Here is a 66599-nt window from a genome sequence, read left to right on the forward strand (position 1 = left end):
AACTTGATATTAGTGAGTGACGATAATCAAACCTAAGACATATGATTTACAAGTGAAGATAAATACTATTAGACTGTAATACTAAGTGACATAACATGTATGTTAAGATTGATGAAATATTTTGTCTGTAGATAATATCTCGTATCAAAACATGAGAGTCCAACATAATTGATTGAAATATTATGTGTCTCTTCATCTATCAATAATTGATTTTTAGTTAGACGCTCACATTCTGATCTTATATCATAGATGAGTTATTTATGTAGCAAATCCAACAATTCTATCAGAATTACCCATGTAGTAGGCCTAATAATCCAAACATGCTCTCACGTCACAAAAATATCTCACAACATTTAACATATAGACTCTTAAACAACTGATGTTAATGTTTTGAACTATCAAAATGCTTGTATAATGTGCTTTTTTCCCATTCCAAAATGCATTTTACTAAACATAAGGGCCATTTGAATATTTTTCAAAAATTTTGAAAATTTACGTACTTTTTTTTTGTTTGGTGGAATTTTTCTAAAATCATAATTAAGTGGTGCCAAAGGCATTTTCTCTAACCGCATCAAGTGATTCAATGATCGGAAACAAATTTCAGGTTAGTATTTTGTATGATATGTATTATGTTCAATTTCTGATGCATGTGTATCACATGACTAAAGAGAGACTGCCTATGTCTTTATGACTCTCAAAAAATAAACTTCCGTGGCAACCGATCCCCAATTCAAAACCAATTCAAAAGAAAGTCATTCTTTGTAGTTTTTTTTTAGTACATCGATATTTCGATATTTTTACACTAGGGGGAGGGGGAGTTCGGTTAAGCCACACAATGAGTAACCTAATTTAGTATGAAAATCGCCATCAACGAGATTCAAACCTAAAACTTCTCACTTCTAACTAAAAAAAAATATCATCAGTAGTAGTACTGAGTGACCGCATTATCTGTAATTGTGTACGTTTTATTTTCACTCCCACAGTCTCTACAAATCGTGTGGGGCCAAAAATCCCTACTCAATACGTTCCTCTTTTAATTTTCCTTTTCTTTTTACGTCAGCCCGTTTAATTCTCCCGCGGCGCACTTTATTTTATACAGCCGAACTTCCCAATTTTGCAACGCGACGCTAACGTGCGCACTTCACTCCCTTTGACGAATCCATTAACGCCATCGCGGTGGTGCTCCGCCGCACACAGGTCTGACCTCCACCCACCCCTCTCTTCTCCTCTCATTAGGGCTTAGTAACTGGTTGAAAAACCTAGGTAGATTTTATATTTTATAATTCTTTTTTTTTTATCTCTGTATTTTTTCAATGGTAGATTTTATCGATTGAGGACTTAGAGTAGAGGGAGGCCATTGGCAGAAGGTATAGAGGAGCTTAATCCTTGGCAGAAGCTTATTGAGGATTTGAATTTTGCAAAATTTTGAATTGTTAAAGTTTGTGATTGTCTGCGATTTGATGGGTGTTGGGATTTCTAGGCGTGGCTTCAATTTTTGATAATTGTGGCTGAATTGCTTTAAGGCGAGGTGCATGTGAATCATGAGCTTTAATTTTTTGACAATAGAGAAGTGGAAGGTGATGATTGGTTTCCCTGATTTGGGCACTGAAGCTGGATTAGGGTTATGAAAGACTCTGTTTTTGTAAAAAGATATGTTTGACAAAATGGATGTGGAGGACAAGAAGTCCGGCTTTAAGAAAAGATCGAAATTTCTGGAGTCGAATATGGTTGATTCTGATGATGATGAGCCAATTGGGTCACTGTTGAAGTTAAAGAGGCAGAGAAACCCTAAGAAGGTTAAGCCACGGTCAGAGGGTGGTGGCGAAAGGGGCAACAAGGTTGAGGACGAAGAAGAGTATTTGGGGGGGCTGGATGATACATTGGCAAGTTTGAGGAAGAAGTTGAAGGGCCCTAAGAAAGATTCTGGGACTGGAACTATGAGGGGAAGGAGTTTTGATTTGGATGGTGTACAGTCTTTGGATCAGTCCTCTAATGGGCATGGGGATGACAGGGGATTAGATGCAAAAGCGATGTCAAGAGTTTTAGAGAAAGGCCCTGTCATGGGTGATGATGGATCTGATGTGACTATCGATATAGGGGTAGAAAACAAGCTCAGTGGGAATGGAAAGGGAAAGAGACCCAAGATTTCTAGGTCTCTGAGATTTGGGGAAGGTTCTAATAGCTCTTTGGATCATCATCCGGGAGATTCATTACCAGCATTTTCCTGGAAGTCACAATCTGGTTTGGTAATGAATTCTCGTGCCTCTTCAAGTCCTAAAGAGAAGAGTGGTTCTAAGGTTTTGGAGGAAGGGTTGAACCCTAGTGTGGATGATGTTGCACGAAACACCATGCCTTTATCTGATTCAAATTCATTGGATTCAGCCTCTGATCAGTGTAAGGCAGATGAAAGTCAAAGTTTTGATTACAGATTAAGATTATGTCAAGCCTCTAACCTCCATAGGGAGAATCAAGAGACATTCAATGATAAAAAGCATAAAAGGCCTTACAAAGTCGTTTCAGAAGATCGAGCTCCTGCCTACTCGCATTCAGGATTTGATTCCAAATTGATTAAGAATGAAGCAATAGTGGATCCTTCTGGTTCAAATTTTCAAGAGGGACCATGCAGCTCAGATGAAGTTAATGATGGAGACAGCAAACATTTGACTCAGCAAACGCGAACTTTTGAGGATGGATTGAAGCACTGCTCTATAGGAGGTTCCATTCAGTCCAAGGATGTTTTGGGTAGATGCACCTTAGCCGCAGACTGTGAAACCTCTTCTCCAGCTGGGAAAGGATTTATGCTGCCTCATTATAATCATGATCTTCTGGACAAGTCATGTGAAAATAAGTTGGAGGACAAACATTTGGTGTCCTCGTTACATCTACAACAGAACTCCTTGACATGCCATGTGAAGATTGAGGATGAGCTTGATTCTGACAGATGTCCAAACTTTTCCCAGCGTACTCAACATCAGTTGTCCAACTTTGCCTCAAACACAGTGGGGATGGAAGACACTAACAGAAATTGTAATGGTCTAATTTCTCGCACTAAGAGTCATGGCCTCGCTTCTGGTCCTTTGCAGGAGAAAAATGATGTTCCAATTCATGATCATCTTATCACTTGTGAAGAGGCTGATGAAAATGAGAGTTGCCCAGAAGACACAGTATCTCTACCAGATGTTGAAAACAAAAGCACTAAGCTATCAGCTATCCAACGTGTGGGGCGCAATGCTAGAAAGTGTAGGCATGGAGACATGGCTTATGAGGGGGATGCTGATTGGGAGGTATTGATAAATGATCAAGGTTCGGATGGTGACAATTCATTTAGAACGAGAGTGAAGTTTGATTCCTCTTCAAGTATCGGTACAGAGTCTGAAAGTGGTGAGGCGGCAGCAGTGTCTGCTGGTCTTAAAGCTCACGCAGTTGGTCCTGTTGAGAAGATCAAATTCAAGGAGATTTTGAAGCGCAGAGGTGGGGTTCAGGACTATTTGGAATGCAGGTTAGTTATTAATCTGAAACCTGCATGTAAAATAATAGGGGTTTCTTGTACGAATTGCATCTTTCAGCATTTTGTACTTGATACTAATTGTAGCTGTTACTTTATCCTTTTAACTTGACAATTGTTTCTAATTTTTCAAATGTTTTGGTTTTCTGTTGCATCCTTCTAATGCTAAGTTCTGTTTGACCTTAACGGTTTGAGTTTTCTTTTTAAATTTTGATGCCGCTTTACTTAAGTTGACATTAGTAAAATTGATGGTCTATTTATGTTTGTATGATTGGCATTTGGTTTAGATTTTTTTCTTTCTTCTTTAAGTGGTTTTGTCCAATGTTTGATGATATTGCAATACAGGAACCAGATCCTTGCTCTGTGGAATAAAGATGTTAGTCGAATTTTGCCTCTCACTGATTGTGGGGTAACAGATACTTCCTGTGTGGATGATTCACCTCGTGCTTCCCTAATTAAGGATATTTATGCATTCCTTGATCTCAGTGTAAGTTTATAAAGCATTTAGAGATTTTTCTATGTGCCAGTCCAATATTGATCAGTCTTCTTCCTCTTTTCCTAGTGTCTTTTCATTCTCACATTTCCTTAGGAAGGATTGCAGTATTAACTTGTCTCATTTATTCCAATGCATCAAAACTTGGACAGGGCTATATAAATATTGGAATTGCTCTTGAGAAGGATAAAGCAGAACCTGGTTCCAAGCATGACTATAAAATTTTGAGAGAAAAAAATTTTGAGGAAATTTCTGGGGTATCCGTTGCTGATTCAGAGGATGGAGTTTCCTTTATCATTGGCCAGGATAAGAGTTCTAAAACTAAAATTGATGCGAAGAGTGGTGTCATAATTAAAAACGACAACTCGACGCAGGGAGTCTCAAAAGACAATGGGCTTGTTACTACAGTGGCATTGGAATTATCCAATGCAACAAACCATGCTGAGTGCAAGGCGGATCACCCGGAAAACACAAGTTTTGATGCAAGGTTACAAAGTAAATTGGACAATAAGGATGTTTCAAGTAGTGATCCAATTGGTGAGACATTGGGTGATGGAGGTGTCCCTCTTGTAACTCCAGAGTTAAAGAATGTATCACATAGTACTCAGTGTGCATCACAAGATCATGCAGTGAGAAATAATAATCTGCAATGTGGTCTGGAAGTCAAAAAGAAAATCATTGTCATAGGTGCTGGTCCTGCTGGATTAACTGCTGCACGCCACTTGCAACGTCAGGGCTTTTTAGTCACTATATTGGAAGCTAGGAGTAGGATAGGGGGCCGTGTTTATACAGACAGGTCATCTCTATCAGTTCCTGTGGATCTTGGTGCGAGCATTATAACTGGTGTTGAGGCTGATTGGGCAACTGAAAGACGACCAGACCCCTCCTCTTTGGTTTGTGCTCAGCTGGGCCTAGAGTTGACTGTCTTAAACAGTGATTGCCCTCTTTATGACATTGCAACAGGTGAAAAGGTTCCTGCAGATCTGGATGAAGCATTGGAAGCAGAGTTCAACAGCCTTCTTGATGACATGGTATTGCTTGTTGCACGGGAGGGAGAACAGACGAGAATGTCCCTCGAGGAAGGTTTGGAATATGCCCTCAAGAGGCGTCGTATGGAAAAAACAGGGACTAGTATTGAAGAAAAAGAACTGCATGGTTTAATGGATGGTTTCACTGATGCCAAAAAAAGTATTGATAGAGGTGAAGAAAGTTGTCAAAAGCAAGAGCTTTTGAGCCCTCTTGAGAGGAGGGTCATGGATTGGCATTTTGCCAATTTGGAATATGGTTGTGCTACTCTGCTGAAGGAGGTATCTCTCCCCAACTGGAACCAGGATGATGTTTATGGTGGCTTTGGAGGAGCTCACTGCATGATTAAAGGGGGTTACAGCACTGTTGTTGAGTCTCTTGGAGAAGGACTTCAAATTCACTTGAATCATGTAGTAACTGATGTTTCATATGGCACCAAGGATGCAGGATTGAATAATAACCAGTGTAACAAGGTCAAGGTTTCCACATCTAATGGCAGCGATTTTTCAGGAGATGCAGTTTTGATTACGGTGCCTCTTGGGTGCTTAAAATCAGAAACCATCAAATTTTCCCCACCGTTACCCCACTGGAAACATTCTTCCATCCTGCGGCTTGGGTTTGGAGTTCTTAATAAAGTAGTTTTGGAATTTCAGGATGTCTTTTGGGATGACTCTGTGGATTACTTTGGAGCAACTGCTGAGGAAACAGACCTGAGGGGCCAGTGCTTTATGTTCTGGAATGTCAAGAAAACCGTTGGGGCTCCTGTTCTTATAGCTTTAGTGGTTGGTAAGGCAGCTATAGATGGGCAAAAGATGAGCGCTTCTGAACATGTTAACCATGCTTTAGTGGTACTTCGTAAATTGTTTGGAGAGGCTTCAGTACCTGATCCTGTTGCATCAGTTGTGACAGATTGGGGTAGGGATCCTTTCAGCTATGGTGCCTACTCATATGTTGCTGTTGGAGCTTCGGGGGAAGATTATGATATACTAGGGAGACCTGTTGAGAGCTGCCTATTTTTTGCTGGTGAAGCTACCTGCAAGGAGCATCCTGACACTGTTGGTGGCGCAATGATGAGTGGCCTTCGGGAGGCAGTGCGTATAATTGACATACTGACTACTGGAAATGATTACACAGCAGAAGCAGAGGCAATTGCGGGTATTCAGAGACAATCAGATTCTGAAAGGGATGAAGTTAGAGACATGACAAGGAGACTTGATGCAGTTGAACTTTCAAATGTCCCTTACAAGAACAAAGAAGCCCTACTCCACGACATGTTCTTTAATGCAAAGACTACTAAAGGAAGGTTGCATCTGGCCAAAGAGTTATTAAATCTTCCCGTTGAAACCTTGAAGTCCTTTGCTGGCACCAAAGAAGGGCTGACTATTCTCAACTCGTGGATACTGGTAATTCTGCATTATATTTATCTATCATTCAATCAATATGAATTCACAATATGTTCACACACACATTTTTTTTTTTTTTGTTGATAGCATCCAATGTTTGCTTTCTTAGAATATTTTTCTATTCTTTTTGTGACTATAAATTTTCTTACTACAACAGGACTCGATGGGGAAGGCTGGGACTCAACTCTTGCGGCATTGTGTTCGGCTCCTTGTGCTTGTTTCAACGGACCTACTGGCTGTGCGCTTGTCTGGTATTGTCTTCTTATTTCTCGATCTTTATCTACTGGCATTCCTATGTGCATTAATGTGTATCATTAGAATGTGTTTCTTTAAAATTAGTTGATCTCTCTGTTTTCTGGTGCAGGCATTGGGAAGACTGTAAGAGAAAAAGTTTGTGTACATACGAGCCGTGATATACGTGCCATAGCAAGTCAGCTGGTTAATGTGTGGCTTGAAGTTTTTCGCAAGGAAAAAGCTTCCAATGGTGCATTGAAGTTGTCAAGGCAAGCAACTGCTGCAGATGCATGGAAGAGAAAAACAATTAGAGATCCATCTTCTAGTAAGCCACCTCTACACACATTTCATTGTGGTTTGGAGCACAAAGGAAGCTTACAGGATTCAGCATCCACTGCAAGCCATTTGCCTTTGAATGCAAATGGTAAGAAAGTGAACGGCAAATCTATTAAGGGTGAAACAGAAAATTCCTCAAAATCGGAGATCAATTCATCAAGGTTTCGTGGTTCAACAGACAGGCCACATTCTGAGCTAAAGGAGATTGACGTTTCTGTGACAGAAGCAGAAAGAGCTGCCATTGCTGCTGCTGAAGCAGCCCGTGCAGCAGCACTTGCAGCTGCTGAGGTTTGTTTCTCTCGTTACTCTACTCAATTTAGTGTGAATAGTAATGCCTCTCCCCTTCCTATTTGTGCCATTTTGTTCCACAAGAATTTAGTTGTTGTTGTTCATTGTAGGCATATGCATCTTCAGAAGCCAAGAGCAGTACACTGCTTCAGCTTCCCAAGATTCCCTCATTTCATAAGTTTGCTCGACGGGAGCAGTACCCTCAAATGGATGAGTATGATTTTAGGAGGAAGTGGTCTGGTGGTGTTTTGGGTAGACAAGATTGTGTATCAGAAATAGACTCCAGGAACTGCAAAGTTAGGGATTGGTCTGTTGATTTCTCTGCTGCTTGCGTCAATATTGATAGTTCAAGAATGTCAGTCGATAACCTCTCCCAGCGGAGCAATCCAAATGAGACTGCTAGTCAAACGAATTTCAGAGAGCACTCAGGAGAGAGTGCTGCTGTCGACAGCAGTATTTATACAAGAGCATGGGTTGATACAGCTGGTAGTGCCGGGATAAAGGATTATCATGCCATTGAGATGTGGCAATCTCAAGCAGCTGCAGCAGACCCTGATTTTTTCCATTCAGCACCGTATATAAATGACGAGGAAGATTCAAATACGACTTCGAGAAAACACAGCTGGAAGAATGAAGGACCTGTAAATGAGAGCTCTGTTTCCCAAGTTACCATGAACAAGGAGTCATTAAAAAGTCATCATCGAGGAGCAGATAATATCAAGCAGGCTGTTGTCGATTATGTGGCTTCATTGCTTATGCCCCTTTATAAAGCTAAAAAAATAGATAGAGAGGGATACAAGTCAATCATGAAGAAAAGTGCTACCAAGGTTAGTAATTTTTCATATATCCTTCCTGTCATACTAAACAGAAAATATACCATGCTTTCCAGTAAAAAAATGTTTTGATTTTGTTGAACTCAGTTTTGCAACTATTCCCATTCCTTTGTTTTTCTTTAGTCTTAAATTTTTTGGGAATTCAATTTTCAGGTCATGGAGCTGGCCACAGACTCAGAAAAAGCCATGGCTGTTTATGAGTTTCTTGATTTCAAGCGCAGGAACAAGGTATTCTTCCATTGTGTTTGTTATAAAATGTCATATATGTCTTTCCATGCTTGCTTGGATGAGTTTTTTTAAGCTGTCAAAGTGATTTCCTGGCTGAGATTTGAACTATTTTCCAACAAAGATTGGCTTTCTTCACTTGAATGAGCAAAAATAAAATATTGTTGGCAACTTGAAATTTGTGTACATGCTATCCTGAACTTTTTGTTACTGTACATCAATTTCGCCAGGGAATGAACAGAAGTTTTTTTCATTAAGTACAGGATAGCATGTACAAAAATTTCGCCCGGGAATGAACAGAAGTTTTTTCATTAACATATGATGGAGTGACATTAGTTTCTTCTTACCAAGTTTCTCTTCAATGCTTTAAAAACTGCAGATCCGTGCATTTGTGGATACATTGATTGAGAGGCACATGGCAGCGAAGCCCACAATGAAATCTTGATGGTCCCTTGGGTTGATTGGCCTGTGTTTGTGCATGGACTTCCGTACAGTACATGCAGAATTCTGTTGTTCCTGGATGAATTTAAAGCGTACGCTTGGAAGTGGTGGCTCACAGATAGAATCAAATTGGATCTTCTGAATGAAACTGCCTACAAGCATTTCAGTGATTTAGAAGGAGCAATGGAAGAAAGGGCATGTTTGTTGCCTGTTGAACCGGGCATCGTGAAATGCAATTATGTTTGGTCAGTGCAATAGGGACAACCATTTTGGATGCAAATGGAAGTATAATGAATTCTCTCAAAGCAGGTTGCTTTGTCCATTTCAATTACATGCATCAACTTGGTATGGAGATGATAGCAGATTGCACGAAGAAGTTGGTTTGTCATATCCTATTTTTCATTCAGGGATCCTCGACGAGGAGAAACTAATTCCTGACTTTTTTCTTTTTATCATTACTTCCTATGTGTACAGAGTAGGATTGTGTTAGTCAACAAGAATACAGAACATTTTTCCATGGTGGCCAACGTACTTTAATCTGATATGGTTACTCTTTTGGTTATACAGAAACCACTAACTTTATATTTGCTCTCCATTAAATTGAACGGAGTTGCATATTTCTCTATTGGCAGACTCCAATGGATGAAATATCAGCTTTCTGAACTTTTTTCCTCTTTGATTGTGCCTTGTGTGGGGAGGCTTTTTCATGTATGATGTGCTCTAATAATTTCAACTTCTTGTTCCAGCTTCCAAATTAGTGATTCATGTCAAAGCATACGTGTAATAGCCGTATTGCATTGAAATCCAGAAAATAAGCGCAGGTATATTTTGTAGTAGATGTTCTGTTATACATCTAAAACTATGCATACAGAAATTGTATTCAGTTTTAGCTTCAATTATGGTTTGATTGCGTGATGAAATGCCAGGTTTTATCCATCATATTGAAATTGCCTTCGCTTTCGCTTCTAGTGTTTTTAGTCTCTGATTAGACCTGTATTTGATTGTTGCTAGGCCGGGAAAGATATCTTTGGCTGTTCAGAAGAAGCGAGAGGTATGCACTCTAGCCTCTATATCTCCGCATTTGTTGATTCTAATATGTTTTGAAGATTGATCAACCCTTGCCTGATTGATGTTCAATATGCCAAACTGTTGGCAGATTCCATGACATGAGATGGATTAGGCTAATACATGTGTTTGTTTTAACATATAACGTGTTCTTTTGCCCGACATTTGGATTGAGTTTCGCTTAGTTGTGATTCCTAACATCTTATAGGGCAGTACCGCCTCCATACGTTTTGTTTTATACAGCCTTGACAATTGGCATGAACTTTTTCTTGAATGACATCAACCCTACTTTATTCGAAAGTTGGTAACGGTATCCATTCCATTTGAGTGATTAGCATTACCAAGTAGTGGAAGATATCAAATTTAACCATTCTCTTTTCCTAAATTACTGGGATGAGGTTCAAATGATGCCGAACATTTGAAATTTTGTCGTTGTTACTGTCTTTTAATTGCTTATGTGATGTTTTAGTACTGTTAGGTAAACAGGCAACTGTAGAACATTTGGCAAACTAAAGAAATGGCCAAAATTCCAATGTACTCGGTACTTGCTGTTACGTTGCAGGGAATTTTCTCCCTCCATAGGAGTTTAACGGACCGTTTTGCATGCTGTATTCAGTTTCTTATGCTGGTTCCACCCTTGTGAAAGGACAAATGATTTATGCACCGTTTTTCTTCCTCCTGCACGTTTTTCTTTTTGGCTTTTTAGCCAAAATAATCTCTAAGTTTGGCATAATTTCTCACTTTGATTTCTGAGATTTAAAATCACTAGAAGTAGTTTCTGAGATTGTCCACTGTCGATCATTTTGGTCATTTTGTGAAAAATCACTGTCAAATTGAAGAAACTACCATTTCAAGTGGAGGGGTTGATTTGACAAAAGTACCCTCAATTTAATAGATTTTTAATAGAATGACCAAAATGACTGATGGTGAATAATCTTAGGGATGACTTCTATCGATTTTAAATTTCAGGTGTTAAAGGGAGGAGTTACGTAATTTCAGGAACCATTTTAACTAAAAAACCTTTTTTTTTCTTCTAATAATTGGATTAAACAAATCAGAGATAGAGTCAATGATCATAATTAAGAGGGGTTTTGCAAAAGCAGAAGATGAAAAGGGGTTTGCATAAGGTGCATAAGCCATTTTGTTTTTATTTTTTATAAGACGATATTCTATTTTTGAGTGAATCAAAATAAATTTTGTTAGATTAATCGTTAAATTAGTTACTGACGAAATTTGAATCCGCGTCATTATATAAAAAACGATATTTTATTTTAAATTACTCTAATTACGAGTATAACTGAGGGCCCAAAGTATTGTACACGCACATCTCGTCAGCTCGTGACTCCTCTAAATCACGGGGTTATAAACGTAATAACATACTCGTACTGTTGGAGGCTGAGATCGAAAGTCGAAACACACACGCTTAAAGGCATTCAAGGAGAAGAGAAGGAAACCAAATCCATCAGAAGCCAGATCCGATCAAAGAATATCTGTCCGTTGATCGAGCAGAATGTCTTCTTCAACCTTCAGCGGCGATGAAACGGCACCGTTCTTCGGGTTCCTCGGCGCCGCCGCGGCCCTCGTTTTCTCCTGTACGTTCCGATTCGGTCCAGATCTAACCACCTAGGGTTTGGTCGGTGCGGATGTAGGGATTTTGATCGGGTTTTGTGTGTTTTGCAGGCATGGGAGCTGCGTACGGGACGGCGAAGAGCGGAGTAGGAGTGGCGTCGATGGGTGTGATGAGGCCGGAGCTGGTGATGAAGTCGATCGTGCCGGTGGTTATGGCGGGAGTGTTGGGTATTTACGGACTTATCATCGCCGTCATCATCAGTACCGGTATCAACCCCAAGGCCAAACCCTATTACCTTTTCGATGGCTATGCTCATCTTTCCTCTGGTCTAGCTTGTGGCCTTGCTGGTCTCTCTGCCGGTATGGCTATCGGCATTGTCGGTGATGCCGGTGTTAGGTAATATCTCTCGTTTGCTTTCGGCGTTTTCACATTTTCAGTCTCGATTTTACACTGCTTCAATTTTGATTTAAGATTTTTTTTTGTACTCATTTTGCGATTTTAATCTGAAACTGATTGTATAAATTGCAATACAACATCGATTGGATTGTTTAAGAATCAAGTTTTCTTGGTGTAATTATTGTTTCTAACTAGATACTGAGAGATTGAACATCGATTTGATTGTTTAAGAACTGAGCTTTCTGCGGCGTCTTGTGCTTGTATTTTTTAGCTCTTACTTCTTGGCAATAGCAGATTGTTTTGTGACATGTGTGGTGATTTATTATGGGCTTTGACATATAAGGGATTCTTAACATTGCATTTGAGAAAAAAATTCAAACCCTATACTTTTTTCTTTTTTTTTTAATACATCGATATTTTTACACTAAGGGGAGGGCGGTTCGGCTAAGTCACACAATGGACAACCTAATTTGGTAATGAATTCGCCATTCACGAGATTCGAACCTAAGACCTCTCACTTCCAAGTGAAGAGGAATACCACCAGACCGTAGTACTAAGTGGCTCAAACCCGATACTTTTAAATAATACTGTGCTGACTTTCCAATGGAAGATGGCCATCAAAGGAATATCGCAGCTAAGAATCAGTTAGAGCTCTTTTAAGTGTTTTTGTATAGAACCTATAATCGTCGGTGTTTTTATTTTCCCTAATGATCTAAAAATATTATGCTCTTCATTCTAGTTGTCGGGCAGTGTGTGGTTACTCGTATTTGGTGTCGTGTTGCCGTCCGATTGAGAGTTTTCTCTAATTTCATTTTTGTGTTATGCAGAGCCAATGCACAACAGCCAAAGCTTTTCGTTGGGATGATCCTCATTCTCATTTTCGCCGAAGCGCTTGCTCTGTACGGTCTGATTGTTGGTATCATTCTCTCTTCCCGATCGGGGCAGTCAAGAGCTGACTAGAAGGTGTGCCAGGCGGCGTTTGCGGTTGCTGCTATTCATCGAGAACTACCTTACTGTAGGTTAAAGTTGTAAGTTTTGTTTCGCTGGTGCAGTGCAGATTCTTGTATGGTGTGATTGATGTGTTCTACCAGGTCGATTTGTTCAAGATTTATGTAGCCTGTATCATTGTGTTTAGTACGTTCGTTCTCATTTTAGTTGTGGATGTGTTGGCCGTTAGTTATGTGTTGCAATGCCGACTTACCGGAACGGTCCGTTAAGTATTTTGAGTTTTGTTTATGAAGGTGAAATAATTTGAGGAATCCAACACAAGTGTTTTGGTTGACCTTAGTGCTCATTTGGGCGTTGTTTGGTCTCAAGGATTGAATTGAATAATTTATTATATTCAAAGAATAGTGAAAGTAGAGGTAAATAATTTTCATTTTGGGGTGATTAGAAAGGCTTTTTAATTAAAACGGTCCTTGAGATGGATATAATTCATCACTTTGATTTGACAATGAAAATCGATAGAAGTGCTCTTAGAGTTTGTCCGTCGTAAATCATTTTATCATTGCGCAATTAAGTGGAAGGGTTGGTTTGACAAAAATACTTTTAAAAAGGCGATCATGTGGTCTTTCACATGACAATTTAACGAAGATATTAAAGGATTTTTTACGAATGGACCAAAATGATTTATATTGAATAAATTCAAGGATCATTTTTATCGATTTATATTATCAAGGATGAAACAGAGAGTTACGCTAATTAAGGGCATTATTTTGAATAAAAAGCCGATTAGAAATGATTAGGTATATGGAAACATTTCTTTAACAATCCTACTATTTTAGTGAGTAAATTAACTTCTGTTCTGTAGTAGAGACTAAACAAGGTCTTGGTTTCTCAAAACTGGATTGGATTGGATAAGTCAATATGCTTACGGTTTTACTCATTATATAAACTTACACTTTATAATATCCGTAAATTGCAAAGGATTATAACGGATAAGTATCTTTCATATCTAAATCTTTTTGTAGATAAATTTTCACATTTTTGCTTTCACATACACCTTGAATTATACATTCGGCTTTGAATGGTTATTTGGCCATAAATATCGTTATTTGGCTGTCAATAGGGGTTTTCAAAATTTATTTCTTGAGATTGATTCATTTCAGATTGTGGAGCCTTTGGGGAAATTCCACTCTCAATTTGTCAACAGTTGGGTAAATTGTGGAGGACATCAAAGCACTACTCCATTTAATCACTGAAGCTACTGTTACCCATACCATACTCGCCGCAATGCAAATTATGTTGCTCATCGTCTTGCATGGATTGGGTTGTCTTTGTCTCAAAGCTGTGGATGGAATGGTTCTCCTTTAAGTGTTATTATTGACTTTGCTTGTAGAAGAATGTCTAAGGCATTGATTCAAAAAATGTATGATGTATTACTCTTTTTTATGAAATGAAATCTACTATTGTATCTTTTAAAAAACAAATCATTGAACGTCCATGTTTAATAAAAGATTTTAAATAAAATCATTTTGATGTTTCTTGAGTAAGAATAATCTTTTCATTTAAAATTGAGTTTTTGTCTCAAACAGTCGTCAAAATTGACTTACCACATTAAGTTTACCTCTAAAATTTAAAACTAATCAATGTAATCCTTAAATATGAGTTCCGCACTTCAATACCGTCGTTCCGTTATATTTAGACTAATGTGCTGATTTGGCTCTACAATAAAAACAAGAAATCGTGTTTGAACTTGGAAAGCTTGAATGGTTGTTTGGCGACGAAGTTGCTTGTTGATTAAGTTCCTGTTTCGCGTGGGCCCCACAAGGCCGAAATTTACGTAATCGCCAACGTATTTATTTACTCGAATCACCGTCAATGCTGACGACAGATCGGGAATTTAACACGTGTCCCTAGTAGTCGCCCTCCGTCGGAGCTAAAAAAACGCGGAACACTGGCAAGGAATCGGCGTATATATAAATAATTGTCCGTTATTAATCGCAGCCAAAAATCAAAGCTTCCATTTTTGTGTTGAAAGCGTATGAACCTGCGTGGAATTTCGTCGAGAATGGCCGACGAAATCAGCAGGTCCGGCGACCTAGGAACCTCCCCTGCCACCGTTGCTGCGGCCTACGAATCCGTTGCTGTTGCTGCTGCGGCTAATCCCAAATCCAGATCCTTGTGGCCTTCTGTCCTCCGTTGGATCCCCACCTCCACCGATAAGATCATTGCCGCCGAGAAGCGCCTCCTTTCTCTTGTCAAGTAATCCACCTCTCTCTCTCTCTCTCTCTCTCTCTCTCTCTCTCCAGTTTGTTTGATTGCAGAGTTGTGTGAATTTGTTGAGAAAGTACTTAAATGGAAACTGGGGATTTTGTTAGTTTGTGCCGTTGTGAAAGTTCTAATTTTTTGGATTTTTTCTGAATTTCAATCGTAATAAGAACCTTAATTTGGAGTTGAAGTTGGCCGATTTCTCAAATTTCTTGTCAATTTTGTGTGATCAATCCCGAACTATTCAATTTCTTCAATTTACTGAACGGTTGAAAAGGTTGAATTCTAGCACAATTTATGGGAATTGCTTGAATTTTGCAGGACTCCTTATGTTCAAGAACGGGTGAATATAGGCTCTGGACCGCCGGGCTCCAAAGTCCGGTGGTTTCGATCCGAAAGCAATGAAGAAAGGCAAATCAACACGGTTACATTTGACAGCAAAGAGAATTCTCCTACGATTGTTATGATTCACGGATACGGTGCTTCTCAAGGTTTCTTCTTTAGAAATTTCGATGCCCTTGCCAGTCGGTTCAGGGTCATTGCCATTGATCAAATAGGGTGAGCAGATTCTTAACATTGATCATTGAATTTCATCTTTGTTTGCTTTCTTTTTAACCCCTTTTGAAAGTTATCAATTTTGACATACTTCAAGTTATTCCATGGCGTGCAACCGACCTTAACTACGTTGAAGATAATATGATATGCGTTCGTTTCCAATTGTGATGTTAAAACTTTTACATATATGCCACTGCAATGAGGGAACATAAATGTTACAATTCTAAGTAGTCTAATTGATGTTTAAGTAGTGGTTTTTGTACCAGATATATAGTCTTGGTTATCTCAAGGAGAAAAGAACCCTTTTCTCTTCTATTTTTGTGTCTGGTGCTCCGGAACTCAAATTATTTCGTAAATATCTACTATGGGCTTTGTTGAGATACAAATTTTTCTAGCTCTGAATTCGCAGGCTTTTATTTTGGTGCTCTCCATAGTTGCTCTATTGCGCACTTTGGTTTCTTTTCCATCTGATTTCGAAAACATTAGAAATACACACAACTTCCTTTCATGTTTGATGCCAGTCATTTTTAACCTTTTGTACTTCCATGTTAGATGGTGCTTTTTAGGGTGTATTTCTGTGAGACATTTTGTGCTCAAATCCTTGGTTTAATCTTATTTACAGTTGGGGCGGATCAAGCAGGCCTGATTTTACATGCAAAAGCACTGAAGGTAATTTTCTTTGTTCCGTGCATTTTAACTTTGACGGTGGTAAAAAGTTTGTTTCACTATTAATCTGTAAGTATGGGCAATGTAATTTTTCCAGAGTAATTAACTTGCAACTGGTAATGCAGAAACTGAGGCATGGTTCATTGATTCCTTTGAGGAATGGCGAAAAGCCAAAAACCTCAGCAACTTTATATTACTTGGGCATTCATTTGGTGGGTATGTTGCATCGAAGTACGCTCTGAAGGTATTTGATATCCCATATGTTTAGTTGAATCTAGGAATAAGGGTGGCAGTTTCTGTATTCATGATTGTAATCTTTATTCATGTGATAGCATCCAGAGCACGTTAAGCATTTGATTTTAGTGGGATCTGCTGGGTTTTCATCGGAGACGGATACATCATATGAGAGGCTTAACCAATTCAAAGCAACGTGGAAAGGAGCAATTTTTAACCATTTGTGGGAGTCTAATTTTACTCCTCAGAAGTTGGTCAGGTAGATAAGTCTTTTTTTTTTTTTTTTTTACCTATACAAATGTTGATACAATTTGCAAAATCATATCATGCATGGTGCATATATCCATTTCAATCATTTATTTAGGTTTCTGATCTGGTAGTTGTACACTCTACAGATGCAGGTTGCAACTATTACACGTGTGCTATGAACCTCTAAAACTAATTCATTGGAAATATTATCCTTTTGCATTTATTTGAAACAACTTCAGCTTCCCACCTCCACCCATACTGATTTCCCATGCTTTCCCTTCTCTCTCACCCTTTTCCTGAGAGGAATGGCCCAGAAGAAGCACGGAGGCATGCCCACGTATTTCTTTTGTTTTCTAAATCATTTTTCAAGTCGTGTGTAGCTTTTGTTCAAATTGTCAGTTTGGACACGAAGTACTTTTTTCTCATTCATACCACGCACATTTTGAGCCATTGTGGCACATTGAAATCCATTCCTTCCAAAGATTAGTGGTGGATTAGAGAAGAAAGAGAGAAACAGGTGGTTCATATTATGCTTTCCTTAGATCTTATGTTTGTACATGTTTACCTTATTTTTGCAGAGGGCTAGGGCCTTTGGGTCCAAATCTTGTTCGAAGTTACACAACTGCGAGGTTTGGTTCTTATTCAACAGGGACCACACTAACTGAAGAGGAATCCCGACTTCTAACAGGTAATTTAAGATCAATTTGTTTGTGCACAGAACACACGTATCCTACCTTTTACGATCTTGATGGTTTCTCTTCTTCAATTGCAGATTATGTGTACCATACTTTAGCAGCCAAAGCTAGCGGGGAGCTGTGCTTAAAGTATATATTTTCTTTCGGTGCGTTTGCTAGGAGTCCCCTTATACACAGGTCTGATGCTACTAATCTCCTTATTCATTATCACAGGAGAGTTGGAAGTTCGTTGTAATAAACTTGCTTTGAGCAAATCTTTTACATGTAGTCCTCCTCTTTTATGTACAGTGCATCAGAGTGGAAAGTGCCGACTACTTTTATTTATGGTTATCAAGACTGGATGAACTACCAAGGGGCTCAAGAAGCTGGCAAAAAGATGAAAGTCCCGTGCGAGATCATTAGGATTCCAGATGTATGTTTCTCTCCCTTCTATTTATCCATGAAGTTATTGTTATTAGTTGAATTTGATCTCGATGAATAAAGTTCTTCCTGATAAAAATTTGCAGGCTGGGCACTTTGTATTCATAGACCAACCCGATCGTTTCCATTCAGCTGTTTTTTATGCTTGCCGTAGATTTCTTTCGCCGGACCCTGCCGTTGAATCCTTTCCTGAAGGTTTGACACCTGCCTGAAAACTGAAAAGTGTATTTAGTCGTTTCCTTTTCATTTTTTCTGTACAGTCTTACTAGTCATTACTTTCACGGATGAATCTTCAAATTCCTGTAAGTGTATCGTTGATACTCTCTGTATGCATAAAATTCCTACTTCTAGTGTACTTTTACCACCATTTTTTAAACCTGTATTCTGCTGCTCTCGGCGCAAAACCGAGCAGAGTGGCATTTTAAGATTTATGCAGCGGACCCCATTTTGTTGGAGAAGGCTTTGTTATTGTTGTTGTTCTGCTGCTCACAATTACGGTGGACATATATTTAAGTGAGTTCTCATAACCACCTCGGTCACTGCCCGATTCAGTGCAGGTTTGAGCGAGTTATAGGCCATAAGCACCTGTGGACGTGTTCCAACTTACCTCTAACCGGAAAGCAACTGCCCCCGCATTCCAAAACGATTTAAGAGCGAAAAATGACTTTCACAATGCCCTGTTTGTTTTTATCTTATTTCTTAGTTGATTTATTCAATCATGTGATTAGAAGTAGAAACAAAAGGAGGAGTGGGTTGTGAGAGAACAGGGCGTACCACCCTACTATAGTCGTGAGCCTGTTTATAGTCACAACTGTTGTTATGGTCAACAAGGTTGAAACTTTCAGGAAAAAACTTGGGATTGGGAGGGCGATTTTCTCGGTGAACTAACCGTATCCCAAACCAACAGAGGTGAACAAGTAGAGTATACTAGGACGCTTGAGAGAACCATGTTGAAGGACTTCGGCAAAATGGCCCCGTAACTTCGGGAGAAAGGGTGCTTTCTTATCTTTTGATAAAAAAAACAACACATATCAGGTATATGATAAGTTAGTACAAAGAGAGAATGTAAATTATTACCCTTAAAAACTAGGAAGTTTTAATGAAATACTTCCGATACTGTTCACTTTTAACGAAAAATTATATTTTTACATTTTCTTGTTACTATTCACTACATCTTTATTTATTATTTTTAACTTTTTTGATCTTTTCGTTAATTTTCTTTTAAAAACTACCATGTCGTAAGTGTACACAAAAGGCAGTGTTCGATTGAGTTGGAATGCTGTCACAACGATCTTTCGGTTGAGTGTATGTGTGAAATTATTTCCTTAAGAAAGTAACGCTTTCGGCCTTTTCTCCCGCGCATCTTCCCCGCCCATTTTCCAACAGTCGCCATGGACAACATCATTGACATTTTGAGGGGGACCGCTCCAATTATTACTCTCATTTTCTTTATTGAGTGAGGATCCTCGACGGATTTTCTTTGTGAGAATTTCAAGAATCTTCAAATTATATGTGTTCATCGTATATTGTGCAGTAAAAATTCATTGTAAATTTTTTTACTTAAAATTGAATATAAACCGTAACTGACGAAAACTAATCATACAATACACATTAAACGAATATAATTAGAAGATTCTCGAGATTCTCATAAAAGAATCCAACGAGAATCCTCTCTTCCCTTTTTCCACTTTATTTCATTTTGTTATTTATTTTTCAACTAAAAATTGAAAATAAATAAACAAATAAGTAAAAAGGTGAGACTTGCTTTTCCCTTTTTTTTGTCAAAATTGTCGTCCACAAGTACGAAAGACTACCCCAAAGAGATCCGATCTTTGACTCCAATAGCGAGCCAAGTACGTTCCTTTTACACGTGGCATCTGTCCATTTGACTGGTTGTGAACTTACCATACATCTGCCCACACAGTAAAACACCACCGCTGCCACTTCAGTCCTCAGTATCACTCTTCAGCTGCTCACTTGGAACCCTAACTCTCTCCCTCTTTCTCTCCGCTTTCCCTTTCCTCTGAGCAGATCTTCTTCTCCTTCTCATCTGCAACAATGGCAGCCTCTCGATCCACCTCCTCCCTCCACCACCGCAATCCCAGCAGCGTAACTAATCTATAAACCCAGCACATTCTGCTTTCCAGTCCTCCCTCTGACCTCTCCCATGGCGACGCCCACCTTCCTCTTCCTCATAACAATTGCTATTCCAACAATTTACTTCCCCGCCACCTTAACGGCGGATCAACGGCCGAGTGCGGAAACGGTACTCTCTGAGATCCAAGCGTTAACGGCGTTTAAGCGTAACCTCCACGACCCTCTTGGCGCTCTCGACGGCTGGGATACGTCCACGCCGTCGGCCCCGTGCGACTGGCGCGGCGTCGTCTGTTACAACGACCGAGTGCGGGAGCTCCGCCTGCCTCGTCTCCACCTTGGCGGCCGAATTACTGACCACCTCGCCAGCCTCCGCGAACTCCGCAAGCTCAGCCTCTACAGCAACAACTTCAACGGCGCCATACCTCCTTCTCTCTCCCAATGCGCTCTCTTGCGGGCTGTTTACCTGCACGGCAACTCGCTCACCGGAACTCTTCCACCGGCGATTTTCAACCTCACCAACCTCCAAATCCTCAATGTCGCTCACAATTTCCTCTCTGGAAAAATCTCCGGCGACATTCCGGTGAGCCTCCGTTACCTCGACCTTTCGTCGAACACATTCTCTGGTGAGATTCCGAAGAACTTCTCCGCCGATTCAAGCCTCCAGCTTATCAATCTCTCGTTCAATCGGTTCTCCGGCGGAGTGCCGGCGACTATCGGAGGTCTCAAGAATCTTGAGTATCTGTGGTTGGACTCGAACCAGCTGCACCGTACTCTGCCTTCAGCGATTTCCAACTGCTCCTCACTCGTACATTTGAGCGCCGATGACAATGCGCTAAGAGGTCTGATTCCGACGACGATAGGAGCGATGCCAAAGCTTCAGGTGGTGTCGCTGTCGCGGAACGAGCTGTCAGGGGCGGTCCCCACGTCGTTGTTGTGCAGTACTGCAAACAACGACTCGTCGTTGAGGATTGTGGAGCTCGGATTCAATGCGCTCACAAGCATCGCTGAGCCGCCAGATATCTCAAAATGTTCGAGTGCATTGGGAGTTTTGGGCTTAAAATCCAATCAGATAAGTGGCTCCTTCCCATCTTGGTTGATAAACGTGACAACAATTATGAGAGTTCTAGATCTTTCTGGAAACTTGTTGTCGGGTCAATTGCCGCCGGAGATTGGCAATCTTCTCCGGTTGGAGGAGTTTCGGGTGGCAAATAACTCGCTGTCCGGTGAAATTCCTGGTGAGATCGTGAAATGTAGCTTGTTGCAGGTCCTTGATGTTGAAGGAAATAGGTTTGCAGGTCAAGTTCCACTTTTTTTAGCAGGAATGAGGAGCTTGAAGGTGTTGTCTTTGGGTGGGAATTTATTCTCCGGTCCCATTCCGGCGAGTTTAGGAGCGCTGTCGTGGCTCGAATCTTTGGATTTGAGCAACAATAATCTGACCGGGAAAGTTCCTGATGAGCTAATGATGCAGCTAAGCAACTTGACTAGTTTGAATCTGAGTAATAACAAGTTTTCTGGTGAAATTATTAATGTTGGAGAGTTGAAGAGCTTGCAGGTTTTGAATTTGAGCAATTGTGGGTTTTCGGGGAGTGTTCCTGCGAGCATTGGTGGTTTGATGAAGCTTGAAACACTTGATTTGAGTAAACAGAAGCTTTCGGGGGAGTTGCCGGTTCAGATTTTCGGGTTGCCAAATTTACAACTGGTTGCTGTGCAGGAAAATCACTTATCAGGAGATGTCCCTCAAGGTTTTAGTAGTTTGATTAGTTTGAACTATCTTAACCTATCTTACAATGCTTTTACTGGTGATATTCCTACAACTTATGGATTTCTCAACTCATTAGTTGTTCTATCATTGTCTGGAAATCGCATTTCGGGTACAATCCCACAAGAGCTTGGAGATAGTTTGAATCTTCGGGTGCTTGAGCTTCGTTCTAATCAGTTAGGTGGCAAAATTCCAGGCGATATCTCTCGCCTATCCAATTTGAAAGAGCTCAATCTAGGTCATAATAAGTTGACAGGTGAAATCCCAAAGGAGATTTCCAATTGCTCTTCTTTGACTTCTCTGTTGTTAAGTGGGAATCGCCTTTCAGGTCAAATACCACACTCATTGCCTAAGTTATTGAACCTCACAGTGATGGATCTTTCCTCTAACAATTTGAGTGGCACCATCCCGGAAGATCTTTCGCTCATCATCCCTCACTTGAAATACCTTAACTTATCAAACAACAACCTTGCTGGAGAGATTCCGAAGCCACTGGGTTCTCAGTTCAACGATCCTTCTGTGTTTGCAAGGAATGGAGATTTATGTGGGAAACCATTGGATAGAGAATGTGCAGATGTGAGAAGGAGAAAAAGAAACAGGTTGACTTTATTGATTGCGGTGGCTGTGGGAGGAGCTTTTCTTCTGGCGTTGTGTTGTTGTGGCTATATCTACAGCCTACTGCGATGGCGGACAAAACTTAGAGAAACGGTAATCGGGGGGCAGAAGAAACGAACTAGCCCTCGAACAAGCTCAGGGGATAAAAGCAGCCGGGGAAGTGGCGATGGAGGGCCAAAACTAGTGATGTTCAATAGCAAGATCACGTATGCAGAGGCATTGGAAGCAACGAGACAATTCGATGAGGAAAATGTGTTAAGCAGGGGAAGATATGGACTGGTATTCAAGGCCACGTTTCAAGATGGAATGGTGCTCGCAGTTCGACGCCTTCCCGATGGTTTTCTTGATGAAGGCAGCTTCCGCAAAGAAGCTGAAGATCTTGGCAAGGTGAAGCATCGAAACCTGACAGTTTTACGAGGCTATTATGCCGGTCCTCCGGACGTGAGGCTCCTTGTGTACGATTACATGCCCAATGGAAACTTAAGCGCTCTTCTACAAGAGGCCTCTCACCAAGACGGGCATGTACTAAATTGGCCAATGAGGCACCTCATAGCACTCGGCATTGCTCGTGGATTAGCCTACCTGCACTCTGCCTCAATGGTACACGGCGATGTGAAGCCGCAGAACGTTCTTTTTGATGCTGATTTCGAAGCCCATTTATCCGAATTTGGTCTAGACCGGGTAACCATAGTCACACCAGCAAAAGCTTCCTCGTCTTCAACCACGATCGGCTCCTTAGGCTATGTGTCCCCCGAAGCTGCATTAACAGGGCAAGCAACGAAAGAAGCCGATGTGTATAGTTTTGGGATTGTATTGATGGAGATACTGACCGGGAGGAATCCGATGACGTTTACTCAAGACGAAGACATTGTGAAGTGGGTGAAGAAGCAACTTCAGAACGGTCAAGTTTCCGAGCTGCTCGAGCCCGGGCTGCTCGAACTAGACCCGGAATCGTCAGACTGGGAAGAGTTCTTGCTGGGAGTGAAAGTGGGGCTTCTTTGCACGGCTCCGGATCCGCTTGATCGACCATCCATTGCCGACATTGTGTTCATGCTTGAAGGTTGCAGAGTCGGACCCGACATCCCCTCGTCAGCTGATCCGACCTCTCTGCCTTCGCCAGCCTAATTTTCAATTTCAGCTTTTAACCAAGAAAAGAAAAAAAAAAAAAAGACCATTATCTTCATTGCAGCAGTTGATTGATTCATTTTCTACTATTGGTTATATTCCTGGTTTTTTCCTACTTTTGCTCAATTAACTTTGATCAGGGTGCCAGAAATACGATCCAAATGTCATTACTGCAACTTTTTTTTTTTTTTAAGAAGGGTTCTCTACTCTTCTATTCCCATTCTTTTCCATCTCCTCCTCTCACACATTACTTTTTGTTTTATTATCTTATAAAAAATCAATATAAGATGTTGATGTGGTTTAACTGTGATCGTTTAAATAGAGGGCATGGAAGGGTAAAGAGATTAAAAGGGTAGAGAATCCTTTTTTTTTTTTTTTTTATTGAGCTTAGATCCAGATAGTCAGATTTGAATTTTTAAATGAATGGATTTAAAATGAAGTGTTTTTATTCACAATTTCTTTTATAACCGTTAAATAAACTAAAATTTATAAATTTAAAATCTAAATTCCTTGGATTCCAAACGGGGATAAAAAATTTATTTGAAATATGAGAATAATTTACGTAGCACAGATAATACTGTTATTGTGACGTTATGTGATGTTAAATACAATGTATACTTTACACGAAGTGTATTATTGGTATGGAATGATTGGCAGGCGAGGGGACTAACCGAAGCGACGTATCATCCCGTGTAAGTTGCCCCCCTATGTTCCCGCCAAATAACTAACACTCAATTGGGGTGGAGCACGTGGCGACAACTGTAGAGATAGGAAAGTAGCCGTTAAGATTGAACGTTCGCCAGGCACGTGGTCCCCTAATCAGATTCTTTGGGCCTTTGCTTGCACGTCGGATTTTATTAGGAAATTGTTGACCAGCACGTGGTCTCTTTATTTTTACGTTGGTACCAGCACGTGGTTCCTGAACCAAGTGGGTTTTTTATGAACAAAACTATTGAAAATGATTTGAAAACTTTAAGTTTTAACGATAAGAAAAAAATAAAGTGTAAAGTGAATAGTATTATGATTGACTTTTTAGTGTAACAATGTGGTTTTTCATTAATATAAACGGTACCAGGAGTTTTTCGTTAAAGTTTCATTTTTCTATTAGCCAGGTAGCTGCTTGCTAGGTTCATCGGACATAGAGATTTTTCAGTATGACAGTCATACGGGATGGTACATCACATATCATTATATAAATAGTGGGATATGTGTGTCAAAAAAGTTAATAACTTAAAAAATAAAATTTTTCACTACTTACATAAAAACATGTGATGTAACACCTATATTCCCGTCACAATTAAAAATTTCTCCATCAAGCAGGACCATGAAATGAAAGCGTAGATAGGGCCGGAACGCTCATGCCTCATATCTCACTTTCTGAGGGCCATGGCCTTTACCCTTTTTTGCTTCTAATTCACTCACATAACATTTGACTCGGGAAAATGATGTCTGCGCTCTTTTATACCCCGCAGTCTCCCTTTTTTTCTAGTTTTTAAATTGAAATTGAATGAATTAAAAGAGCATCGGAGAGAAAACAGGTATGCGGATATCATTTTCCTTAGATTGACGATGGGAGGCATATGGTAGGGGAACGGGAAGGAATTCACGCAAAGAAATAATAAGCTACCTGCTCAGTTGCAGTTATCATCAAAACAGGCACTGTTGATATATATGTTGCTAGAAGTATTTGTCAAAATATACAAGAGCTGCCCCTCTCAGCCTTTGCGACACCAAACAGCCGCTCGCCGCATTGACACACTCCCGATAGAGTGGAAGGTTACACCAGCAGCCCTGAGAATTCGAGTTCCTCCCTTTGTAAGGAGATGACGAGGGATATGAGGAAGGAGATAGGCAGCAAAAACAACTTGGCCGCAAGAAGTTGCAATTACGAGACTTGCGCAGAGGTTCAAGTCCAGGCAGCCATTTTCATTAGTTTTCCTTTTATACAAACCATTCCGAAAATTGCTTACAGAGAATCATGGCAGCCATGATCATATGACGCTCGAAACCTTTGGAATGTAATCTTCCACAATATAATCGTTGTTATCAACCCTAGAAGACATACACGATCAATGCCCGATCAACGTTAACGTCCAGATTGTTTATTTGAGCAACCTTCGATAAGATGCGCACAAGCCATGTACTCGAGGTCGAGGAGTCACTCAAACATCCATTGACAATGTAGTTGTTCGCATACCCAACAACCCTGGAATTGCAGTGGTAGCCCATATCCCAGGATCAGGACCAGAAGAACAGCTGAAGAACAGCAGGGAAAGGACCATTCCTAAGTCGTCGGACGTGAGCTCGTTACCAGCAAGATCTATGAACGTTTTAAACGCCGATAACTTTAGTTCAATCTCCGCAGACGACCTGTTGAAATGCAACAGCTGCAGTGGCACTGGAATCTGGAAATTGCTTCCGAATTCTGGCAAGTATTATCAAGGATCCCTCCTATCCTTCGAGTAGAGAAAGCAGGAAGGAACAAGTAGTAACCCGGAAAAACGAAACCGAAGAAGTAGGGGATTGGTGGTGTAAGAATTTGGGCCTTTGGCATAAGCCCATGTGAAATTAAAAACCTAAAAGCAAAAATAATGAAAAAAATAGAGTTCCGTTGCCGGGACTTGAACCCGGGTCTTTCGGGTGAGAGCCGAATATCCTGACCAACTAGACTACAACGGATTATTGACACTAGGTGCAACAATAAATTATAAATACAAATATATTAAATCCACCGTGGACAGATCAAGGGCTTGTTTGGAAATGTCTTTAAAATGACTGAAAACGTTTTTAGTGAAATTTTTCTGAAACCAGTCCTTAGTAAAAATTCAAGTGGATCCTGGAAAAACACTTTAGTACTTCTTCCAACGCTTTTCAGTTATTTTAAAAGTATTTTTAAACGAATCCCAAATTTTTTAAATTTGAAGTGTATCTTCCTTACATTGTATGCATATATTTCTATATAAAAAAAAATTAGGGCTGATTTACTTTACCTCCATGTTTTGTCAATACAAACATTGCACATGTTTTGTCAATACAAACATTGCCAATGTTTTGTCAACACAAAACATTGCACATGTTTTGCTGGATTTAGTAGGCACTGACCTTGTATTGTGTATTGGGAATCATGATATTTTCTGTGTGAATGAGCAGAGAAACTTGAGTAGGGATGGTCATGCAATCTCACAACCAAAATGAGTACAACTCTATTTTGGCACCTTTCGACTCTCAGTATGTAAAATTTTCAAAGCACAACCAAATGAGATTCCTCATAAACTGTCTGTCAACTTATATTTTTTGCATAATATTTTATAATGTTGGCACGGGAATTGATGTTAAACTGTGAGGTGACAGAGAATCCTACTTTGAAATAATCCCCTTAACATTTCTCGGGTAAACAAATATTAATTCAAATTTCTTCTGTGGTTTATCTGTTTATATAAACAACGGCAGATATAGAAAAAAGAGTATACGACAAGCGATGCATAGAAGTTTCTCTCGTAATGAAGGGTCGTATTGGTTGCCTCTGTACGTGGGCCGAGAGAGTTATGAAATGCATGCAATGACAATGGAAGTGAGAACGACATGTCATGCAATTGAATACAATGAATAGTTTGTTCGTTTATTGATAGTCTGTTCGTTTTCATGACCCGATTAAATGTGTTGTCGACTCTGTTAGCGTGCAGGCCCATCGTCAAAAGAGGTTAGATCATTTTCGAACCTCACACTTCAGAGTTGGCAGACCAAATAATTCGAATTGTTTAAAAGAGAAATATCTGATCCTCAGAAGAAAGAGATTATGCGTGAAATGAGCTATAGAGAAAATACCAAAAAAAGATAGCAACATTTAAATTCAACAATTTAGATCGTTCGATCGCGAGTTCTAAAATATGAGATCCAGAGGGAGTCACCATCACTAAAAACAAATCATCATGAGTTTTAGCACCCTAATCTTTTTCACTTTATCATTTTTAACTTTTTTATGTACTCTGCACCTTTCTTTTATCATCTCTGCTCTTGTTCTTATTACCCATAAGTGGTGCATCAGTCTGATGCAGTTTGTGGGATCCAGAACAACCATGCAACTTCCTATTATTAGTGGTGTCGTCCGCTAAGATATTATAGGCGGCGCTATTAGCCCATTAGATGTTTATTGCGTATTCAAAGCAGGCAACACAAGGTGAATTAGAGACGAGAATACTTCTCACTTAGCTCGCCGTGTAGTGTTTCATTTCAATTAATTATGAATTACTATTGCGTAATTTTTTTTTTCTTTTTGTCAAATGACAATATATTATTATGTTAAATGGTATGATAGCGGAAAAGAGAAATGTTACAATGATTCTTTCAAAATGAGACTTTTCATGAACTCTTTGCTACCTCACAGTTTAAAGTTAATTTATGTGCCAACATTATAAAATATTGTAACAAAAACATGAGAGGACAAATAGACCATGAAGAGTCTCATTTTTAAGAGAATTTCCTTACATTTCTTGAGCGGAGAATACCACAATAATAGTGAATTCATTCTAAATAAAGTGACAAAAAAGTTAAGAAATAAAATAAAAAAATTGAAGGAAATTTTCAGTGTTGGTTCACATCAAAGGCTCTTTGGACCAGTCAGGGACGAGAGAGGATCCTAGGCGGATCCTTCGATCACATCCGTTCATTGTATATCGTATAGTCAGTTTTTGTCATATATTGTTTATATTCAATTTTAAATAAAAAAAATTACAATAATTTCTAATTACACGATGTATGATGAATGAATATAATTAGAGGATCCTCAGATGCTCACAAAGAATCTGATTAAGGGCACGGGTCCGACACTTCCGTGGGTCCTGACTTCTCTGCATCTCTTTCTCCGATACAGACGCCTATGCCCTGGCGGGAGACGTCGTATCTTAACGGCTACTTTCCTCTGTCTTCAGGGCTCGACACGTGGGCTATCCCGATTGAGTGCGAGCTATTTGGCGGGAAGTAGAATACCTAAACAAAAGCATTAAAAGCCCTTACCTACACCAAACCACTATGAATGATGATATTCTGCTTTGTATTTTCAAGTGGCTAGGAAGAATTAATGTTTATTTAGCATGAATGACATTGTTTTAAGAAAGAGAAAATAGAGACGTTAAAGTGACAATACATTAAATGAATCATGCGATGCAAAATCAAATTCTAAAATACGTTAGGTTTGTTGAACAGTGGTCGGGAGCTTAGCGTCTACACGAAAACCTAAGTGGATTTAAATAAATTTATTATATATCCTATAAATAAATACTGCTTATACTTAAAAATAATTGCATTGAGATACATTAATTGCAAAATAGATACACTATATTATCTACACTAAGGGATGAGAGAGTGGGCTAAGCCTCACAATGAGCTAGCAATAATGTGGTTCAAATTCGCTTTTTGTGATAATGAAACTTAAGACCTCTCACTTATCAGTGAAGAGAAATATCACTGGACCGTAGTATTAAGTGACTATAGATTATAAAGTATCACAACATAATGAAAATAAAAGGAACAAGCACATAATGTATGTTCATCTAGTATTTTACAAGTCTCTTACAATTTATTGAAAAAAAATATAATACAAAATGAAAGTTATTTATTTTCTGCCTAAATAGAGTAGCGATCTAGACGGATGCCTAGGTAAGTCTGGAAGGGTTAGGCGGATGCTTAGGCAGTCTAGACAGACGTCTAAGCATTTATAGGCGGCCTTTTATAATTTTCGAACGCCTAGGGATTAATTAGGACGGTGGTCAACCGCTTAGCGCCTAGGCTGTGCCAGACAGAAATTTAGAACAGTGCACAAAAACACGTAATACCACATAATAGTTATGAACACCGTCACCTTAACGTCTATGATTCAGGAGAACATAGTTTATGTCTAGCCCTATGGAGTGGTCCTTCGGCGACGTCAGGTCCAGGTTATGAAATTGAGCAAAAGCACGAAAAAACGGAATAAAAGGCCAACCAACAGTAGGAAATGAATTGATCAAAAGCTAATGCGCCTTTTTTTTTTCTTTTCTTTTTCCTGAATATTATAAACCCTAATAAGTACATACAAGTGCAAGAATGAAGACGATGATGATTGAGGTAATGATTTTTTTTAAATAAAAAAATGTATAAAAAAATTAGACCGGCGAAGGCAGAGAGGTTGGATCAGCTGAGGACGGGATATCCTGTCCGACCCTGCAACCTTCAAGCATGAACACAATGTCGGCAATCAATGGCCGATCAAGCGGATCAGGAGCCGTACAAAGAAGCCCCACTTTCACTCCGAGCAGGAACTCTTCCCACTCCGACGATTCGGGGTCAATCTCGAGCATCCCGGGTTCGAGCAGCTCGGTAACTTGACCCGTCTGCAGCTGATTCTTCACCCATTTCACAATGTCTTCTTCTTCCGTAAACATCACCGGCTTCCTCCCTGTCAGTATCTCCAACAGTACGATCCCGAAACTATACACGTCGGCTTCTTTCGTCGCTTGCCCCGACAATGCCGCTTCAGAGGACACGTAGCCTAAGGACCCGATCGGCGTGGTAGACGAGGATGCTTCTGCCGGTGTGGCTATGGTTAGCCGGTCTAGTCCAAATTCGGACAAATGTGCTTCGAAATCAGCATCGAAAAGCACGTTCTGCGGCTTCACATCGCCGTGTACAATTGAGACAGAGTGCAGGAATGCTAATCCGCGAGCAATGCCGAGCGCAATGAGGTGCCGCATTGGCCAATTAAGTACGTGCCCGTCTTGGTGAGAAGCCTCTTGGAGAAGAGTCCCTAGGTTTCCATTTGGCATGTAATCGTACACGAGGAGCCTCACGTCCGGGGGACCTGCGTAATAGCCTCGGAGGACTGTTAGGTTTCGATGTTTCACCTTGCCGAGAGCTTCAGCTTCTTTGCGAAAACCGCCTTCATCGAGGGTTCCATCGGGAAGGCGTCGGATTGAGAGCACCATTCCATCTTGGAATGTAGCCTTGAATACAAGTCCATATCTTCCCCTGCTCAACACATTTTCTTCATCGAATTGTCTTGTTGCTTCCAATGCCTCTGCATACGTGATCTTGCTAGTGAACATCACAAGTTTTGACCCTCCATTTTCTCCACTTCCCCGGCTCCTGTCTCCTGAGCTTGCTCGAGGGCTTGTCCGCTTCTTCTGGGGACCGGTTAACATTTCCCTAAGCTTTTTTCGCCATCGCAAGAGGCTGTAAATGTAGCCACAACAACACAATGGCAGAAGCAAAGCTCCTCCCACGGCCACCCCAATTAATAAAATCAACCTATTCCTTTTTCTCCTTCTCACATCTGCACATTCTCTACCCAGTGGCTTCCCACATAAATCTCTATTCATTGCAAACACAGAAGAATCATTGAACTGAGAACCCAGCGTCTTCGGAATCTCTCCAGCAAGGTTGTTGTTTGACAAATTCAGGTATTTCAAGTGAGGGACGAGGAGCGAAAGACTTTCGGGGATTGCTTCACTCAGCTTGTTAGAGGAAAGATCTAACACCGCGAGGTTTAATAACTTAGGCAATGAGTCTGGTATTTGACTTGAAAGTTGATTCCCATCTAACAACAGAGAAGTCAAAGAAGAACAATTGGAAATCTCCCCTGGGATTTCACCCGTCAATTTATTATGACCTACATTGAGCTCTTTCAAACTGGATAGGCGAGAGATACCGCCTGGAATTTCACCACCTAACTGATTAGAACGAAGCTCGAGCACTCCAAGATTCAAAGTATCTCCAAGCTCTTGTGGGATTGTACCCGAAATGCGATTTCCAGACAGTGATAGAACAACTAATGAGTTGAGAAATCCATAAGTTGTAGGAATATCACCAGTAAAAGCATTGTAAGATAGGTTAAGATAGACCAAACTAATCAAACTACTAAAACCTTGAGGGACATCTCCTGTTATGTGATTTTCCTGCACAGCAACCACTTGTAAATTTGGCAACCCGAAAATCTGAACCGGCAACTCCCCCGAAAGCTTCTGTTTGCTCAAATCAAGTGTTTCAAGCTTCATCAAACCCCCAATGCTCGAAGGAATGCTCCCCGAAAACCCACAATTGCTCAAATTCAAAACCTGCAAGCTCTTCAACTCTCCAACATCAATAATTTCACCAGAAAACTTGTTATTACTCAGATTCAAACTAGTCAAGTTGCTTAGCTGCATCAATAGCTCATCAGGAACTTTCCCAGTAAGATTATTGTTGCTTAAATTCAACGATTCGAGCTGCGAAAGCGCTCCTAAACTTGCCGGAATGTCGCCGGAGAATAAATTCCTAGCCAAAGACAACATCTTCAAGCTACTCATTCCTCCCAAAAACAAAGGAACTTGACCCGAAAACCTGTTTCCTTCAACATCAAGGACCTGCAACAAGCTACATTTCACAATCTCACCAGGAATTTCACCGGACAGCGAATTATTCGCCACCCGAAACTCCTCCAACCGGAGAAGATTGCCAATCTCCGGCGGCAATTGACCCGAAAACAAGTTTCCAGAAAGATTTAGAACTCTCATAATTGTTGTCACGTTTGTCAACCAAGATGGGAAGGGGCCACTTATCTGATTGGAATTTAAGTCCAAAACCCCCAATGCACTCGAACATTGTGAGATATCTGGCGGCTCAGCCATGCTCGTGAGCGCATTGAATCCAAGCTCGACAATCCTCAACGACGAGTCGTTGTTAGCAGTATTGCACAACAACGACGTGGGGACCGACCCTGACAGTTCGTTCCGTGACAGCGACACCACCTGAAGCTTCGGCATCGCTCCGATCGTCGTCGGAACCAGACCCCTCAGCGCGTTGTCGTCCGCGCTCAAATGCACGAGCGAGGAGCAGTTAGAAATCGCCGATGGCAGAGTGCCGTACAGCTGGTTCGAGTCCAGCCACAGATATTCAAGATTCTTGAGACCGCCGATGGTCGCCGGAACCACGCCGGAGAACCGATTGAACGAGAGATTGATGAGCTGGAGGCTAGAGTCCGCGGAGAAGTTCATCGGAATCTCCCCGTAGAATGTGTTCGACGAAAGGTCGAGGTACCGAAGGCTCACCCGAATGTTGCCGGAGATTGTTCCGGAGAGGAAATTTTGAGCGACGTTGAGGATTTGGAGGTTGGTGAGGTTGAGAATCGCCGGCGGGAGAGTCCCGGAGAGCGAGTTGCCATGCAAGTAAAGAGCGCGTAACAAAGCGCACTGGGAGAGAGAGGAAGGTATGGAGCCGTTGAGGTTGTTGCTGTGAAGGCTGAGCTTTCGGAGTTCGCGGAGGTCGGCGAGCTGGTCAGTAATTCGGCCGCCGAGGTGGAGACGAGGCAGGCGGAGCTCCCGAACTCGGTTATCGTAACAGCCGACGCCACGCCAGTCACACGGGGCTGACGGCGTGGACGCATCCCAGCTGTCGAGCGCGCCAAGCGGGTCGTGAAGGTTGCGCTTAAACGCCGTTAACGCTTGTATCTCGGAAAGTGATGTTTGCCTTTGAGCGGCCGTTAAGGCGGCGGCGAAGCAAATAGGAACCGCAAATGCTACGACGAAGAGGAAGGAGAAATTAGCCGTTGCCATGGGTACTGCTGGGTACACGGTGAGGCCAGAGAGAGTACTGTAATGCAGAATGTGCTGGGTATATAATTTTATTTTTGGTAGCAGTGGGATGAGTGCTGGGTTTGTAGTGGGGTGGGAGGAGCGTCTGAAGAAACGGAAGGGAAAGAAAGGAATGGATTGTCTCTGGATTCCTTTCACTTAATCATTCTCGAACCATTTGGATTTTTAAAATTTGATTAAACGGGCAAAATTATTATAACTTTTAAAGTGAACCGTATTTCAAGCGCTCTAATTTTTTTGATTATAGCTTTTGGGGAATCGAGGACAAACCAAAAGTAAAAATCCACAACCCCTTTCTTTGAAAAAAGGAATTCTTTCCGGATCCTCTTTCATTTAATCCTTCTTATTAAACAATTCGAATTTTTAAAATTTGATCAAACGGCTAAAGTTATTATAACTTTTAAATTGAATCTGTATTTCAAGAACTCTAATTGTTTGATGAGAATGATTAAGTGAAAGGAATGCGAAGAGGATTTCTTTACTCTTGATTTAAGTGGAAGGAATTCGAAGAAGATTCATTTTCGGAAAGAAAGGGGTTGTGGATTTTTACTTTTGGTTTTTCTCCGATTCCCCCAAAAGCCATAATCCAAAAAAAAACCTTTTTTATATATTTGACCCATTAAACCTTTTTTATTTGTGAAAATGACCCGGAAAGTCTCTTTCCGGCGAGGTTCTTGCATACGGCCGTCCGTGGGCCGGCACTCTCCCACATAAAATGGAGCCCCAGCAAGACCGGGTAGCAGTAACCAAATACGAGAGGATTGGGTAGTCCACAATCAGGCGTTAGCATTCCTTAGAATTTCTTTTATGATCACATCATCACATGTTACTCATTTACTCGTATTACAATGCGTAATTTTTTCTTGTTATTGAGCGAGGTTTCTTAGTGTTACTATCATATACCTCCGGATCATTAGTAATTTATTCTTGTTGTGTGTCTGTTTGAGACAATTTATGAAAATTAAGTGTTTTTGAGACAACCTAAAAAGCTAAAGACTACATTTGAAAACTAAAAACTCGTGTCATTAAAAAATATATCTTAAAATGGGACATATTAACCATATCGTCTTTTTATATTATAACATGTGAAACAATACTTTTTTTTTTTTTTTTACCCAGATACACATAAAAATTTACATAGGATGGCACAAACTATGCAAACCCAAACGTGAATATCAAGAACTATAGTTGCGTCTTTATGAAAAATGCAACTTGATTACCATCACGGGGTATAAATACAAAGATGCACTACCATCAACACCTTACTAACAATAGAACCACCAAATGAAAAATACAGCACACTAAACGGTGTACATTTTCGATGTGGGCCTTGATAAAAACCTTGCCAAATTTTGAATCTCTCTTTCATACAACATAGTTAAAATAAATCATCACTTGTATTCTAAGAAGAATAAAGAAAACCTGATAATGTTTTAGTTGGGTCTATATCCACAACATTTTTTGGGCTAGAGTAATGAGAGAAGCCTTTCAAATGGGCCTTTAACTGAAGCCCATATGAAAACAAAAAAAGATAAAAAGATAAAATCAAATTCCGTTGCCGGGACTTGAACCCGGGTCTTTCGGGTGAGAGCCGAATATCCTGACCAACTAGACTACAACGGATTTGATATCCTGTGAACAAACAATGAAATATATTCATTGAATTGATGCCAATAGACTAAGGTAAACAAGGAAATAAAAATCTCTATATATAGTGGAGGTTAGTTTTTTCTGATGCTTATTAGTTTATTTGGTATTGGTAAAATAAATTTATTTTTGAGCAGAATTTTATGATGACATATGAGTTTGCAATTGCTATTTGTACTTATCTTCATGAATGGTTGATAGTTAATACTCACAAGATTGATAAACCATATAGGATTGAATTTTTACTCCATTGTGAAGTTCCTCCTTTAGATTAGTTTAAGCTTAATGCTGATGGTTGTAAGAACGAAAGTGATAGTTCTACTGGAGCAGGTGGTGTTTTAAGAGATTCTGATGGTAAATGAATTTATGGGTTTTGCGCTAATTCGGGCACATGTGAGATTCTTAATTAAGGATTCTTTACTTGAGCTTCCAATTACTTGGAGATTACAAATTGATAAATTACTAGTGGAATTAGAATCTGCAATCACAATTCATTTGGTGTCGCAAGCTACTAGCAATAATTATTCTTTCGGTCCCCTTGTTTTGGCTTGCCAATAATTGCTTTCAAGACCTTGGTATTGCAAATTTCGGCATGTCTCCAGATAAAAGAAATTTATTTTAATACTCCTCCTTCTTATTCAGTTAATTTTATTCGTAAAGATCGAATTGAGTGTTCCGGTCCAAATTTATTATTAAGTAGGGTATTTTTTTTTTATCAAATTGAGTAGGTTTGTTTGGCTGTTGCTTTTAGCCACGTTTTTCAACCAAAAAAAAAATGGAAATAAAAATCTCCCAGAGGAGAAGGCTTGAAAGGGTTTAAGCAGACGTATCACACTCTCCAAATGGAGACCCGAAACACTTCGGCATCGGCTTCTCCACTCCCCGCCTCCTCCTTCTTCGACAGCACGTTCTACATTCCGGCAACCATCTCCAGCAGGGGCTGCGATGTGATCTTGTTGCTGAGACAATTTGGAAGGTACAAACGCTTCGAAAGCTACAGGCCTTGGAATGAATTCGAAAGGCCAGGATTATTTAATCTCTAGGCTCCCAAATTATAGCTCTAGAGAGAATGTGCTTCCCACTATCTTGATCAACTAGTTTAATTCTCATATATTGTCATAATCGTGTAATTTATCTTTGTACAAATTCTTTCCACATTTAATTTCAACGATTCAAATTGTCTGTTTTGTAAGTTTCGATTCATAGATTATCCTTGCAATATTTCGATTCAATCCGTAACCATTTGCTCAGTTAATTGTCACAATAAAATTTCAATGTTTTTTAAATTATAGTATTCGTCAATTTTTTTGTACTTAATTAGATGCTTTAAATATTCCCAATATAGCTAATATTCATGGATGACCTATGAGGTGCAACTTGAAAAGGTAAACTGTTCAGGTCGTTAAAGTTCGATATGATATGTGCCTCATAACTAATCTCCATTTGTGGAAAAAATAAGAATCACTTTCCTTACCAGCTATGTATAATTATATATGTCAAAGAGATCTTAATCCTAGTTATGCATGTAAAATAATAAACAAAATGAGTTAGTGTTGCTACGCAAACATAATAGAAAAACGTTAGGATTAATTTTCGTTTATGTTAATTGATACATATTGAAACTCATATACATTAATGTCAAACCAAAAAGTTTAATGAAACATATTAAAGTTGAACAATGTTGGACGCATCACACATATACAAAGTGAAACAGTCCAAACACAAAATAAAACCACACAAACATCATCTGATAAAGTGGTGCATAACACCGTGACAGATTTAAGATACCGCAACTTTTATATCCGATTTATTATCTCTATGATCGAGCTAACACAAATTGCCACATGTAAGCACACTGATCAACATAAGAACTCAGTCAGCTGGACAACATGCTTATGTAAAGCTGGCGTACCTTAATCGTGCCAACCAATGCCAATACATAAAATACTTTAAAAAATCATAAATACTTAAAAAAAAAAATTTAACAGGCCCACTAGACCCAACCACACTCACCCATCGTCATCAATCATCTTTGCATAAACGAGAACCAGTTAATAAAAATGAAATTTTAACGAAAAATTTTTGGTATTATTTATATTTTAATATTAAAAAATTAATCTTGGTACTATTATTTTATCTTTATAGTTAAAATTTAAATTTTTCAGATCATTTCCATTAATTTTCTTTAATAAAAATTCCCTAAAAAAAAAAAAAAAAAAACTTAAACAAGAGAGAGAAAGAAAGAGAAAACAAGCGTCGTCTTCTTTCTCTCTCTCTCTCTCTCTCTCTCTCCTTTTTCTGGCTCAGAGAAAACAGTCGGTACACCCAAATGAGAGATTAAACCTCATTAATCACAGAATTATTAGTCTAATCACGGATTAAACCCCCAGAACCAGATTAATTAATTTAGATGCGTACCCCCGCCGCACCGTATATTTTTGGTCCCCCTCGGTCACTCTCCCATTTATCGCCAATTAAAACTTGGAAAACCCTCCAGAAGAATTAAATTCCGAAAGTAAAGCGGAGTTTTAATGACGACGAGAGGGAGCAGATCGGAGAAGGTGAAACGGATTTTCTACCAGTTCGATGACAACCACGACGGCGGCCTCAACCGCGATGAGATGGCGGCGCTCGTTGTCGCCGTAAACCCTAGGGTCAAATTTTCCAACGAGCAGATCAATGCCATTTTGGACGAGGTGTTCCGGACCTACGGGGACTTCATCGACGGCGAGAAGGGGCTGACGTACGAGGGGCTTTTGCGGACGTACGACGACGGAGCCGGCGATGTGGACCGTGACTTCGACGCGCTCGGGTTGGAGCTTACGCTGGACGAGACGAAGGCGTCCGAGGCGTCGTCGTCGTCGATTGTCGACGAGCGGGTAGTGGAGTCGCAGAAGAAGCAGAGGACGGCGGCGTGGGCGGTGTCGCCGAACCACGGGATCGTGTTCGACGACACGTGGAAGATTGTGGACGATTTGGAGATTCTGGTGAAGCGGTTGAAGGCGAAGCAGAGCAAAGACGGGAAATTGAAGGCGGACAACATCGACGCCTTCTCCGACGCCGGTTGGTCGAGGGAATTGGGGCCGTCGTCGGAGATTTCTGAGAAAAGGGTATTTTGGGAGGAGAATGGGCATGATTACGTTCTGTTCGTCAAAGAATTGGGGGTGCTGAGGAGCCGGGCCGACGGAGCGAGGTCACGTGAGCAGGCCTTCGACGGGAACATGGCGATTGGGAGGGTGCTGTACGAGCACCAGCTGTTTAAGGAGGCGTTGGTGAGCTTCAAGAGGTCCTGTGAGTTGCAGCCGGTGGATGTGCGGCCGCATTTCCGAGCTGGGAATTGCTTGTATGTTCTTGGCAGGTACAAGGAAGCCAAAGAAGAGTTTTTGCTGGCGTTGGAGGCGGCGGAGGCCGGCGGCAACCAGTGGGCTTATCTGCTTCCACAGATTTATGTGAATCTCGGGATTGCGCTTGAAGGTGAAGGTATGGTTATGAGTGCTTGTGAGTATTACAGAGAAGCTGCAATTCTATGTCCAACACATTTTAGAGCTTTGAAACTTTTGGGTAGTGCTCTTTTCGGGGTTGGGGAATATGAGGCGGCTGTCAAGGCCTTGGATGAGGCCATTTTTATGAAACCTGATTATGCCGATGCGCATTGTGATTTGGCTTCGGCTTTGCATGCCATGGGGGAGGATGAGAGGGCAATTGCCACATTTCAGAAAGCTATTGATTTGAAGCCTGGTCATGTGGATGCTTTGTATAATTTGGGTGGGCTGTATATGGATTCGGGTAGGTTTCCGAGAGCTTCTGAGATGTATACTAGGGTTTTAGCTGTGTGGCCGAACCATTGGCGTGCGCAGCTTAACAAGGCCGTGTCTTTGTTGGGAGCTCGGGAAACTGAGGAGGCTAAGAAGGCTCTGAAGGAAGCATTGAAAATGACCAACAGGGTTGAATTGCATGATGCCATTGCACATTTGAAGCAGCTGCAGAAGAAGAAGGTGAAGGCAACCAATGGAGAGGGTTCTTTTGTCACTGTGGAACCCTCGAAATTCAAGACAGTTGGGGAGAAGACTACTTTGAGGCAAGAATTGGCCAATGCACTTGAGATTAGGGCCTTTCAGAGGATTACCAGGTTGAGTCGATGTGATGTGGAGCTTCTTAAGAAGGAAATGAATGATGGTGAAGTACCTCTTTCGTATTCAGGTACTGGTGTTCCTCAGAGATCCATACGCAAGCCTAATTTAGAAGTAATCCTCCGCAGGTTGCTTGATTTTCTAAAGCCAGAGACTTTCCAAGGAGCTGTTAAAGCCATAAACGAGAGGATACTCTCTGTCATGGATGAAACAGGCTCAGGAAGAGTGGATTTGGGAATGTTTTTTGCTGTTTTAGCCCCTATTTGCAGTGGCTCGCCAGAAAAGCGCAAACGAGTTGCATTTGATGCGCTCTTGTGGCGTCCTGTAAACGAGGGTGGTGGTTCCCAGATAAGAAAAGCTGATGCCACTAGCTATATCAATCTGTTGAGAGCCATGTATGTCCCTTCCCACGGGGTTAGCGAGATGCTGGAACTCCATGGAGAAACGGATCTTTCCACAGTGTCTTTCACAGAGTTTCTTGTCATGTTTGACGACCCAGATTGGGGTTTTGGTATCATGTCCACGCTGTTGAAGCTTGAAACCGGGGACAGAAACCGCCACGGTAACCATGTCTGCTCGGTCTGCCGCTACCCGATCATCGGGTCCCGATTTAAGGAGGTAAAATCTCATTTCAGCTTGTGTAATCAATGCTATAGCGAGGGAAAGGTGCCTCCTACCTCGAAGCAGGAAGAGTACAAATTCAGAGAATACGGAAGCGAGGCTGAAGCCATGAAACACAAGTGCAAGTGCTTTACATTGCAATCCCACAAGGCCCCATAGCTAGACCTTTTTTCTGTTTATAGGCCCCATAGCTAGACCTTTTTTCTGTTTATAGGCCCCATAGCTAGACCTTTTTTCTGTTTATTCTGTATATTTCCTTCGTCGTAATGTAGTTGTTCAGTGTGAAATATGTAGATCACGAATGTGTTCGGTGGGCATTATGCCGTTGTATAATAAATTTGTTTCTTCCACCGGTGTTTCCGATAAATCTCGTAGTAAAACGTAAATTAGATGTAAGGTTCTAAAAAAACGTTAGGCGTTAGTCGGACAGTGAGTTGAAGCCTAGCGCCTAGGCGGATTTAAGTAAGTTTATTACATATTGTATAAGTATCTATTTATACTTAAAAAACATACATAATTATATTGAGATACATAAAATGACATATAAATTATAAAGTATTATAACATATTGAAAACATGGAAACAAGCATATAATGAATATTCATTCAAGTATTCAAATAGTCTCTTACGCTTTATTGAAAAAATTGATTTTCTGTCTAAGTGAGAGTGGAGACCTAAACAGGGTTTAATCAGGCTAGAAGGACGGTGACCAGCAGACTAGCACCTAGACGGGGGCTTTTAGAACAGTGAATATATGTAGGACGAGAAGTGGTTAGGGTTTCCATTCTGTTAGCATGCAAGAAGCGTGGTTGAGACATTCATCTGGTGTGAGAAAGAAAGGAAACGAATTTTGCTCAAACAATACCCGCTTCTTTTATATCAGCATTTTTTTGCTGACGGTTGCGAAATGCAGCTTCAAGCTCGAAATTTGAAAACCCTAACCTGCATTGCAGCTAGCCAAGAAGAACCATCATGGAAGCAGTACCAGTGACCTCAGCATCATCGGCGAAGCACATGATATCCATGATGATCGTGTCTGTTATGATGATTACGCCTACAAGGGCAACGACATCACTGACATCATCACTGATATCACCAGCCACGGCCCCAGCTCTGTTACCAGCATTTCTTCCTTCCGAGCAACTGAAAAATCAGGTGCGCCAGGGAGGAGGAGGACATGAATGCCGATATGAGACGCAAGCCTCGGAGATAACTCTTGAGGACTACGGCATTTGGAGTCCCACACCTTATTTTGGTAGAGGTGATATGGCTCCAATTCCCCATTGAGAATTATGTTCTTGCCATCTACAGGTTGAAGTTTCTTTAGCAAAACATGTTTGTGTTGATTCCTTAAAATCTCTGGTTTAGCAAAGCAAGAATATACACTGAATTATAGGGGGGGGGGGGGGGGGGGGGGCAAAAAAATGACAAATCAAAGAAATACATTAGAAAATTATGGGAAGAACGATGCTTATCATCCATGCTTTGTAACGGATCTTTCATCTCTTGCTACATTACATATGCGTATAAAGAACTCGAGGCATGTTTTATGACCGGCCAAAAACATCAGAAACCAAGCTTTCCGAACATAAATTATACTCGATCCCAATGTCACTTGAATTCTATACTAATAAAAATCAAGGCAATGAGGATGAAACATACGGTGCCTCGTTTAACATGGTTGGTCGTAGATTATCTGTATGTGTCTTCTTGGTGTTGTGAAATGTGGAAGCTCATGGGATACCGCCTTCTTGACAATTATCCTGTGCTCTCTTAAGTCTAACCTAGAAGAACATAATTAAACGAATCAATTAATATAAACTGTACTTCCATAAACAGAAGGATTTAACGAAAAAATGATGCAATTTCAATTACCTAGAGAAATAACTTAATGATTGGCACAATCACATTAGATGAATAGAAGAAGGGCCCGAAATAGCAACTACTCTCTGGGCATGCTGTGCTTCACCCTTGTAGAGTTCCTTTATTTCTTTTTTAGTGCGGCGTGCTTCACGCCTTTCCTCCTTAACAGCAGCCTGCATGCATAAATCCCCGAGTCATAATCAAAGAACCAACAGCACTTAACAATGAAACAACATAAACAAAATACAATGCACAATTGCACAAATTATCGGGTGCCAAAAAGCGTAGCTTTGGAATATGTGGATGCAAGTTTTATGCTTCCAGCTTTTGCCCTCAAATTGTAACATTCTGGAGTTTATAAAAGTACGGTAAGCTGGATGTAATGGCATGCTCAAGATAAGCAAATATGGATAGCAGAATAGTGAATGGATACCTTTCGCTCTTTCTTCTCCTCCTTTGACTCCTGACCATGCTGCTTCCTTTTCAGCGGCTGATTTTTCAAGGCACCCGTGTCTTTCACCTTCTCAGAAGTAGCTTTTTTACCATGAGGCAGGAAGTCCACGGGCAACTTCTGTTTTCCTCGAAGAGTTATCACACGATCGGTGGAATCCAAGGCTCCAGAAACCGTTTCAGAAAGCTTCTTCCTTCTAGTTGCTCCTGGAGCTTCAATTTTTCCAGGGTGGTTATCAAGATTTGAATATGTAGTAACAATGGTCTCACAGTCCCACACTTCTGATTCATCGCTAGACTCTTCTACAATGACCACGTCTCCATCTTGATCTTCGTTCTCATATTTCTCAGCATATTCCGCACAGCGCCGAATAAGGTCATTAGCAGAGTCCACTAGCTCTTTCGTTTTTACTGTCTCGTTATCCCGCAACAAATCTGCAGGAGCCTTGTAATTTCCATCCAGCTCTAAGTCATCCATCACATGCTCATTAAGGGTGGCATGTTTGAGCTTCTCTGCAAGGGACTCATCTTCTTCAGGTATATAACCGTAATCATCATCATCGTCATTGTCATAACTGCCATACTCCTGACCTACAAGCTGGTTGTTTTTTTTTATAAACAACAAAAATGTGAGCTAAAATAGATACAAACGAAAAAGGGTGGCAACAAATATGATATCGTGAGACTCAAACTACAGAGTTTAAATAACATGACTAAACCTGCCAAAAAACTAACTCACCAATTCAAATTGCTCATCCAAAAGGCGATGAACTCGTGGTTTTTCAACCACAGAGTGATCCTTTGCTTCAGCCACGCTATTTGTTCGTGCTCCATTTGCTTCATTGCTCACATTTTTGTTCTCAGGTTGTTCGACAAAACTTGCCGTATTATCTATAACCCCATCCTCCTCCTCCTCCTCCTCCTCCTCCTCTTCTTCCTCTTCTTCGGGTTGGTTAGCCTGAACCACGAAATCTTCTTCCAAGTCCTCAACATCAGAACCAAACCTCGAAACATCACTATCATCAAGCAATTTAGACACTTCTGGATCAACCACTTTCTGAACCCTTACATTAACCGTCTTAGAAGCCACACTGTAAATAACCTTCTCGTTCGGAGCTTCGGTTTCCGAAATGCGCAATCTTGAAGCATCATATGCCTAAAAATCCACAACACTGTGTTTTAAGTACACAAAAGAAATCCCTTTACCTAAGTTTTGATAGCTCAAAAATGCAAAAGACAGAAAATTTCTACTTTACTCTTTCTTTTTCCTCAATTTTCTCGGAAACCAAACAGAATTTAAGCAACCGAAAGCTAAGTTAGCTAACCAACCTTTTCATCGCGCGGGAGCTCACCCAGCTTAGCCTTTGAATTCTGATAAAACGCAGAACCGCCGCCAGTATTCCTGATCTCCCTCATATGCAGCAAGTAATTGTAACCGTCGTCTGGAAACCCTAGCTCCAGAATCTCCTTCCTTACGTTGTCAGGCAAAGGCTGAGCTGCCAATGACGCCGCCGAGCTCCCGTAACCATGGCCATAGTCCCCGCCGCCGCCATCCTCGGGCGCATCGGCGTATATCGAATTAGGATCATCGTTGTATCCGTCGGCACCGGAGCCGTGGTCAGGGTTATCCTCCGGGAACAAGCTGTCAACGCAGTAGCTGCTGTTGTCGACTCGTACAAAGACTCGGTCATTGCCGGGTGAGTCATCGTAGTTGGGATCGGACGAGTCGCGGGCGACTAATTGGAAGGTCGCCGATTTTTTCTTGTCGATGAATTTCTTCTTCCCCATTTTTCGCCGAACTGGAAATTGTTGAGAGAGAGAGAAGACGGTGAAGTCGTGAGATAAAACCCTATCAATACCTTCTTGGGTCGACCCAAATGGCCCAAAACTCCAAACCATTATCTATTTGGGTCTGGTGTTTGGACCGGCTCTAAGATTTGTATTAAACTTAACGGTCAACGCAAATGGCCCAAAATTCCAAACCATTATCTATTTGGGTCTGGTGTTTAGACCGGCCCAAAATTTAAACGGGTTTTAGTCAATTTTGCTCATTTCTACAAAATTCATCAACAGCCATATTTTCATGCAATTTTTTGGAAAATTATCCAAGGAACATTGGATGATATGGAAATGAATGATTGAGCTTAAAGAGTAAATATTTAAAAGTTATGAAAAATAACACTCATTGATTCATTGAAGCTGAACTCTTTAAATATGTTATGATCAACGAAACTCTATTCTAACTATGTTCTGATTCCGCTTGTATTTTGATTGATTATTTAAGCTTTCAAGCTTAAAATTTCAATAGAAATTGCTTTTACGACTCACTAAACAGTAAATTCGTTTTTACGTAATCTATAATATTTTCTTTATCGTGCACACAAAAGGTCTTGTGAAAACTAGAAAATCTCATTTCCACCTAAACTCAACCCTAGGAAGAAAATAGCTTTATCAAATATTTGTGAATTTTCTGATCATGTCGTTTCTTCCTAGGAAATGTAGATTTTACTGAATTTTCAAGTTTGAAAACTAAAATAATCAATCAAACTACAAGCGGAGCAGAACATAGTCAAAATAGAGTTACATTGATCAGAGCATCTTTGAGATGTTCTCCATGAATTTTAAGAAGCTTAATTATGGGCAATGAAAAGTTATGTGAAAATAAGTTTTATTATTGCTTTTGTAGAAATTTGTTTTATGATTACACGCTACAAAAATCTGAACTTCCTAACATTACTCTATTGTAATTAATCCATTTGGTGTATTTGATGAGAGTTATACTTTTGTTGTATTATAATTAGTTAACACGGAGGAGTTGGAAGCATGATGGCAAATAAGTATACTGCTGTATATGTACATATGATGTTAAAATTAACACTGCGAAGTCCAGCCTTAATGGCCAAGCAAAACTTAATAAATATTGTACTGATCACATTGCAGGTGGACCTGAAAATCATACAATTCATGTGACAGTGTGATCCACTGCATGCTATTATATGTATATGCATATATATATATATATATATATATATATATATCTGTGTGTTGGTGTGTGTGTGTGCATGTATTGCTGTATATATAACCTAGTTTAATCAACTCTTTGTGATTATATTGCAAATTAACCCAAAAATGATGGATTCGAAGATGGAAATGATAATTACATGCCATTTTTCTTTTTATACAAGTCTTTATTTGTTGATTCTTTAATTGAATAATCAAACGGACAAAAAATACGATTAAACAGTGGTTTGTAAAAAAAAAAAAAATGATGTGTTTGATTATTATTTCTCATCAAATATTAAAAAACTGTTTAATTGTGATCCCATGGATAAGCTAAGATTGAAATACCAGTAGGGTTGACTGATCGAGAAGAGAGCTAGCCTGGTCACACCAGCGTGTCATAAGTTGAGAGATTTTTCAATGTGATCGGCACACGAGGTAGTATACTATGTGTTATTATACAAATTGTAGGATTTGTGTGTCAAAAAGTTAATAACTAAAAAAATAAAATTTCTCACAATTTATATAAAAATACGTGTTGTACCACGCGTATTCCCGTCACAATGAAAAATTTCTCCTATAAGTGGGCGAGAGTGGGGCGCCTTGGAGCAGGCTGTGAAGTGAAGCATGCATGTTGCGCAACCGCCACTTTAACCTAATTCTTCCAGCCTATACTGTAAAAAGTTACAGAAAACTAGGTGGGGACAAAAGTAAGATACAAGGCACACTTTCTGTTGGACACGAGTCGTGAATTCTATGATATACATTACTGAATTTAACGTCTAAACTATGTAATCAGTTTATCATCGTTGAATTTATGTCTATATAAGTATGAAGTACCACAACATATGCGCATTGATTTTAATTCTACCGTCCTAAAATCAATATACATGCATATGGATGGAGTGGCGATGAGAAAGTTATGGGTCGTCTTGTTTATTTTGACGGCGATTGTTGGTTCGGAAGCTGGCGGCGGTAAGTTGGAAAATGGCACGGCGAATAGTACTCATAACGAGCAAGGCAATACTGGTTCTTCTTTTTTAGCTGTTGCTGAAATTCCTTCAGCAGGAATTGGAGAAGTGAGTGATAAAATATGAACTTGCTAGGGTTTCATGGGTTCTAGGATTTAAGCCATGAGAGAGAAGTGTTGAAGATGGTTTTGTATATTTGCTTGATGAAACAATTACAAGATGAAACATATATATAGGGAAGAAAAAGAACATAAGCCTAATTTTGCCTAACTTACCTATCTTGCTTGACTACCTAACTTGCCTAACTTTGAACAAGAAAATTGACTAGCTACCATTATTCCAACATGTTTATTTCAAGCATTTTAACACTCCCCCTCAAGTTGGAGTGTGAATGTCGATGACACCCAACTTGCTAATTAAGATCTCAAATTGTGCCGAGCTTAGTGGTTTGGTGAACAAGTCTGCAGGTTGATTCGAGGTCCGTATGTAAGCTGTTTGCACCGCTTCAAGGTGTGGTTGTCGTGGCTTGTCCATGAATTAACCACATAAGTCAGGTCAGGTCGCGTGATGGTTAAGTAAATCAGCCTCCCTACGAGTCGCCTGTATGAAGAAGGATCATGTAGGAGCGTCCCATCAGTTTGTGCAAGGGACAGGTTTGGTTCCATTGGTAATCGTGAGGGCTTCGCACCAAGGAACCCAGCATCTTCTAGTATTTCCAACGCATATTTGCGTTGGCACAAGGCAGTCCCTTGTTTAGATCTTGCAACTTCTATCCCCAAAAAGTATTTGAGTTTTCCCAAATCCTTTAGTTTAAAATGTTGGGAAAGGAAGAGTTTAGTCTCTTCAATTTCTCTCAAATTGTTACCTGTAAGTATCACGTCATCACATAAACTTTTAAGTTTAGTGAAGTAAGAACTTACACTCATATTGTTTTGGACGCAATCATGAATCTCGTTCTCAACATGGAACAGCTGAACTATATTCACATGTGAGAACCTCTCCTGCAGATCGGTCCACATTTGTCGAGCATCCTTGTAGTTGATGACACTCCCTGAAATTTCCTTTGTCATGGAGCCTAGTAGCCATGTCTTGACAAAGTTGTTGCAGCGATTCCATTGCTGCAGTTCCTTAAAATTATCCTCACTTGGTTTGTTGATTGTCCCGTCAACAAAACCAAGTTTGTTCTTGACCGTTAAGGCCATACTCATGGATTAAACCCATGTGTTGTAGTTGTCTTCCACCAAAGGTTGTGGTACGAGGATTGCACCAAGTTGATCCGAGTGGTGGAGATAGAGCGGGTGGTTGGGACTTTCCCATTTTGAATGAGAGGCCATGCCTAGAATGGTTGACCTCGTGGAAGATTGCACCAACAATAATCTCAAGAAATCTTTTCTGATGTGGAAGATCAGTCAAAACTGCAACCACAGAGCATACTCGAAATTTCAAGAGACTTTACAACCAATGCTCTACCAAGATGTTCCCAGGTTGATCAGAGGGGTGTAATAAAAACGGGTTCGAGAGATCAGTAGCCATCTCTAATGGTTTAGTGTTGGTTCCTGAATCACTCATGATGACGATGTTGTTGGTTGTGGTGCGGAAGCGTTGAAGATAGGTGGGGTATTCAGAGTCACCAAAAACGATGGCTCTGATACCATGATAAAATATGAACTTGCTAGGGTTTCATGGGTTCTAGGATTTAAGCCATGAGAGAGAAGTGTTGAAGATGGTTTTGTATATTTGCTTGATGAAACAATTACAAGATGAAACATATATATAGGGAAGAAAAAGAACATAAGCCTAATTTTGCCTAACTTACCTATCTTGCTTGACTACCTAACTTGCCTAACTTTGAACAAGAAAATTGACTAGCCTACCATTATTCCAACATGTTTATTTCAAGCATTTTAACAGTGAGGAACAAGACTACTTCCTACACCACTGAAGTTGATATCAATAACAAAAAGAAGCAGCCTAATTGGATGTCTAGAGGAAGAGGAGGAGGAGGAGGCTATGCATGGGGTTGGGGTGGTGGTGGAGGAGGAGGTGGAGGTGGAAAAGGAGGAGGAGCTGGTGGAGGCGGTGGTGGGTGGTGATGGGGCGGAGGAGGAGGAGGGGCAGGGTGGTGGAAATGGGGTTGTGGTGGTGGAAAAGGAAAAGGTCGAGGAGGAAGAGGCCGCAGAAACAGTAAACATGTCTACCTCGGCCCGACTAGGAGATTCGACGAGGAAGAGTACGTACTGGGAGAGTTTGCACAATGCATGCGGAAGGGACGATGCAAAGGTATGAGATTGGATTGCCCTCTTCACTGCGGAGGGCCTTGCTTCTACGACTGCCAACACATGTGCAAGGGTCACTGCCGACGTCGACGACGTCGGACTTGATCATCATTGGCAACTGCATTACTCTTGCTAATGTTTGATGTTTCCTGATCAATTTCTAACAGTCACATTAATCGGAAGCACATATTCCGAATTAGTCGATAGATATCTATCTGTTGTTTTAGTTGTTAATTTGTGCTTCATTTGTCTTTCTTTTTTCGCTCATCCTTATTTTTTGTGTTGTTCAATTTTGTGTGTGCTATGCATACTCTGCATGCATCCATGCAATGTAGTACGCGGTGTATCTCCCAAATCTCTATATTTAGTCTCGATGCATTAATACGCATTTAATAAAATCTTAACCCATAGATGAATCCAAAAGAATATAACTGCTCCAAATCAGCATAATCATACCAAATTGAAAATTCACCTTTCGTACCATATCACTTGCCTCTCCCCATCAGTATTCACAAACCCTAATGATTCAATTTTTCCTTTCACATCCCCATGAACCCAATCACACTTTACAAACGTTCATCCCAGATTTGCCATGGCTGCTGACATATATCTCCAACAGTCCAACGACTCAACTCCAACCCCAACTCCTCCTCCCTCATTTATCGTCCCACTCACCCACACTGGCCTCTTCTGATCCCAAATCTTTCATTTTAAATCCCGACATCTTTTAGTCTATGAACTTAATAATGTGCACCCATTATTCGTTTTCACCAACACTGTCTTTTTTTCCCAACTAATGTGTAGAATGTCTAATATAAGAAAGAGATACGTGTGGAAACAAATATATATATATATATATATATAAATGATCCAGTTCAGTTGGGCTGCCCACAGGAAAATGCAATGTGTTTAGAGATCTTCCCTTGTTTTAGGAAGCATAAATTACCTCCAAAGTTTATTTAAGTCTACCTTAAGTAGATGATTAAATCAATTTTAGAGAGTAATTATTTAACCCTACAAGAAAGAGAGAAAGTTAGAGGATATTTGTTCCCCCTTCCCTAGCAATCTTCTTCACTTGCCCTTCTTCACTTGCCCATGTAAATGACTGTTTTTCATTGCTTTCTTCGTCTTCACACCACACCAAGGTAAGAAAAAATTAATTTTCCCTCTCTTCTTAATTTTTTTGAGCCTTGGGACTTGAAATTTGGCTCGACACGGGTTAAGTATGTGTCAAAATTGTGCCTAGGAGGCCACGATGCTACCGTCGTGGGTGGGTTGGTGCGGCGGCAACTCGGCTTGATTAGAGGGCTGGCTGCCCAAGCTGGGCCAGGGCTAGAGTGCTGTGGCGTTGAACTTGGGCCCGTGCGGGAGAGAGGAATGGAGGCTCGGCCTCCTTCCTTGGCTGGGCTCACGATCCACTAAGCTTGGCCCGTGTGAAAGATGAGAGAGAGGGAGGCGCGGGGGCGCCAACACCCTCCAATTGGATTGGGCTGAGGGGATAGCAGGCCTAGGGGATAGCAGCACTGGGCACACTGGGCCTCCTGGTGCCTTGGGCTACTCGGCGTGTTGGGCTGGTCCTTGAGGCAACCAGTTGGGCTGCAGCCTGGTGCCCTGCTCCATGTAATTTTCTTTTTTTATTTTTTGTGCAATCATCTAACAATTCTTCTTTGCGTCTTTGTAGAATTCCATTGAGCATGCCTTCTTCAAGCCATAAGAGTGATGATGGTGTGCTGCCGTTGTACCGTCAAGACGGGTCTTTGAATATAGTGTGTTACTTCAAGGTTGCTCACATCAAAATCAGTTTTGTGTCCATGTGTTTTCAAAGAAAATATTTTAGTTTTGAATCACTGATTTTTCATTGTGTTTCAATTAGAAATCAATTATGAAAATGTGCCTTGTGATTTTCGTAATTGGTTGATTTCAAAAAATCATTACATTTCATACATTTTGCATGATCACGTTAGTATCTTACAAATTTCAAGGAGATAGTGATTGATGGCCGCGTTAGTGTCGTGCCACTTCCACTTGAAGGATGAAGAGAGATTGAGTAGCAAAGCGCAGTGAAAAAATTGCCTACTAGTATGTGGGTCTAGTTGATGAGTTTTGTAAGTCTTTCTGTACTCATTTTTCTTATTGTTTGTCCTCATTTAAGAGTCTGAGGATTTTCTCAATGGTGAGTTTTATCTTGTTAAATCCTACATCATGTGTACACATGTTATTTATCTTTTTAATGGCAAATGTGTAGGATAATATTTCACTTATTTTCTTGTAGTGAACTCTATCTTAGACATTCATCAACATATACAGTTTATGACAGAGGACTTTGCTACTAAATTATTCACTGCATTGATTAATTTGTAAAGCGCTCTTTTATCCTAATTATAAAATATAATATGTACAAGACATTAAAAAAATGGAAGTGTCTTTCAACAGTTTGGATGTCATGTATGCCTATATCCTTTGTTTCCACCATTCTTATCAACCGGATGGGGAGAAATTGTCTTTATCTCACAAACCCATAATGTGGCAATCGTCCATTAGAAAGGTAACGTACGTTTTGAAAATTGTGGCAAATATTGAATGAGTAATGACGCCTCTAAAAATAAAATTTAGTTATTTAAAAGAATCTTTCATAAAATAAAGTAAGAAAAATTAATGAAAAGAGCTTGAAAACTTTGAGTTTTAACGATAAGGACAAAATAAAGGGTAAAGTGAATAGTACTAGGTTTGACTTTTTAATGTAAAAATGTGATTTTTAGTTAAAATAAACAGTACCGTGAACTTTTCGTTAAAATTCCCAATAAAGTAACGAATAATCAACAAAAGTACCAGTACACCAAGTTGGACCTTTTTCAGTGTTGAAATGAAATATGAAAGGAGATCAAGTTGATATTATTCATCCACTTTTTTTTTTTTTTTGAATAAACGATATTGTCTACACTAAGAAGAATGAGTTGGCAAAGCATCACAATGGGCTAGCAATAACATGGTTCAAATTTGCATTTGGCTAGAATCAAACCTAAAACTTCTCATTTACAAGTGAATAGAAATATCATTAGACCGTAACATTATTCATCTGCTTTTAAATAATGAATAATCAAGAAAAACATTGCATGGGGTCCCCTCTCGTCACTTACCACTAGTGGCCATCACTTCCCTGAGCAAAAGAGATATTTCCAATTGCTTGACCAAAATATAATGATGTCAAAAGAGCGGGGAAAATGAGAAGGAAACTCTGGAGGGTAGAGGGAAGGAAAAGGAGAAAAGGAGAAAAGGAGAAAAGGAGAAGGGAAAAGTAGAAAGGGAAGTAGGAAAATGAGAGGAAACGAGGGGAAAATGAGAGGAAACGAGGGGAAAATGGGAAGGAAACTCTGAAGGGTAGACGAAAGGAAAAGGAGAAAAGGAGAGGGGAAAAGTAGAAAGGGAAGGAGGAAAATGAGAGGAAATTTCGGAGAATAGAGAAAAGGAGTAGGGAAAAGAAGAAAAGCGCAAAAGAAGGGAAAATGTGAAGGAAGCTTAGGAGGGTAGAGGAAAAGAGGGAAATGCATAAAAATAAAAAATAAAAAATCATTATGTCTACTAACGGAAGGGAGCAAAATGCTCCCAACTTCCCTTGTTTCTTACGTCATAAATTATATTTCGTATAATGAGAAACCAATATTCCTACCCCAAGGATATAGACACAACTTGCCGAATCTCGTTACTATACAACAAGCCTATAACTGCACAACAATTCGATCAATCACCTTAAGTTCAACCATACATGTACCAAGATTCAAGTTTTTCCAAACTTTCGTTATGAAACTAACTGAACATTACAAGTGCCACATTATTATGTGGTTATATCAAATTTTAAATTTTGTCTCATAACCACATCATCTTTAGGACAATCAATCTTGTAGTTGAATATATAAACCTTCGATATGGTGATATTGGAAACACTAGTTGGTGGGTTGATTGGTAGAAATGGTTTCAACAATTCAAGAACGAGAAATAAGTATTGAGCAACGATCAAAATATGTTTTATTTTATCACAAAAGATGTTTGTATCACACAAAGATGAGCAACGATCAATATAATTGTTATTTATAAAATCACACATAAAATAAGAAGTAATCTTTACTTTTTCTTTTCATGTCTGCCACTAGCGGCCGACCATGACTTAAAGAAATGCTTTTTGGGTCAATGGATGGGAACAGCCCATTTTATAATATTGTTTATAAATTTTTCTGGAAGTAGATGGAAAGGACCCAATTACATATTTCCCCTGCTCACAGACATTTGCATTGCACCTAGCAAACACCAGTTTTTTTGTTTGAACATCGATCCACATCAATGGCTCTTGTGAGAACATCTCCAGGAACCTCCTCTGATTCCAACACTTTTCGGGGTTATCGCTATGACGTGTTCTTGAGCTTCAGAGGCGAAGAAACTCGCAAGACTTTTACCGACCACCTCTACACAGCCTTGAACAACGCAGGATTTCTTACGTTCCGAGACAACGACGAACTTGAGAGAGGAGAAGATATAAAGCCAGGACTGCGGAAAGCGATCCAGCAGTCACGAACTTCTGTTGTCGTGTTTTCGAAAGATTACGCGTCATCCAGTTGGTGTCTTGATGAGCTTGTGCTGATCCTTAAACGCAAGCGGACCACCTCGGACCATGTAGTTTTACCAGTCTTCTACGATGTCGATCCGTCCCACGTGAGGAAGCAGACAGGAAGTGTTAGAAAATCATTTGCTAGAAGCCAGAAAAATCAGTCACCGGAAAAGGTGGAGGGATGGAGGAAGGCACTTGCAGAGATTGCAGATCTAGCAGGCATGGTCTTACAAAATCAAGCTGATGGGTAACTTTCATTATCTCCATTTCTCTTCTCTTTCTTCGGTCAATTTGATGTATGATCCGTAGTGACCTAGATTTTTATATATTTATTAATTCAATCTCAGCAGTGAATAATAATCTCAATTTAGGTCAACTTAAATATTTTCCATGTTAATCTACTGGTTTCTAGTTGCTTAAATATTTTTGAAAGCTGGTGTGGCAAAAAGTTAGGATGTGATATGTAATGTATTTGTCTATAGTTCGTATAAATTATGCAATATATTCTATTTTTTTAGGAAAACTAATAAAAAAGTGTTTGAGTTTTAACAATAAGAGTAAAATAAAGGGTAAAATAAATAGTATCAGGATTGACTTTTTAGTATAAAAATATGATTTTTCGTTAAAATGAACACTACCAGAGCTTTTTGTTAAAGTTTTTTTTTTTTTTTTTTTTCAATTTAATTTTGTCAACAGTCCTCTTTTTGCTTAAATATTTTTGAAAGCTGGTGTGCAAAAAAGTTAGGATGTGATATGTAATGTATTTGTCTATGGTTCATATAAATTATGCGATGTATTTCTTTTTTTAGGAAAACTAATGAAATTTTTTTGAGTTTTAACGATAAGGACTTAGGAAAACTAATGAAATTTTTTTGAGTTTTAACGATAAGAACAAATAAAGGGTAAAATGAATAGTATCAGAATTGATTTTTTAGTGTAAAAATGTGGTTTTTCGTTAAATGTTTTTAAAAGCTGGTGTGGAAAAAAGTTAGGATGTGATTTGTGATGTATTTGTCTATAGTTCGTATAAATTATGCGTTGTATTCCTTTCTTCTTCTTTTTTTCAATTTAATTTTGTCAGCAGTCTTCTTTTTTTTCTTATTTAAACAAAGGCAATCAACACATGTTTTAATTATCTAATTTCCCCAATTCATTTTTCATTTTGTTTGCAAATTCTTAGGTACGAGTCAAAGTTTATCAAAAACATTGTTAAGGTGATAGGAGACAAGTTAAGTCGCACGTCGTTGAGTGTTGAACCAAAATTGATTGGAATTCAATCTCAAGTCAAACACATCAATTTGTGGTTACAAGATGGATCAAGTGATGTTGGTATATTTGTTGTGTATGGCATGTCTGGAATAGGGAAGACAACCATTGCAAAACATGTTTACAATTCAAACTTTAGAAGCTTTCAAGGAAGTAGTTTCATTGAAAATATCAAAGAAACAGCAGATCGACCAAATGGCTTAGTTCAAATACAAATGCAACTTCTTTGTGATATTTTGAACGACAGAGAAGTGAAAATACACAGTGTTAGTGAGGGAATAATTAAGATTGAAAGGGCCATAAGCTTGAGAAGAGTTCTACTTGTTCTTGATGATGTTGACCAAATGGACCAATTAGATGCAATCCTAAGGATGAAAGATCAGTTTTATCCGGGAAGTAAGATACTAATAACAACTAGGCGTGAAAGGTTGCTAAGGGCAGATCAAGTTACAGAGGTGCACAAAGTTCAAACTTTGGATTACAATGAATCATTAAAGCTTTTGAGTTGGCATGCTTTTGGCCAGGACCATCCCATAGAAGAATACATGGCGCACTCAAACCAGCTAGTGCAACATAGCGGCGGACTTCCATTAGCTCTAAAGGTTTTGGGTTCTTCTTTATCAGGGGAAAGTATAGATGTATGGGAAAGTGCATTGGAGAAGCTAAAAGTTATTCCTGATGGTCAAATCATGAATAAACTAAGAATAAGCTACGAAAGTTTAAAAGATGAACATGACCGGCAATTATTCCTCCACATTGCTTGTTTCCTAATAGGAAGGAACAAAAGCTACATTGTTAGAATACTCGATGGATGTGATTTCTATACAATCATTGGCATTCAAAATCTCATTGACAGATGCTTGGTGACACTTGATGAATATGGCAAGGTGGAAATGCATGATATGATTTGTGCTATGGGAAGAGAAATTGCTCATCAAGAATCAGAAGAGCCTGAGAAACGTAGTAGATTATGGCGCCATAAGGATTCTTTCCATGTATTGAGGAAAAAGAATGTAAGAAACATGCCTTTTATGCCTATATATGTATTTCTTCTTGTGAAAATTATGCATATTAATGTCTTTTTTTTTTTTTTTTTTTAAGGGTACGAAAAAAATCCAAGGTCTTGTCCTGGATATGCGTAACCATCCTGTAAACAGTCCAATAAACACAAATGAGATAGTCTTGGAAACCAATGCATTTGCAAGGATGCGCAATTTACAACTACTCCATCTTAGTCATGTACGAGTGGATGGATGTTATGCAGATTTCCCTACAGAATTAAGATGGTTGTGTTGGCTTGAATTTCCTTTGGATTCTATACCAATTGATTTTCCTTTGGAGAACGTAATTGTTCTTGAAATGCAATATAGTAGCTTGAGACAAGTATGCAGAGGAACAAAAGTATGTTACTCTATGCATTTCAATTCCCTTTCCTTATTTAGTTAGTTTTTTATTTGTTGACTAACTCCATGTGTTAAAATGAACTAGTATGTTTTCTTTAATTCGATGACTAATTTCTTATCTTAGATACTTATTTCATTGTTCTATTTTCTTTTCTGTTTTTTTTTCCTCTATTTCCACAGTTTCTTCCATCGTTGAAGATCCTTGACGTGAGCCATTCTCATGGCCTTAGTGAAACCATTGACTTCTCACTTTTCCCCAATCTAGAGGAACTGATTCTTGTAGATTGCACAAGCCTGGAGAATGTTCATGAATCCATTGGAAACCTGGAGAGACTCGTGTACTTGAATATGAAGGATTGCAAGAATCTTAGGAAGCTTCCGAAGAACATGTGCATGCTTAAATCACTTGAAACACTCATTTTATCTGGTTGCTCAAATCTTGATGAGTTTCCAGTAGAGATGGTGAAGAAGATGGAGTCTCTGAAAGTTCTTGAGACAGATGGAATTCCAATAAGTGAATTATGGCCAGAAAGAAGTTCAGCTATCTTGAGTTCTTTTCCATCCTCTGTGGTAGAGTTAAGTCTGAAGGGGTGCAATCTTTCTGATGATGTCTTTCCTGAGGATTTAAGTAATCTATCCTACTTGCGAAGACTACATCTTAATGAGAATCCAATTTGCAGTTTGCCAGTTTTCGTCAAAGGTTTGAGAAGGATCAATGAACTCTCTTTCCAAGGTTGTGATAGGCTTGAATCGCTTGTGGGGTTGCCGGAAGCGTACCAAAGCCTAAATATAAGCGGATGCACATCATTAAAAAAAATAACTTTACATTCCCTTAATCGACAGCGTTTAGCAATTATGGGTAACAACTACAATCTTATTGAGTGGATGGGCTGTTACAAGTTAGAGCCTATTGATAGAGTTGATGTGGAAATGATCAAACTTTTGGGCTTGTGCAACTTGGAATCCATGCCAGCTGTTCGAATGTATAATCCATTGACATTCAGGGATCCCAAAGAGGTCCCCGTCCAGGTGCGCCTCTCTTTCTCTCTCTCATAAGTCTTAAATATATAATGGGAAACAAATGACTGAGTAATGTTGTTATGACTGTGGCAAATACATAGGGATTGTATCAACGTGGTATATTCAACACGTTTTTTGTTAGGAATGAGGTTCCAGGCCAGTTCAGCTTTAAAAGTACCAAGTCCTCGATATCTTTTATTGTCCCTTTACTACTTGCTAGTCACAGAATTCGAGGCTTGAACATCTTTGCTACCTATGCAAAGGAAAATTCAAATAATTATTTTACTGGACCTAGAATTGCTCCAATAATGATCAAAGTGAGAAACAAGAGTAAGGGTCTGAAGTGGATCCATGCCCCAGAGTTCTATGGAATTCCAGGTGATGGAGAAGATATGATATGGTTGAGCCATTGGAAGATGGAGAATGAAGCAATATTACAATGTGGAGATGAAGTGGTGGTTTCGGTAATAACCGGAGGACGTGACGTGTTTTGGGTAAAGGAGTTTGGTGTCGAGCTTGTGCAAGAGCACCAAGACAAGATGAGTACCCAACACAACTCCAAATCAGATCCTAATTATCCACGTGTTATCGGTGGAGATTTGAAGACGTGGAAGTGCAGACCGGGAATATACTTCATTGGCGGTTATGCAATAGAAGATATTGACGACATTGATATCCTCATCATGGACTCTGATGAAGAAGACACAAGTATGTTGTGTTGTTGTATTGCATTGAATTATACTCCATCCAAACACTTCCAGGTGTGTCCGTATTCATTTCAAAAACATTTCCAATAAATTTTATGTTATTTGTATGTTTTTCAGACAAAGAAGGGCAAGAGAATGAACCTGATGACACAATTCCAAAGATGAGGGTTGCTAGCAATAACTGCAGCCTGAGAGGCTGGAAGGTGCGCCTCACAGCTGTCGGCTTCTTTTTCGCGCTTGCTCTAGTAGGTTGGTCCTCCATCTCCCAAAAAAAGAAGCGACACTCGTCCACAAGCCCACCATGAGTTTGTAATTTGACTTGGTATAGATATATCTTTGCATTCCTTGCTCTCAAGATGTTTTCTACCTTCAAAACTTCAAGTTCAAAGCTAATCACTCTTAACCGCTTGAGATCTAAAAGCCCCTTACAACTAGATACTGAAGTTTAAATGTGTTCAACGCCATCAAATATAGCATAAAATACATCCAACATTAGCGATACTAGCAGAGTATCAGTAAATAAGTAAAACAAAAAAATGCTTCTGCGCATGGTAGCGGTTTTTGTTTTTCCTTTTTTTTTTTTTTTTTTTTTTGGGTGGGTGGGGTGTGTGGGGTGGGAATTATTTCAGCATCCGGGAAAACAAAAGCAGACCTCAGAGGCTGCACATCCAAGTGGCAAACAAATCAAAATTTTAAATAAAGCTAATAGCGCATGAAGAGTATTGAAACACTTGTAGCCCTCGAACACAGGCTACATGGTCTTTTCTTATAACAATAAAAGGAACAAATTCATCAAGTGACATTTGGGCCATTAAAAAAAATGAAGCAAACACCACAAACAACCCAAAATATGTTCAAACCTAGTATCAAACTAATTATAAACTGCATCCATCGCAATTAATGAATTTATACCTCATTTGGGCGTTAAAACTAATTATAAACTGCATGCATCCCAAACAATAAATTTGTACCTCATTTGGAAGTTAAAATAGCACATGGGAAAAATGAAAATTCCATGGGACGTTTAATCCAACGAATTTACAGATGGGTCCTAAGATTAGCATAGGATTATAGTTAACCACAAGTATATGCAATCAGTCCCTCTCCCTGTGTAGTGTTGTCCCCCTCAGGAACCAGCACATCCATAAATCATGTTTAGTCATGTTTAAATTACTAAACGTACAAAACTTAAGAAAACCCCATCTTGATGTTAAAAATATGAATTGTATCTAAGGAGAAATTTTTAATTGTGACGCGAACACAAGTGGTACATTACATATTTTAATAGAAGTGGTGAGAAATTTTATTTTTTAAGTTATTAACTTTTTAGCACACATATCCAACCATTTGTATAGTAACACGCGATGTACCATCCCGTGTACCGATCATACTGAAAAATTCCTCGTATCTGAGCATGCACGTGAGACCTTGGGAACTGTGAAATTTTCATTCTTTTCAATTTAGATGTAAGAGTTAAAATCTTACAGTGCCTAATACACAACTGCTGATTTCCTCATCTGACCTGCCTAACCATTTTGCTTGGATTTCTCACATAAGAAGCAACTTGTTCACTAATATTCTGCAATTGGAAAAAGAAAAATGAATTCTTGGTGAATATCTGGCAAAGCATGGCACAAGTCCGCCATAAGGAAGGGCATGGTTACAAGTTCAACTATAGAGCCAGACCTGATTAAATTAGTATAATTCTCTCCCTTCCCCCCCCCCCCCCACTCTCTCTCTCTCTTCTTCTGTTTGAAAGGTCACGGTTAAGCCACGTCTCTCCCTTTCCCTCCCCCCCCCTCTCTCTCTCTCCTTCTGTTTGAAAGGTCACGGTTAAGCCACGTCAACATTTTATATTAATTTTGTATAGAAAGAAAAAAACAAAATAAAGAATGTGAAATGAGGAGATGGAAGGAGATGAAAAAAAGGAGGGGAGAGAATCCTAGTACCTGATTAAAAGCATGCACTTTGCTTTTAATAGCAGCAGCACCTGTGGTCACCTTCGTCTTCCTCTGCCATTTGTCTATCGATTTGTTTCTGAAAGTGGCTATTCTACAAGACACAGCATGACAGGTCTTCGTTAGACCAAGTAACCGGCATGGAAATGCTTTCTAAAGCAAGAATCTGAACTCGAGAGCTTTGTGCCAGAGAGACTTCAGAAAAACGAAAAAAAAAACATAGAATATGAGTAAGAATAAATATCGATCAAACAATAATTCACTGTATAAATCATTTTTTCAACTTTAAAGTGTGGCTTAAAAAGAAGCTTCAAACAAGTAGCAATAATTTCATATTGAAAAATAAAAACTATTTCATGGATATTACAAGAGCCATTATTTTGAAAAACACACCTTTTGGTTCTCCACTGCTTGACTTTTAAGAAGATCTTCGTCCTTGTGACGATTCAGATTCTTTAAAATATCTCTGCGACGGAATAAACAAAACCAATCTAGGCCAAAATTGACTTATTCGATTTGATCATGTTCACTGATTTTTCTGTTCACATGTTTACCCCTACTTGCCATGTAGTTTTGGGGGTGTTCTTCTCTTTAGAGCATAGTGCTCTTCTCTTTACACACAAGTTTCAATTTTATGCTTCTTAAATTAAGAGACCATTTGATAATCATTTCGTTTTCAGTTTAAAAATTTTAAAAACTAAATGGAGATTTCAAAATTTGGCCTAGAATTTTCAATTTTAATTTTTTTTTTAACAACTGAAAACTAAAAATAGTTACAAAAAGAATTGTTCAGTTTTTAATTTTCAAAAAAAAAAAAAAAAAAACTGAAAACTCCAAACTATAGACTAAAAATTAAAAAGTGAAATCAAAATGGGGCTCCCAACAAAATTGAAAAAAGACTGGGCTCAATTACTGAATTCAAAGCAGGGCTTATTAGGCCCAATGGATCCGCATAAATATTTTTTGTTATTATTATTTTTAAATCAAAACTAAAACCTATTATTTACAAGTTATTATAGAAGACTTGTTATTTTATTTTATAAGAAAAAAGAAAGAAAGCACATAAACTAAATACAGAAGGGAATGAAATGAAATGAAGAGGAGTGGGAGACTAACGTTTAATTCAAGATAAAGAAAGAAAGGTAATCGCGTTTCCAAAAGCAAAAAAAGAAAGAAAGGTAATCGCACCACGACGGCGGCGACGTGACGGTCATTTAACGGAAAATACCAGACAAATCAGCCTCCAGATCAAGTCTTGAAGGGCACAACTCTGAAAAATCGAGACTACCTACAGCTGAGCTCCGACCAACCGTTGATGGAGGCAATCAGGAAGCTCAGAGATCAGGTCGCCAAGCAACAGCAGGTACTCTCTCTCGTTTGATTCCGAATTTGTATTTCTGTATGGATTTTGATATGAACATAATCCGCGTTGATTGCGAGATACTGAGATTGCTTAATGAAATAATATTTATATAATTGTTCGAGTTGAATTGGATCGATTCGAATTCGAATAGATTTTTCACTATTTCTGCTCTGTTTGGGGATGTGTTGGAGTGTAATGTTGCTGAATATCTGAAATTTTGAGCTAGGCGTTGCTAATTACTTATCGATTTTCAGATTTAATTGGATGCTTAATTTTTACATTTTCGGAAAACTTCGAGCGAAAATGGCATATAATTCAACGTTCTATGCTTCATTAATGCATAAGAGTTAGTCGAAGCTTTATCGAGTTTGCTTTTGATTATTTTGTGAACACCGTCAGGCTGTGTTCAAACAATTTTCTGGTGGCATATATGGGGGATCGGATAATGTTGCCTCGGATGAAAATGAATTTCAACAGCATCAGAAACTCGAGAAGCTGTACATATCAACTCGTGCTGCCAAGGTTGCTACGCTTATTTTTTTGTCTGTGCTTTAAACGAGCATCACGTTAGTTGTGTTACCTATCGTTTTTTGCTTCTTCTTTAACAGCATTACCAAAAGGAAATTGTCCGCGGAGTGGAAGGTTACATTGTGGCCGGTTCAAAGCACGTTGAAATAGGTATGTTGCTTGAAATGCGTTGTCATTTCTTGGGAGTTTGGATGTGAATACATGTTGGTTTTATCGGTTGCTATACATAATACTTTTTCAACAGGTACCAAGCTTTCTGAAGATAGCAGGAAATATGGTTCTGAAAAGACTTGCACCAGTGGTAACACACTGGCGAGAGCTGCACTGAGTTTTGGAAGAGCTCGGGCCCAAATGGAAAGAGAGTGCGGAGTTCTACTTAAAGCCCTTGGCACACAGGTTTAAGTTAAATTATTACTATACAATGCTTCATATTAAGTAAAAATCAAATATTGCCAGGGCCGGTTTCATACAAATGGAATTTCAACTGACTAATTTCCGTGTGCATTTGATCATTTTGAAAGAAATTTACGGTAAAAATTGTTTCCATTTTCATGTGTGGTTCAAGAACTGGACTGCTTTTTGTGTTGTTATGCATCATATGACAAACTGGTTCACCGTTTCTTTCTATAGGTTTGCATAATAACTCTTTCTGTGCTTATCAATTTGCCTGTGTAGGTTGCAGAGCCTTTAAGAGCAATGATAGTGGGAGCGCCCTTGGAGGATGCTAGACATCTTGCTCAACGATATGCTAGAATGCGGCAAGAAGCTGAAGCTCAGGTATATGCAGTTTCTTCTGTTTCCTACCAATTATACTACAGTGAATTTATATGTTACATGGTGATCGTACATTTTCTCGGTTAACTTTTTTTTGTTTTCTTTTAAAAGTGTTTGTTCATTTTGAGACAATCATGCATTGGTATTCAATCATAGAGAACGCAAAATCTTAAGATGTTTAATGTAAACTTGTTGAGATTGCTTCATTACTTGAAGCTTTGTTGTGATTTGGTTTTTGGTTTTTTTATTACTCCTTCAGATTTGTCTATATATACTAACTTCCACCGGGATAGGCTATAGATGTTTCCAGACGCCAGGCCAAAGTACGGGATTCTGCAGCTAATGCTGATATTATCATGAAACTAGAAGCTGCTGAAGCCAAGCTTCAGGAGCTGCAGTCTAGCGTTGCAATATTGGGAAAAGAAGCTAGTGCAGCTATGGCTGCTATTGAAGGTCAACAACAAAGATTGACTCTTCAGCGGCTTCTTGCGATGGTAAAGGATTGCCTCCCCTTTTTATTCAAGTATTAAGACCTTGGCCTGTTCTAGTTACAAGACTGAAAAGGAAATTAATTTTGTAAATTTTTCATTTTTCGTCCCCATTCAAGGTGGAAGCAGAGCGCAACTATCATCAGAATGTAGTTCAGATACTTGATCAGCTTGAAGGCGAGGTATGAAATATCCTAAAGTCTTCCTTTCAGCAAGTCAATTTCCTTTCCCAGTTCATTTGGCTGTAAATTATTCTAGTGTCTTGCTACTTTAAGCAGAGATCATTGACACTATTTGTTGGGACAGATTTTGTCAGAAAAGCAGCGAATTGAAGCATCACCTAGTCCGCCTACAGAGGACACTATGCCTCCGCCACCATCGTATGAGGATCTCAGCCGTAGCTTTGCTTCTGAAACGTATGATGAATTGACAGAATTGAGGGACTATTTCTTAGGAGAGGTATCTTTATGCTAATGTTGTTGTATCCAAGTTTTAGTCTGTTCGACTTTTTAGTCTCTACTAATTGTTTCCTTTCGCATACCGCAGGTTATGTACACCTTCCACGCTGTAACCGATGTGGAGTTAAGTTTGTCATTCGGGGATTATGTCGTTGTCCGGAAGGTTCTGTCATCTTTCCAGCTTGCATGTTTTCATCTTATATTCATGTTCGGATTTTTCTCCTTCGTATTGAGGTTAAATTTTCTTGCCCTTGAGCAGGTATCAGACAATGGCTGGGCTGAGGGTGAATGCAAGGGAAAAGCCGGTTGGTTCCCCTTTAATTACGTTGAAAAGCGGGAGCGTGCGCTTGCTAGCAAGGTCGCTGCTGTCTTTTAAATCTTTTGGTTGCCTGTTTAATTTGCTTGTGTTTGTGCTTCTGCTCTGGGATTTCAACTTCTTTTATATTGGGATTCAGTCGTCTTTGATGATCTCTAGTTGGCTTAGCGTCATCCTCAAGAAAGATGCGATGCATACACATGGAAGGGCTAATACTTTTTATATCCGCTATAGTCCAACCCAATGTCGTCTTGGGCTCTCTCAGCACCCTCAAAAGCTTTTCTTCTTCCACCTTAGTCAACTTAGAATCAGTAATAACGGGTAATGTTTCCGACTCACCAAGGTAGGCATACTTCAAGTGCTCGGGTAGTTGCTTGAGTTCCTCGAAGGGAGAAGTTCCTCGAAAAGCTGGCGACCTCGGACATGATTACCTGGAACTTGTTGCACACTTTTAACCTCAACAATCGCTGGTAGTGCGTTAAGTGCAGCTTGCATTTCATTAAGTTCACTTTCGAATTCGTACTCATCACAGTTTTGAGTAAGGCATGTCGCATGCATCTGCGGATCAAGTAAGCTTGAACAATTTGGTGTCTACTCGAAAACAATCATATACCTTCCCAGGTTGCTTCATGGCATAAAAAATTCGGAATTCCATCGTCTCCTCAAAGACTCTCATTGTTAAGAGACCTTCTTTCACATCGATTTTAGTCCCTGAGGTAGCCATGGATGGTCTTCCCAAAATAATCGGAATCTCCTTCTCATGCATAGGAACAACTTCCATATCAAGCACGATAAGATCCACTGGTAGGATAAAGTGATCAACTTGAACAAGAACATTCTCCAAAAGTCTCTGCGGATATTTTACTGATCGGTTTGCGAGTTGTAAGACTACTAAAGTTGGTTGAAGCTCTCCTAAACTTAGCTGTTCATACTTTGAAAAAGGCATCAAATTTATGCTAGCCCCCAAATCAAGTAGGGCTTTTTTAAACGTGAGATTACCAACATTTTAAGAGAGAGTAAATGTAGCATTACTCTTTATCAATTAAAAAGTGAACCACCCGTTTAAAAAAATTAACATCCGTCCAATAAGAATTTGCCAGAATAAGCAAGTGAAGCAAATAGGGCCCATGGTTGTGTAACTTGATCGGGAATTTGTACGCAATTTAAACACGCATAATTTTTTCAAGAAAGCTAACACTAAGGATTCTATCTATTTAAACTATATTTTGTAAATCATATGATGTGGTTGTTAATGATTTGATTATCACATAAGTGTTGATTAATGTGCTTATTTTCTATTAATGACACATCACACGATTCGTAAATTGATTTAAAAAGTTGGTCTATCTAGTATTATTCTTTTCAGGTGTGACTGTGCTAGTAGGGTTAGCATTACTCTTTTTTATTATTGCCAAAGGTGAATTTGAACCACATTACTAGCCCATTGTGAAGCTTAGCCCACTCTTCCACTTTTTTTTTTCTTTTTTTCTTTTTTTTTTCTTTTATTGGAAATTGGTTAATTCATTACCAAAGCAAAGATGCCAGTCAATACAAGGAGAGCCTACAACGAGGCAAGCAAACAACAAAACAAGGAAAACTACGTACAACATAGGGAGTTACAAGGAACACACCATAGCCAAGCTATTGGGTCGCTCCCTCCACTGCCCCTATTACATTAAGGAGGGTAGGGTCATTTTGAACCACAAAAACTAGTGAAGATGGGGGTCTGTTGACCCAAGAAATATCGCACATCTCTACACATCGCTGCGACGCCAACAAGTCTGCCACCATGTTGGCTAATCTTTAGTATAAATAATATCGTTTATTTGAAAGAAAAAAAAAAGTTTTGAAGATTTACTAGCTTAGCTTGACATGAAATTCAAATATCCAAACCAAAGGTTTTTGTAGGAAAGGGTTCCTCTCTAGATCCCTTCCACCAAATCCTCCCCATCAAACAATCCGGATCCTTAAAATTTGATCCAACGATTAAAGTTATTATAACTTTTAAAGTAGGCATATGTTTGTAGCCGTTAAATCAAATTTTAAGGATTCATATTAGTTGATGGAGAAGATTTGATGGAATCATGGAAGGAATCCGGAGATGATTCCTTTCCTTTTATATATTCTTGGGGATCTCTTAGACAATTAACTGGACCCCACAACAAAATGACACCATTCAGTCGACACTGGCTAGGGTTTCTCTCCTCATTTGGACATTCACCCTTCACATCGATGTTAACCACACTTCAGAAAAACAAAAAACAAAAAAAAAAATTTAAATAAAAAGAAAGCCTTGTGTTTAATGTTTATCCACAAAGATTTTTATATCTGGACTACCAGTCAAAGTGGATATTTCCTACATGATTGGACTTTGAGGTTTTTCCTTGTGAACAAATCACAATTTTCGATTAGATATGTCGTATACAAATAACAATTTTCGACTAGATACGTTGTATAAAACTTATATGCATTCAGATTTAAAACTTAAAACAGAGTGTTACGTGTGTATACATTTTTATTTTTGAGATTTTAACGAATTTAACTTTGTATGCATACAGGGACAGAGGCACAGAGAACCCAATGGGGGGATGTGCTCAACTTATATGCATTTTATTTCACTCTCGCCAACAAACACAACACATTTCATTGTATACTCTTCTAATTCTGCCTTTATACGTATCAAACTGTAATTAACAGGTACGAATAACTAACTTGTGGCGTCGTATGTAGCCGAGCAATGTTGATGCATAATATAATCAACAAACTAAGTGTGTTTGCACTGACGTTTGGCCATATGAGGTTTTAATTATACCAAGACAAAATCAAACGAGCTTTCGAGTTTTGATAAATGAAAGTGACGCTGCGCTTGCCCATACGACTTGAAACCTTGTGCCTCAAGACAAAACATGACCATCTTTCTAGAATGAGGATCTTCTTCAGATCCTCTATGAGATTTTATGAGATCCTTTAATCGTGTTTGTTTATCGTAAATCGTACAGTCAGTTTTCGTTAGATACTATTTATGTACCTTTTTAAATAAAAATTTAAAATAATTTCTGATTGCACGATATACAATGAATAGACACGATAAACAATTTTCTAAATATTCACAAAGAGAATAAAAAAAAGATCCTCACTCATCTTTCCATGCCTTCCTGTACCTTTTTTTGTTGTTTTTTGGTCCATTGCCTCTCTGTACTTATCTTTCCACATCCGACTGTCAACTTCTTCATCATTAACCATCTACTTAAAATTTCTCTACCTTCCATTCCAACGTCACACTCTTGAATAGTAACTTCTTTTATATGATCGTCATAACTTTACATGCCGTTACAAGTTCATTCATGTTACAACATGTTGCCGTAAATTCCTTTAACATGCATGATGGTATAAAATCATTCCGCGTGATGTTACACCAGCTTAGCTAAATTCCTCTAGCATGCATGGTTTTATAAATTCATTCCGTGTTATGTTAAAACCACCTTAGCTAGGATCCTCTAGCTTGCATGATTGTATAAGTTCCAAGAGGAACCCGAGAATTCTATAATCATATATGTTCATCGTACATCATGCGATCAAAAATTATTGTAAGTTTTTTAATTTAAAATTAAATATAAATAGCACTTGATAAAAACTGATCACACGATATACGATAAACGGATATAATTAAAAGATCTTCGAGATCCTCACAAAGAAAATCTGTTAAGAATATAAGTTC

At 39.4% G+C, this 66599-nt stretch overlaps 9 protein-coding genes and 2 non-coding genes across 13 annotated transcripts; 7 read left to right on the forward strand and 4 right to left on the reverse strand.

Annotated features, from left to right (window-relative positions):
• Positions 1-1065: 1065 nt before the first annotated feature.
• LOC137717527 (lysine-specific histone demethylase 1 homolog 3-like) lies at positions 1066-9346 on the forward strand. The gene is made up of 9 exons (XM_068456918.1): positions 1066-1197; positions 1321-3499; positions 3851-3992; positions 4151-6427; positions 6585-6678; positions 6792-7285; positions 7396-8112; positions 8272-8346; positions 8723-9346. Exons 2-9 carry the CDS (start codon positions 1653-1655, stop codon positions 8786-8788), a joined length of 5712 nt encoding a protein of 1903 aa, XP_068313019.1. The 5' UTR covers positions 1066-1197; positions 1321-1652; the 3' UTR covers positions 8789-9346.
• Positions 9347-11246: 1900 nt separating this feature from the next.
• On the forward strand, positions 11247-12991 carry LOC137717528 (V-type proton ATPase 16 kDa proteolipid subunit-like). The gene is made up of 3 exons (XM_068456920.1): positions 11247-11441; positions 11530-11815; positions 12643-12991. Exons 1-3 carry the CDS (start codon positions 11360-11362, stop codon positions 12773-12775), a joined length of 501 nt encoding a protein of 166 aa, XP_068313021.1. The 5' UTR covers positions 11247-11359; the 3' UTR covers positions 12776-12991.
• Positions 12992-14744: 1753 nt separating this feature from the next.
• Positions 14745-18273, forward strand: LOC137717779 (1-acylglycerol-3-phosphate O-acyltransferase-like). Its single transcript, XM_068457265.1, has 9 exons — positions 14745-15019; positions 15347-15583; positions 16203-16249; positions 16372-16490; positions 16579-16739; positions 17308-17417; positions 17502-17601; positions 17713-17836; positions 17931-18273. Exons 1-9 carry the CDS (start codon positions 14799-14801, stop codon positions 18054-18056), a joined length of 1245 nt encoding a protein of 414 aa, XP_068313366.1. The 5' UTR covers positions 14745-14798; the 3' UTR covers positions 18057-18273.
• An 816-nt stretch (positions 18274-19089) lies between these two features.
• Positions 19090-23619, forward strand: LOC137718681 (probable LRR receptor-like serine/threonine-protein kinase At4g36180). Its single transcript, XM_068458229.1, has one exon. The coding sequence runs from the start codon at positions 20012-20014 to the stop codon at positions 23438-23440; it is 3429 nt and encodes a 1142-aa protein (XP_068314330.1). The 5' UTR covers positions 19090-20011; the 3' UTR covers positions 23441-23619.
• Positions 23620-26046: 2427 nt separating this feature from the next.
• Positions 26047-26119, reverse strand: TRNAE-CUC (transfer RNA glutamic acid (anticodon CUC)). The gene has a single exon. It is a non-coding gene; the product is annotated as a tRNA-Glu (tRNA).
• Positions 26120-29515: 3396 nt separating this feature from the next.
• Positions 29516-33008, reverse strand: LOC137718822 (probable LRR receptor-like serine/threonine-protein kinase At4g36180). The gene has a single exon (XM_068458360.1). It carries the CDS (start codon positions 33001-33003, stop codon positions 29581-29583), a length of 3423 nt encoding a protein of 1140 aa, XP_068314461.1. The 5' UTR covers positions 33004-33008; the 3' UTR covers positions 29516-29580.
• A 1584-nt stretch (positions 33009-34592) lies between these two features.
• On the reverse strand, positions 34593-34665 carry TRNAE-CUC (transfer RNA glutamic acid (anticodon CUC)). The gene has a single exon. It is a non-coding gene; the product is annotated as a tRNA-Glu (tRNA).
• A 2322-nt stretch (positions 34666-36987) lies between these two features.
• LOC137717598 (uncharacterized TPR repeat-containing protein At1g05150-like) lies at positions 36988-39605 on the forward strand. Its single transcript, XM_068457010.1, has one exon. It carries the CDS (start codon positions 37221-37223, stop codon positions 39597-39599), a length of 2379 nt encoding a protein of 792 aa, XP_068313111.1. The 5' UTR covers positions 36988-37220; the 3' UTR covers positions 39600-39605.
• Positions 39606-40865: 1260 nt separating this feature from the next.
• Positions 40866-43586, reverse strand: LOC137717402 (uncharacterized). Of its 2 annotated transcripts, none has more exons than XM_068456767.1 (5): positions 43083-43586; positions 42493-42909; positions 41737-42351; positions 41316-41476; positions 40866-41219 (listed from the first exon to the last, which is right to left on the reverse strand). In XM_068456767.1, the coding sequence occupies exons 1-4, from the start codon at positions 43539-43541 to the stop codon at positions 41345-41347; spliced, it is 1623 nt and encodes a 540-aa protein (XP_068312868.1). In that variant the 5' UTR covers positions 43542-43586; the 3' UTR covers positions 40866-41219; positions 41316-41344. The 2 variants fall into 2 exon arrangements, with proteins under 2 accessions (XP_068312868.1, XP_068312867.1); XM_068456766.1 differs by having other exon boundaries at positions 40866-41224.
• An 8471-nt stretch (positions 43587-52057) lies between these two features.
• LOC137717401 (disease resistance protein RUN1-like) lies at positions 52058-57553 on the forward strand. Its single transcript, XM_068456765.1, has 6 exons — positions 52058-52847; positions 53781-54879; positions 54968-55267; positions 55450-56298; positions 56391-56997; positions 57114-57553. The coding sequence occupies exons 1-6, from the start codon at positions 52336-52338 to the stop codon at positions 57299-57301; spliced, it is 3555 nt and encodes a 1184-aa protein (XP_068312866.1). The 5' UTR covers positions 52058-52335; the 3' UTR covers positions 57302-57553.
• Positions 57554-60012: 2459 nt separating this feature from the next.
• On the forward strand, positions 60013-63033 carry LOC137717630 (SH3 domain-containing protein 2-like). 2 transcript variants are annotated; one of them, XM_068457051.1, is made up of 11 exons: positions 60013-60096; positions 60133-60317; positions 60717-60839; positions 60926-60995; positions 61090-61241; positions 61521-61622; positions 61913-62113; positions 62227-62289; positions 62414-62566; positions 62654-62728; positions 62825-63033. In XM_068457051.1, exons 2-11 carry the CDS (start codon positions 60270-60272, stop codon positions 62939-62941), a joined length of 1104 nt encoding a protein of 367 aa, XP_068313152.1. In that variant the 5' UTR covers positions 60013-60096; positions 60133-60269; the 3' UTR covers positions 62942-63033. The 2 variants fall into 2 exon arrangements, with proteins under 2 accessions (XP_068313152.1, XP_068313151.1); XM_068457050.1 differs by having other exon boundaries at positions 60019-60317.
• The last annotated feature ends 3566 nt before the right edge of the window (positions 63034-66599 follow it).

This window comes from Pyrus communis, chromosome 15, assembly GCF_963583255.1.
Source record: "Pyrus communis chromosome 15, drPyrComm1.1, whole genome shotgun sequence".
Classification (NCBI taxonomy): Eukaryota; Viridiplantae; Streptophyta; class Magnoliopsida; order Rosales; family Rosaceae; genus Pyrus; species Pyrus communis.

Bases quoted from the DNA above. Each gene is read 5' to 3' on its own strand.
- LOC137717779 (XM_068457265.1), top strand. From the start codon at position 14,799: ATGAACCTGCGTGGAATTTCGTCGAGAATGGCCGACGAAATCAGCAGG. The intron at 17,418-17,501 runs GTAATTTAAGAT...CTTCAATTGCAG, and splicing joins GGAATCCCGACTTCTAACAG to ATTATGTGTACCATACTTTA. The intron at 17,837-17,930 runs GTATGTTTCTCT...AAAAATTTGCAG, and splicing joins AGATCATTAGGATTCCAGAT to GCTGGGCACTTTGTATTCAT.
- LOC137717598 (XM_068457010.1), top strand. From the start codon at position 37,221: ATGACGACGAGAGGGAGCAGATCGGAGAAGGTGAAACGGATTTTCTAC.
- LOC137717630 (XM_068457051.1), top strand. From the start codon at position 60,270: ATGGAGGCAATCAGGAAGCTCAGAGATCAGGTCGCCAAGCAACAGCAG. The intron at 61,242-61,520 runs GTTTAAGTTAAA...TTGCCTGTGTAG, and splicing joins TTAAAGCCCTTGGCACACAG to GTTGCAGAGCCTTTAAGAGC. The intron at 62,567-62,653 runs GTATCTTTATGC...CGCATACCGCAG, and splicing joins GGGACTATTTCTTAGGAGAG to GTTATGTACACCTTCCACGC.
- LOC137718681 (XM_068458229.1), top strand. From the start codon at position 20,012: ATGGCGACGCCCACCTTCCTCTTCCTCATAACAATTGCTATTCCAACA.
- LOC137717528 (XM_068456920.1), top strand. From the start codon at position 11,360: ATGTCTTCTTCAACCTTCAGCGGCGATGAAACGGCACCGTTCTTCGGG. The intron at 11,442-11,529 runs GTACGTTCCGAT...TGTGTTTTGCAG, and splicing joins CGCGGCCCTCGTTTTCTCCT to GCATGGGAGCTGCGTACGGG. The intron at 11,816-12,642 runs GTAATATCTCTC...TGTGTTATGCAG, and splicing joins GTCGGTGATGCCGGTGTTAG to AGCCAATGCACAACAGCCAA.
- LOC137717527 (XM_068456918.1), top strand. From the start codon at position 1,653: ATGTTTGACAAAATGGATGTGGAGGACAAGAAGTCCGGCTTTAAGAAA. The intron at 3,500-3,850 runs GTTAGTTATTAA...ATTGCAATACAG, and splicing joins CAGGACTATTTGGAATGCAG to GAACCAGATCCTTGCTCTGT. The intron at 7,286-7,395 runs GTTTGTTTCTCT...TGTTCATTGTAG, and splicing joins CAGCACTTGCAGCTGCTGAG to GCATATGCATCTTCAGAAGC.
- LOC137717402 (XM_068456767.1), bottom strand. From the start codon at position 43,541: ATGGGGAAGAAGAAATTCATCGACAAGAAAAAATCGGCGACCTTCCAA. The intron at 42,352-42,492 runs GTGAGTTAGTTT...AAAAACAACCAG, and splicing joins TGGATGAGCAATTTGAATTG to CTTGTAGGTCAGGAGTATGG. The intron at 41,477-41,736 runs GTATCCATTCAC...TTATGCATGCAG, and splicing joins AGGAGAAGAAAGAGCGAAAG to GCTGCTGTTAAGGAGGAAAG.
- LOC137717401 (XM_068456765.1), top strand. From the start codon at position 52,336: ATGGCTCTTGTGAGAACATCTCCAGGAACCTCCTCTGATTCCAACACT. The intron at 55,268-55,449 runs GTATGTTACTCT...CTATTTCCACAG, and splicing joins AAGTATGCAGAGGAACAAAA to TTTCTTCCATCGTTGAAGAT. The intron at 56,998-57,113 runs GTATGTTGTGTT...TATGTTTTTCAG, and splicing joins CTCTGATGAAGAAGACACAA to ACAAAGAAGGGCAAGAGAAT.
- LOC137718822 (XM_068458360.1), bottom strand. From the start codon at position 33,003: ATGGCAACGGCTAATTTCTCCTTCCTCTTCGTCGTAGCATTTGCGGTT.